The sequence below is a fragment of the Macrotis lagotis genome, chromosome 7 (assembly GCF_037893015.1).
Source record: "Macrotis lagotis isolate mMagLag1 chromosome 7, bilby.v1.9.chrom.fasta, whole genome shotgun sequence".
Taxonomy (NCBI): domain Eukaryota; kingdom Metazoa; phylum Chordata; class Mammalia; order Peramelemorphia; family Peramelidae; genus Macrotis; species Macrotis lagotis.
The window spans coordinates 134,092,728-134,164,816 of record NC_133664.1 but is presented as its reverse complement, the minus strand read 5'-3'; the positions used below and the strand labels follow the sequence as shown (position 1 = coordinate 134,164,816).

Here is a 72,089-nt window from a genome sequence, read left to right as displayed (position 1 = left end):
AAAGTAAAGCTTTCATTCTTTGTACATAATAAGATGGTATACTTAGAGCATGCACGAATAATCCAAAAAACTGCTTAAAACACATTAAAAAATCAGAAAAGTAGCAGGATATAAAAGAAACTTGCATCAAACATCAACATTTCTTTAAATGAATAATACAACCTCATGATATTGAAAGAGAAATTTTATTTAAAAAAAATTGTAGACAATTCCCAGAAACTGTATGAACACAATCATAAAATCACTTCTCACCCCAATAAAGTCAGATCTAAAGAACTGGAAACATGTCAATTGCTCATGGTTAAGTCCAGCTAATATAATAAAAATGATAATGTCAAACAAATTAAATTTCTTCTCTGTTACCATACCAATCAAACTGTCAAATAAATAATTTACTGAGAAAATATATTAACAAAACTTATCTGGAGAAACAAAAGATTAAAAATATCAAGTGAATTGTTGAAAAAAAAAATGTAAAGGATGGTAGTCTACCTCTACCAGATCTAAAACTATACTGCTAAATGTGAGTCATAGATACTGCCTGGTACTAGTTAAGAAATAGAGAAACCAAAGAAACAGTAGTAAATGATTATAGTAATCTATTGTTTCACAAGCCCAAAGAATTAGGTTGTGGGATAAGAAGTTCCTATTTAAGAAAAATTTTTGGGAAAACTGGAAAATAATAATGCAAAATTGAGGCATAGACCCACATTTCATACCCTATACCAAAATAAAGTCAAAATGGGTACAGAATTATAAATTCATAATCAAATATACTCTATTTGCCAGATCTATGGAAAGGGGAATATATTATAAATTGAAAATTTATGATTTTTGACTATATTAAATTAAAAAGGTTTTGCAATCTTCAAATCAGGCACTCAAAATAAGAAGGAAAACAGAAAATGGGGAAACAAATTTCTCATGTAAGGCTTCTAATAAAAGTCTTAATTCAAAAATATATAGAGAATTTCATCAAATTTATAAGGTTATAAGTTATTCCCAATTGATAAATAGTCAAGAGATATGAAGACAGTTTTCTTAAAAAGAAATTAATGCTATATATAATTATCTGAAAATATTCTTCAAAAAGAAATGCAAATTAAAGCAACTATTATTTTTCACTTCCTACCAATCAGATTAGCTAAGAAGACAAAAAGAGAAAATGATTAATGTTGGAGAGGTGATAGAAGAATTGGTAGATTAATGCATTTCTGTTGGAGTTGCGAACTGATCCAACCATTCTGGAGAGCAATAAGGAATTATCCCCTTAGACCAATAAATCTGATCATATCCTTTGACTCAAAGATTCAAATATTGGTCCAATATAATAAGAAGAAATCATAAAAAATATGGGAAAGGTCCCACGTTTACCAAAAATATTTATAGCAGTCCTTTTTACAGTGGAAAAGAATTGAAAATTGAGGGAATTCCCATCAATTGGGGAAAGGTTGAACAAGTTATGATATATAAGTGTTATGGAATATTAGTATTCCATGAGAAATCATAAATGATCAAATTCTAGAGAAGAATGTAATGAATTATAGGATTGAAGGGAGCAGAACCAAGAGAACATTCTACACACAAGTTAGCAGCAGCATTTTGAACAGATAGACCTTGATGGACACAATTCCTCTCAGCAGTTCAGAAAACTGGGACATCACTTTTAGAAGGGCTATGGACAATGCTATCCCCACCCAAAGAAAGGAACACAAAATAAAACAAGGACAACAAAATAATCCCCTCAGAATCTGATAAAAAAAAAAGTCTTTTAAAAAATTTCTCTTTTATATTTCTTTCCCTTAATCCTATCTCCTCATAATCAACAAGTTTAACAAAATTGTGAATGGACTTCCAGGGGGAAGCCAAGATGATAGCCTGAAGCTAACCTACTCCCAGTGTTTTTCCCTACCAAAAGACAAATGAAGCCTCTACACAGACATTAAAGTTACAGATCCCATCAAGAAAAAGAGAAGACCAAAAAAAGTTTTCAATGGTAGAGATTGTGGAAGATCAACAGTGAAGATCTGTCTCTTTGGGTGAAAAGGGGAAGCCCAGTTAGGTGAGAGCAGAAAAGCCACAATGCGGTCTAGGTCCCCACAGCTCACAGCTTGACAACAACATAGGTCCCAACAAGTAGATAGCAAGACAGCAGGAAGGTTCCCAACTCCAAATCTGAACCCTAGGAACAAGGGACAAAAGACAGGACTGGTTTAGTAACAAACCATTGCATAGGTAGAACTTAGGACTTAAAGAACCAAATAAACCTTTTAAAATGCAAAAACAACCAAGTGGAAAAGGAAACCAAAAGCTAGTTGAAGAAAATAAAATCCTAAAAATAAGAATTGAACAAAAAAAAAAATGAACTTATGAGAGGACAAGATTCCATCAAACAAAAAAAAAAAGACTGAAAAAAATAGAAGAACGTGTAAAGTACCTTTTAGGAAGAACAAATGACAAGGACAATAGATTGAGGAGAAATAATTTACAAATAATCAGACTTCTAGAAAGCTTAGATCAAAAAAGAACCTGGAAAACATCATGCAGGAAATTCAGGGAAAACTGTCCAAATCTGCTAGAACAAGAAGACAATATGGACATTGAAAGAATAAACAGAACCCTTTCAGAAAGAGACCACAGGGATAAAAACTCCAAGGGTTGTAATAGAATTTCAGAACTCTCAAAAAAAGGAGAAAATTCTGCAGGAAACAAAAAGAAAACAATTTAAATCAGAGGAAGGAGAATCAGCCTCATACAAGACTTATCAGCCTCAACACTGAAGGATCAGAGGACCTGGAATATCATATATAAGAAGGCAAAGGACCAGGGATTACAACCAAGACTTTTCTACTCTGAAAAATTCAGCATATCCTGTCAGAGGAAATTCAATGAAATAAAGGACTTCCAAAATTTCCTGATAAAAAGATCAGAACTGACAAGAGAATTGAATCACCCAATATACAACTCAAGAAATGCATAGATAAATGAAAAGGGAAATTACAAAACAAAACAAAACCAAAGTTAGTCATCAAGACCAACAAATTGTATACAACCCTAAAGGGGAAGACATTCACATTTAACTCTTGGGAATTGCATTTCTCTTAGGATAATTAAAGGGTCGAATATAACTGAAGAGATTGGACTTAGAGGATGTGGGTATGATTGGATGGTTTCTCTTCATTAAAGAGGTCCAAAATGACATCAGGATGATTGAGAGAAGAATTCCTGATGTAAAACAGGGGTGTTTGCTTGAAGCTGAAGTGTCTCAGTTTCCTTTGACCTAATCTAATTCTGCTGTGCTCACAAAAAATGAGCATTTTCTCTGATGAGTGCACCATAAACTGGGTTATCCAAAGTCAGTGTCTTCTCTAATATGCAATGAATTGTAAAGTTTTTAAGTGATACATTAAGAGACTCCTGGTACTTAGAACCTTTTGAGATTCTTGGAGTTAATTAAATCAGTGTTGGTATTAATCCATACTTAATTTTTCAAGGATTTAAGTTGCATGGGTGGGGAAATACTTGGGGTAAAGGGTGCAAATAGTCCATGAAGTGATTTGGCTTTGGATAGTTTGGTTTAGTGTGTTTGTGTGTCCTTGGAGGCTATTTGAAAAAAGATGTAAGGTAAAAAAAAGATTATAATCTGATTTAATTTGAGCATCTTAAAACTGTACTTCTTTTGTGATATAAGAGGGGATGGTACTTAGTCACTGAAAGAATGCTGCTTATAAAACAATCAAGAAATCAATCAATCAGTAATAGTATTTTATCAGATTGAGTTTATCAAGCAATCAATTAATCTATCAGTGACAAATGATACCTGATTAATAGTATTTAAGAAAAATAAAACACCAGGTAAAAAGATACAAAGATTTATAATTTTAGAGGGAAAGAAGGGAGGGCATGAACTCCAAGCAAATTGTATTTTATAGGTTTTACTCAAAGAGCGAATATGATACATTCCAACTTGGCTTTAAAACTCTATCCTACTGTCCCAGGAAGGAGGGGGGAAGGAAAGGGAAAGATCAGGGAAGAAGGTGGGGTAGAGGAAGGGAAAGATAAGGGAAGAAGGGACTGATAAAAGAAGAGTAGATATAGGTAAAAATAAACTGAAAGCTAAACTTTAAAATAAAAGTTAAATGGTAAAGGGAGTAAAACTTTGGTTAGGAGGAATAAGAACAAAGCAAAGAGAAATATATAAATTGGAAAAATATAGCAGGGAGGGAAATATAGGATTAATAATCTTAACTGTTCTTGTGAATGGGATAAACTATTCCATAAAATGGAAACATAGCAGAATAGATTTAAAACCAGAATTCTACAATATACTGTTAACAAGAAATCCATTTGAAGCAGAGAGATATTAAAAGGATAAGGAAGAAAACTACAATGCTTACATAGGAAATAATTAAACATGTATGCACCTAGTGATTTAGCATCCAACTTCATAAAGGAAAAGTTGAGTGAAATACAAAGAGACAACAAAACTTTAATAATTGGAGACCTCGACCACAAGAAAAACAAGAAGGAAGTTAACAAGGTGAATAAAATCTTGGAAAACTTAGATATGATAGACCTCTGGAGAAAACTAAATGAGGATAGAAAAGAATATACCTTCTTGGAGGCAGTACAAAGCACCTATCACAAAATTGACCATGTACTAGGGCATTAAAAACATAATCAAAGGCAGAAGTAATGAATGCATATCTCTCAGAACAATATGTAATAGAAATTACATGTAATAATGGGTCATGGAAAAAGATACCAAAAACTAATAGAAAATCATATAACAATTTTAAATAATGAATGGATCAAACAGCAAATAATAGAAATAATCAATAATTATATCCATGAAAATGATAATAATGAGACAATATACTAAAATTTATGGGATGCAAGCAAGGCATGTTTGATGGTAAACTTTATATATCTAAATGCTTATATGAATAAAATAGAGAAAGAGAAGATCAATGAATTGGACACACAACTAAAAAAGCTAGAAAAAGAACAAATTATAGGGCCCCAATTAAATACCAATAAGAAATTCTGAAAATCAGTGGAGAGATTAATAAAATTGAAAGCAAGAAAATCGTGGTCCTAATATATAAAATAAGAGTTGGTTTTATGAAAAAAGCCAATAAAACAGATAAACCTTTGTTTAATCTGATATTAACAAAAAAGAATGGAGATAACCAAATGAAAAGAATCAAAAAAAGGAGTGATCAAACAACCAGTGAGCAGGAAATTAAAGAAATAATTCAGGACTTCTTTGCCAAACTCTATGTGAATAAATTTGATAATCTGAATGAAATGGATGGATATTTACAAAAACACAAACTGCCCAGATAAACAGAAGAGGAAATAAGATATTTAATTAACTTCATTTAAAAATAAAATTTAAGTTACCATCAATGAACCCCATAAGAAAAAATCTCCAGGTCCAGATGAATTTACAAATGAATTCTGCCAAACATAAAAGGAACAATTAATTCCTATTCTTTATAAACTATATTAAAAGAGTAGAAGCAGGAGTTCTGCCAAATTCCTGTTATGACATCAACATGGCACTAATAACTATACCAGGAAGAACCAAAACAGGTTAAGAAAATGATAGATCAATCTACCTAAGGAATATTGATGCAAAAATCATAAACAAAATTTTATCAATGAGACTACAGCAAGTTGTTACTGAGATTATACACCACAATCAGGTAGGATTGATACCAGGTAGGCAGGGATGGTACAATATTAGGAAAACACTCAATCAAAGACAACAAAAATCCACAGAAATCATATGATTATCTCTATAGATGCTGGGAAAGTATTTGATAAAACACAATATCCATTCCTATTAAAAACACTAGAAAGTTTTAGAAGAAATGGAATTTTCCTTAAAATAATAAGCAGCATGAGTCTAAAAATATCAACAAACAAACTCAGAGCATTTCAAACAAGGTCATGTATGAAACAAGAATGCCCATTATCACCATTACTCTTCAATATACTTTTAGAAATGTTGGCTCTAGCAATAAGAAAAGCAAAAGAAATTGAAAGAATCAGAATTGGAAATGAGGAAGCAATGCTTTCACTCTTTGCATATGGTATGATGGTAGGCTTAGAGAACCCAAGAAAATAAACCAAAAAACTTCTTGAAACAACTAATAAATTCAGCAGATTAGGAGGTTATAAAATAAATCCACAGAAATCATCAGAATTTCTATATGTGAACAACAATACCCAAGATCAAGAGATAGAAGGAGAAATTCCATTTAAAGTAGCTATAGAAGCAGTAAATACTTGGTAATCTACCTCCTAAGACAAACCCAGAAACTGTATGAACATAGGTATAAAAGCACTTCTCATCCTAACAAAGTCAGACATACATATTTAGAAAAATGTTAATTGTTCATGGATAGGTCAAGTTAATATAATAAAAAATATAATTTTACACAAATTAAATTACTTTTTTCACTGTCATGTCAATCAAATTACTAAATAATTATTTTACTAAGCTAGAAGAAAATAGGAACAAAATCATCTGGAGCAACAAATGTTCAAGAATAGCTAGGGAACTGATGATAACAATGTAATGGAAGGTATTCTAGTTCAACTAGATCTAAAACTGTACTATAAAGCATCAGTCATCAAAACTTCCTGGCACTAGTTAAGAAATAGAGTAAAGGATCAGTGCATTAGGATAGGTTCAAAAGAAACAGCAGCAAATGATTTCAGTAGTCTACTATTTGACAAACCCAGACATCAACTTCTTGGATAACAACTCACTATTTGTCAAAAATTGTTGGGAAAACAAGAAAATAGTTTTGCAAAAAAAGAGGCATAGACCCACATTTCACACCTTATACCAAATTAAGGTCAAAATGAGTATAGAATTTAGTCATAAAGGGCTACACCATAGATATATTAATAGACCAAATAAGTATCTATCAGATCTATGGAAATGGGAGAAGTTTATGACCACACAAGAAATAGAGTACTTTACAAAGTGCAAAATGAATGACTTTTATATATGAAATTAAAAATTTTTGAACTCATAAAATTCATGTTGACAAAATTGGAAGTAAAGTAGAAAGTTGGAAAACAATCTCCTCAACCAAGAGTTATGATGAAGACCAGGTTTGACCTTTTATTTTAAATATATAGAAAACTGCATCAAGTTTATGAGATTGCTAGTCATTCCCTAATTGTTAAATGGTAAAAGGATATGAATAGACAATTTTCAAATGAAGAAATGAAAATTATATTTAATTATATGAAAAAATACTCCAAATCATTTTAAATTAGAGAAATGCAAATTAAAATATTTCTGAGGTATTAGCTCCCACCTATCCAATTGGCTAAAATGAGGGGAAAAAAAGGAAAAATGATCAGTGGTGGAGGGGTTGTGAAAGCAATTTGGAACTAGGCCCAAAGAGCAATAAAACTGTTCATATCCTTTGACCCAAAAAATTAAAATTCTAGGTCCATATCTAGAAGAAATTGTTAAAAATGTGAAAAATGCTACAAGTTCCAAAATATTCATAGCGGCTCCTTTTGTAGTGGCAAATTGGAAATTGAGAGGATGCTCATCAATTGGTGAATGGTTAAACAAATAATGGTACATGAATTATTGTTCTATTAGAAACCTTAAATGGCAGGACTCTGGAGAAGAATGGAATGAATTACAGCTTCTGATGCTGAGTGAAAGGAGTATAACCAAGAGAATAATGTACACATTAACAGCATTGTGAGATGATTAACACTGATAGATGCAGCTGCTCTTAGCAGTTCAGAGATATAGGACAAAATATTAGACTAGCTATGGAAAATGCTATACAGATTCAGAGGAAGAAAACCAAATCAAATCTAAATAATACCAAACAAAACAAAATAGTCCTTCAGAATCTGATGAATACTACATTCATTTTTTTTTAAAAAAAGAATGTCTCTTATGTATTTCTTTCCCTTTATTCTATCTCATCATACCAAAAATGACCAACCTAAACATAAATGTAAATGTACAATATTTAACTGATTGTTCACTTTTGAGGGGAGGGGGATGGGAAGGGAGGATAGAACAAAATTTTGTAGCTTAAAATATACATATGCAAATGATTGAATGTTGAAATACCTACAAAACAGGTGTTTGGAAAAATAATATATTAATTAAAATAATTATGTATGTACAAGTCACCTTACTATTTGCTGTTGAGAGGAGCAATTGAGAAGGGAGGGTGGAAGGAAAATGTGTCACTTAAAATATGTATATACATTTGGATGAATGTTGAAAAACTTTTATAACATGTATCTTGAAAAATAAAACAAATGAAAAATTTTTTAACAAAAAAAAGAAACAATGGAAAATATATTTTGATTTGCCATTTCAGTGAAGCCTCTGTAGGAGCGGGGCTTCATTTAATATAGCTTTCAGTAAACTCGCCACAGAGCTGGTCTTATTTTGAACAGCCCCAATTTAGCATGTACATATCCTTATCAGTATTCTTATATATTACTTCCAGCCACATTGCTCTTTGATGAAGTGAAAGTGTTCATTTGGCTTTTCCGTGAACAAAAGCCACTCCAAATTTAGAGTCCAGACATTTTCTGTAGCCATCCTCTATGAGTAGAATGCTCTCCCTCCATATCCCCATTTAATGGTTTCTCAGACTTTCTTTAGATTCCTGCTGAAAATCTATTTTCTATGAGAAGCATTTATCACCTCCTAATGATTCTAGAATCTTCTTTCTATTAAGAGTTTTCTATTTATCATTTATATAACTCATTTATACAATCTGACTTTAATGTTGCTTTTCCATTATATATGTGGTCCTTGAGAGCAGAGACTGCCATTTTGCTGATTCTTTGTATCTTGAGCAGTTAAAACAGTCTCTGAAATATAGTAAGTTCATTTTTAAAGTAGTAGAATTTTATTTTGTTTTTTCACATTTATTTATTTATTTTCATCCATATGCAAATGTGTATTTCCAAGTTACAAAATTTCCCTCCACACTCCTTTCCCACCGCCCACCCCTCAGCACAGAACAGTCAGGTTAGCATTTTTCATACATATTTTGTTAAACATGTTTACAAATAAACAATTTTTGGCATCAAGAATTAGGATTAAGAAAAAGAGATACATAAAAGATAATTTTTCTAAAGTGTCATCAGCTTCACAAGTGTTTTTTTTTTCTGTGTGTTTTGTTTTGTTTTGTTTTTATCCATCTGGCTGGGGATAATATAGTCCATAACCAGTCAAGCACAGTTATCCTAGCTCTCTGGACTGCTGAGAGAAACTGCGTCCATAGAAGCTGGTCATCTCATTATGTTGTTGATGATGTATGCATTGTTCCCTTGATTCTACTCTCTTTGCTCATCATCAGATCTTGTAAGTCATTCCATGCTTCACTAGAACCCGACCCTTTTTGGTTTCTTATAGAACATTAGTATTCCATAGTATTTATGTACCATAACCTATTTAGCTATTCCCTAATTGTTGGACCTTCCATTAATTTCCAATTTTTTTGCCATTACAAAAGGAACTGCTATGAATATTTTGGAACATTTTGGACTTTTCTCATTTTTTATAATTTCTTCTGAATATGGACCTAGAATTGGAATTGCTGGGTCAAAGTGAATGAACAGTTTTATTGCTCTTCAGCCATAGTTCCATATTGCTCTCCAGAATGATTGGATCACTTCGCAACTCCACCAGCAATGGATCAATGTCCCAAACCTCCCACATCCTGTCAAACATTGATCATTTTCCCTTTTACTCATCTTGGCTAATCTAATAGGTGTGAGATAATACCTTATTATTGTTTTAATATACATTTATCTAATCAATAGTGCTTTGGAACATATTTTCTTATGCTTATATTTAACTTTAATTTCTTCATTTGAAAATTGTTTATTGATATCCTTTGACTATTTATGTATTGACTATCCTTTGACTTTATCTATTGGGGAATGACTTATGATCTTATAAATTTAATGCATTTTTCTATTTAATTTTGAAATGAGAACTTTGGGACACCTAGGTGGTTCAGTGATTAGAGCACTGACCGAGGAATCAGGAGGATCTGAGTTCAAAACTGGTCTCAGACAGACATAATAATTTCCTATGTGTGTGACCCTGGGCAAGTCACTTAACCCCACTGCCTTGTAAAAAACTAAAGAAAAAGAAAGAAATGAGACTTTTACCAGAAATCCTGTTTTTTAGAAAATATTTAGTATTACCTAATTAGATTTTAATATATTGTCAAAGAAAACTGTGGGGAAAGTGGCATTAAAGAGCATCATGAAAATATTTGACTAGGTAATGAGATGAATTGATCTTGTACAGAGTGATAGATGATAGACTGTGTGCTCCATTTATTCTCTTATCAAGAAAGTCTAGCATTTTGAATGAACAACTTGTGCAGTGCTTATAGAAGAATACAAAAACAAGCAGTACTGTTTCCTAAATTATGGATGGATTAAAATTTATGACAAAAAAGACAGTCCCCCAAAAATGACATTTCAGATTTATAAGTGCCTAAATTTCCTATTTTCCCACATTCCCTTTAGTATTTATAATTTTCCATTTCTGTCATGTTAGGTGAATGATCTGTTTGATATGAGGAATTATCTAAGAATTTAGAACTTTTTTATATTACTATCTATACCTTTTCCTTTTATAAATCTCTGGTGCAAAGAGATAGTAGTAGTAGTATTGCTAGATTAAAATGTATGAACTAGATGTTTAATTCCAAATTATTTCAAAATGTCAGAATCATTTTAATATGTATTTCCCTAATCAAAAGTAATTTAGAATATTTTCACTAAAGTAATAGATAACATTGATTTCTTCATCTGAAAAAGCTTGTTTCTCTCCCTTGACCATTTGTCATTTGTGTAATGACAAATTCTAATTAATTTGACACATTTCTCTTAATTTTTACTAAATGAAATCTTTATCAGATATACTTACTAAAAAATCATCCCCTAATTTTGTATTTTGTCTTTCTAATTTTCATTGTATTAGTTTTGTTTGTGTAAATTATTTTAAGAATTATATATTCAAAATTATTTATTTTATATTTTGTAATGATATCTCCTGTTTTGTCAGAAATTCCTCCCTTATCCATATTTCTGAGAGGCAATCTAGTCCATGCTTTGCTAAATTGTTTATGTGATCCTTTCTGTCTATTTTGACCTTAATTTATTAGTTGATGTGAAATATTAGTCAACATCTAGTTTCTGTAAAATTGTTTTTCAGTTTTTTCCAGTAGATTTTTTACAAATAATGAATTTGACCCTAAAACTAGATCTTTATGTTCATAAAACATTATATTACTATGGTAATTTGCTATAATGCATTTAGTAGTGTGCTCTATTAATCCAACATTCTATTTTCAAGACAGTATCAGACTGTTTCAATGATTCCTATTTTATAAATCAATCTGAGAATTTTCATATACTTTTCTTTTTATTGAAAGATTTTATTTATTTTGTTTTAAATTCCCCCCCATCCTTGCTTCCCTCCCTCCACTGCCTGCAGAAAGTATTCTGTTAGTCTTTACATTGCTTCCATGTTATACATTGATCTCAGTTGAATGAGATGACAGAGAAATAATATCCTGAAGGAAGAAAAAAAGTATGAGATAGTAAAATTACATAATAAGATAAAAATATTTTCTCTAATTTGAAAGTACTAGTCTTTGATCTTTGTTCAAAGTCCATAATTCTTTCTCTGGATATAGATGGTATTCTCCATTGAAGACAGCCCAAAATTGTCCCTGGCTGTTGCACTAATGGAATGAGCAAGTCCATCAAGGTTGATCAACACCTCCCTGTTGCTAATAGGGTGTTCAATGTTTTTGTGGTTCTGCTCATCTCACTCAGAATCAGTTCATGCAAAACCTTCCAGGCTTCCCTGAATTCCCATCCTTCCTGGTTTCTAATAAAGCGATAGTGTTCCAAGACATACATATACCAAAGTTTGTTATGTCATTCCCCAATTGAAGGAGATTCACATAATTTCAAATATTTTTCCAACACAAACAGGGCTGCTATAAATATTGTTGTACAAGTGGTGATTTTACCCCTTTTCATAATCTCTTCAGGGTATAGATCCATTAGTGGAATTGCTGGATCAAAGGGTATATATATTTTTGTGTTCCTTTGGGCATAAACCCAAATTGCTCTCCAGAAATGTTGGATGAATTCATAGCTCCACCAACAATTTATTAGTGTCCCAGATTTCCCTCATCTCTTCTAACATTGATCATTGTCTTTTCTGGTCATATTGGCCAGTCTGAGAGGTTTAAGATGGTATCTCAGAGATGCTTTAATTTGCATTTAGCTAATAAGTAATTATTTGGAGCAATTTTCCATATGATTATGGATTGCCTTGATTTCCTCAGTTGTAAATTGCCTTGGCATATCCTTTAACCATTTGTCAATTGGGGAATGGCAATCTTATCTTTTTTTTGAAAACTTGATTCACCTCTCTGTGTATTTTAGAAATGAATCCTTTGTCAGAAATACTAGTTGCAAAAATTTTTTCCCACTTTTCTACATTTCTTTCAATCTTGGTTTCCGTGGTTTTGTCTGTGCAAAGGCTTTTTAATTTAATGTAATCAAAATTATATAGTTTGTTTTTAATTATGTTCTCTATCTCTTCCTTGATCATAAACCGTTTCCCTTTTCCATAGATTTGACAGGTAAACTACTGCTTGATCTTCTAGCTATTTTATAATAATTTTATTTGTGTCTAAATCCTGTATCCATTTGGATTTTATCTTGGTATACAGTGTGAGGTGTTGGTGTAATCAAAGTTTTTTCCATACTAACTTCCAATTTTCCCAACAGTTTTTATCGAAGATTTTTTTTCCCAATAGCTGAACTCTGGGTTTATGAAAGAACAGATTACTATAATCATTTTCTGCTATTGCACCTTGTCTATTCCACTGATCCACAACGCTATTTCTTAGCCAATACCACACAGTTTTGTTGACTGATGCTTTTTAATATAATCTTAGCTCTGGTAAGACTAAGTCACCTTCTTTTGCACTTTTTCCCACTGAATCCCTGGAAATTCTTGACTTTTTATTTCACCATATAAATTTACTTACAACTTTTTCTAACTCATTAAAGTAATTTTTTGGAATTTTGATTCTTAGGGCACTAAACAAGTAGTTTTAGTTTTGGTAGAATTTTCATTTTTATTTTATTAGCTCAACCTATCCATGAACAGCTGCTGTTTGCCCAGGTATTTAAATCTGATTTTATTTGACTGAGAAGAGTTGTGTAAGTGTTTTCAAGAAATTTTTAGTCTGCCTTGGCAGGTAGACTCCCAGGTATTTTATTTTGACTGAGGTTACTTGGAAAGGAATTTCTCTTTCTAGCTCTTTCTGGTGTATCTTGCTAGTCATATATAGAATTGTTGAGGATTTATGAGGATTTATTTTATATCCTGCTATTTGCTACAGTTTCTAATTATTTCTAGTCATTTTTTAGATGACTTTTTGGGATTCTCATGATGTCATCTGCAAAGAGTGAGAGTTTTGTCTCCACTGTCCCTATTCTATTCCTTTCAATTTCTTTTTCTTCACTTATTGCTGAGGCTAATACAATATTGCATAGTAGAGATGATAATAAGCATCCTTTTTTCACTCCTGATCTTGCTGGAAATGTCTCAAGCCTATCCCCATTGCATATAATGGATTTCTTATGGTTTCAGAGAGATAATGCTTATTATTCCAAGGAACAAACCATTTATTCCTACACTCTCTAGTGTTTTGATTAAGAATGGGGGCTGTAATTTTTCAAAAGCTTCTTCAGCATCTATTGATATGACCATATGATTTCTCATAGATGAGTTATAGATATAATTAATTATACTAACAGTTTTCCTTATATTGTACCAACACTGAATTTCTGGGATAAATGCTACTTGATCACAATGTAATATCCTAGTGACAACTTGTAATCAATTTGCCAAATTTTATTTAAGATTTTTGCATCTATATTCATCAGGGAAATAGGTCTATAATTTTCTTTCTCTGTTTTAACTCTTCCTAGTTTAGGTATCAGCACTATATCAGTGTCATAGAAAGAGTCAGGCAGAGTCCCATCTTCATGTATTTTTCCAAAGAGTTCATATAGAATTGGAATGATTGTTCTTTAAATGTTTGAAAGAATTCACTTATGAAAATTTTCTTAGGGAGTTCAATGGTGACTTGTTGAATTTCTTTTTCTGAGATAGGGTTATTTAGGTATTCAATTTCATCTTCATTTAACCTGGGAAACTTATATTTTCATAAATATCCATCCATTTCATTTAGATTATCAAATTTATTGGCATAGAGGTGGGAAAAATAATTCTGAATTATTACTTTAATTTCCTCATCATTGGTGGTGATTTCACCTTTTTCCATTTATGATATTGGCAATTTGGTTTTCTTCTTTCTTTTATTTTTAAATCAAATTGACCAGAGGTTTATCAATTTTATTGTTTTTTCTCCACACCGGGTCTTGCTTGTAGTTATTATTTCAACAGGTTTCTTGCTTTTCATTTTAATAATTTCTCCTGTAATTCATTGAATTTGGGATTTAATTGGTGTTGTTTAACTTTTTCTTAATTTAACTTTTTAGTTGCATATTTAGTCCATTGATTTCTTCTTTCTCTAATTTATTCATGTTAACATTTAAAGATATAATATATTCCCTAACTGCTGCCTTGAGTGTATCCCATAGGTTTTGTTATGTTGTTTCATTATTGTCATTATTGAGGATGAAATAATTTATTCTTTCTATAATTTGTTGTTTGATCCACTCATTCTTTAAAATGAGGTTGTTTAGTTTCAATTAGTTCTAGGTCTATATCTTCCTGACCCAGTATTGCATATGATTTTTATTGCATTATGATCTTAGAAAAATGTATTCACTATTTCTGCCTTTCTGCAACTAATCATTAGGTTTTTATGTCATAGTACATGGACAAATTTGTATAAGTGCCATATACTGCAGAAAAGAAGCATATTTCTTTCTATCCTCATTCAATTTTCTCCATAGTCCTATCATATCTAGGTTTTCTAACAATCTCTTTACCTCTTTAACTTCCTTCTTGTTTATTTTATGATTCAATTTATCTAAATCTGAGAGTGGGAGTTTAAGGTCTCCCACTAGTAGAGTTTTGCTGTCTATGTCTTCCTGTAGCTCTTTCAACTTCTCCTCTAAGAATTAGGATGCTGTCCCATTGGGTGCATCCATATTTAGTCTTGAAAGTACTTTATTATCCCTGGTACCTTTTAGGAGATTATAGTTTCCTTCCTTATCTCTTTTAATGCTATCTATTTTTGCATCAACTTTGTCTGAAATAAGGATTGCTACCCCTGCTTTTTTCACTTCAGCTGAAGCAAAATATATTTTACTCCAATGTTTTACCATTACTCTATATGTATCTCTCTGCTTCAAATGAATATCTTGTAAGCAGCATATTGTAGGACTCTATTTTTTAATCTACTCTGCTATCTGCTTACATTTTAAGGGAAATTTCATTCCATTCACAAAGTTATAATTACTAACTCTTTACTGCCCTCCATGCAATCTTTCTTCTGTTTGTATTTTCTCTGCTTTTTCCCTTTATCCATATTCCCCAGTGTTTTTTTTCTGAATACCACCTCCTTCAGTATCTTTACTCTCTTATTTCACTCCCTCAGCCTTCTTTGCCCTTTTCCTTTTCCTTTCTTCCCTTTATTTTATTAGTTTCCTTTTTTCTCTAGATCCCTGTGCCCCCCCTTCCCTTTTCTACTTTCAATGCTTGAAAGGTAAGATAAGCTTCTTAACTTAACTGTGTTTATTTAAATTTAACCCAAGTACGATGAGATAAAGATTCAGGGTGGTTCTTACCTCCTCCCTTCTTCCCCTCAATTACAATAGGTCTTTTGTCCCTCTTGATATAATGAAATTTGCCCTATTTCTTCTCCCTCCAGCCTCTCTTCTACTTACTATCCCCCTTTTAACAGAGGTGTTGTTTTTAAATCATTCCAAATCACAGAATATACTTTGTATATTCTCTCTAATAGAGTTACAGTTACATTTCTCATGATATGTGAGACTCTTTCTCCCACATGAGTATATAGCCAGTTTCATGTTATTGGATAGTAATATTTTTTTTTTTTTACTTTTCATGTTTGTCTTGAGCTTCCTGTTTGATGTCCAAATTTTCTATTTAGCTCTGGTCTTTTTTTCATGAAATATTGGAATTCTCCAATTTCATTAAATGTACATCTTTTTTCCTGGAAGAGGAGTCTCATCTTTGCTGGATAGTGGATTCTTGGCTGCATTCCAAGCTCCCTTTCTTTTCATCTATATCTCATTCTGGGCCCTTTGATCCCTTTATGTTGCTGTGGCCAGGTCCTGCATAATCCTTACTGTGGCTCCTTGGTATTTAAATCTTTTTCTTTCTGGCTGCTTGTAGGATTTTTTTTCTTTTATCTGATAGTTCTGGAAGTTGGTCAGAAAATTCCTTGGTGTTTTCTTTTTTAGGATCTCTTTCTAGAGACGAATTGATGTATTCTTTGAGTAACTATTTTACCCTCTGGTTTCATGATACCTGGTCAATTTTCCATCACTAACTCCTATAATATTAAGTCCAGGCTTTTTGTTTCTTCAGTGATTTCAGGAAGACCAATAATTCTCAGGTTCTCCCATCTTGATCTGTTCTCAAGGACAGTGGTTTTACTGAGGAGGTATTTTATATATTTTTTCAATTTTTTGACCTTTTGGTTTTGTTTAACACAATCTTGTTGTCTCACTAAGTCTTTAGTTTATGCCAATTCCATTCTTTTTTTTAGAGGAGAAGATTTTTCTTCATTTATCTTTTGCAACCCCTTTTCCAGTTGGTCAATTATATTTTTGAAGTACTTTTCAATTGTCCCAAGTGTAGTTTTGAGAGAATCATTTTCTTTATGTATTTGCCAATTTATGGATTTTAGAGAATCATTGTCTTTTTGCATTTGCCCAACTGAAGATCTGAGAGAGAGTTATTATCATTTGCATTTGTTCAATTCTTTTTTTCAATGATTTGTGTTCTTGAGAGATGCTAATTTTCTCTTGCAACATGTTAATTTTCTCTTGAGTTTCTTTTCCTAATTTTTACAATTGATTTTTAAACACCTTCCTGATTTCTTCAAGGATGTCTTTCTGGGCTGGTATCAAATTCATATTCACCTCAGTGGTGCTAGATCTCTCTGGGTTAGAATATGTCTCTTATACATATTTCTCCATGGGCTCCCCTTTCATCTGGCCTTTTTTCATCTTTCTAGGATCTTGTGCTGGTGGAGGTGAGCTGACTCAGTGGTTTGCTTTTGAAGATCCTAGAGGATTTGTTCAATTGCTTTAATAATTTCAAGGGCCAGCCAGTAGGGGGTGCTTATTGTTTTCTCTGGAGTGTTTGAGATCCTCAGCAGCAGTGTCTGATTTGCCCTTGAACACTGGGCTGGGCTCTGGGGGGAGGGTGTTAACCTCTTTCCATTGAGTGAACTCTATTGCCCTGAGTGGATGGTGGGTGGGGTTGTTTATTATTTGTTCTGGGCAAAGGGCTCTGCTGAAAGTATGGAGCTCATTTTCCTGGCCTAGCTGGTTGTTCTCTAGTTGTACTCTGAGACTCTGTGCTGGAACTTACCCTCCTGTACATCCTCTTCCCCTGCCCAAAGACTCCGAAGTTAAAGTTGGATCTCATACCTGTTGCTTACCAAACTCTATGACTGAGGCTTGCCTTCTGACTCCCCCCAACTTCAGGCTGGAGCTGATCTTATGCTCTTTTCTCCCTGTTCACCCACTATGCCCTGAGACAGACTTTCTTGGTATTTATTCTTCTCCTTGCTTTTCTTTCTGGGTTTTATTGATTGAATTTCTGTTGAGAGGTTTCTCTCATTTCTTTTTTTTAGGGACAAGAGGAGTTCATCACAGTGCCTGCCTTCTCCCCAACACTTTGACCAGGACATATATTTTTCTTAACAGATTTTTCATTTATTCTTTTGAGATTCTTTTGCAGTTGCAGATAAATTTTGCAAAAACCTTAAATGAAACTTAATCAATGAGATTACAACAAGGTATTCTGAGGATAATACACCAGGATCACATAGGATTTAGACCAGGTAGTCAGGGATGGTTCAATATAAAAAACACTCAAACTAATTAAACAAATCAAAAGCAATAACAGCAAAAATCATAAGAATATATCAATTGATGCTGGCAAAGTCTTTGATTAATATACAGCATCCAGTCCTATTAAAACATCAGAATAAATAGAGTTTTACTTAAAATAACAATTAGTATCTATCTAAAACCATCAAGAAATATGTTATGGGGATAAACCTGGAGTATTTCTGACAACATCAGGAGTGAACAAGGACACCTATTAACACTATTACTATTCAATATATTTATATCTATCTCTATCTTTGTCTCTATCTCTATCTATCTATCTATCTATATAAATATATATATATATATATATAGAGAGAGAGAGAGAGAGTGAAAGAGAGAGAGTTTTAGAAATATTTGTTTTAGCAATAAGAGAAGAAAAAGAAATTGAAGGAATCAGAATTGATAGTTAGGAAGCAAGACTTTCACTTTTTTGCATATGATATGATAATATACTTAGAGAACTCAAGAATATTTTCTGAAAAATCTCCTTGAAATAATTTACAAATTCAACAAAGTAGCAGGATAAAAAAAATAACCCCCCACAAGCATTTCTATATATGAACAACAAAGTCCAAGAGGAAGAGATACAAAGAAATTCCATTCAAAAGAAATGTAGACAACATTAAAAACTGGAGAAACTACCTCCCAAGACAAATAAATTCATACCCAAATAATGGCAAAAAGGTCAACTGAGAATGGTTAGGTCGAACTAATACAAAAATGACAATTTTACTCAAATTCAATAAGTTAATTAGTCCAATACCAATCACACTACCAAATAATTATATTATCAAAGTAATAAAAAATCCTAAAAAATATATCTGGAGCAAAAAATGATCCAGAATAGCAAGGGAATTGATGAAAAAAAAATGTAAAGAAAGGTGGACTAATTCTACTATATATAAAACTACACTATAAATCAATAGTTATCAAATGTGATAAAAGTTAAGAAACAGAGTAATGAATGGATCAGTAGTTTAGGATAAGTTCAAAAGTAACCCTAGCAAATGACTATAGTAATCTACTGCTTGACAAACCCAAAGGCATCAGCTTCTGGGATAAGAACTCACTATTTGACAAATATTGATGGGGAAACTGTAAATATTCTGACAGAAATCAAGGGATAGATACAGATCTCATACCTTTTACCAAAATAAGATCAAAATGGGAAAAGAATTTAGACATAAAGGCAACACCATAGATTAATTAATAGAACAAAAAATACTCTATCAGATCCATAGAAAGGGGATAAATTTATGACCAAATAAGAAATAGTTCATTTTAAACATCAAAATGAATGATTTTTACTATATTAAATTCAAAAAGGTTTGCACTAACAAAATCAATGCTACCAAAATCATAAGGAAAGCAGAAATCTGGGAAACAATTTTCACAATGAGGAGTTATCATAAAGGTCTCATATCTAATATATATATATATATATATATATATATATATTTGCATCAAATTTAAAATTTTACAACTCCAATTGAGAAATGGTCAAAGAATATGAAAGGACAGTTTTCAAATGAAGAAACTAAAGCTATATACAAACTTATGAAAAAATGCTCCAATTCATTATTGATTAGAGAAATGAAAATAAAAAGAACTCTGATGTATTACTTACCACCTATCAGATTGGCTAAGATTAGTAAAAGGCAAAGTGATCAATTTGGGGGGCATTGTGGAAGGATTTGGCCATTAATGCATCACTGATGGAGTTCTGAAATGGAAAGCAATACAGAACTATGCACCAAGAACAATACAACTGCTCAATACCATTGACTCACCAGTTCTGATTCTAGGTTTATATACAGAAGAAATCATAAAAAATGTGAAAAGTCACACATGTTCCAAAATATTCATAGCAGCTCTTTTTGTTGCAACAAAGAATTGGAAATTGAGGGGAGGGATGGCCCAACATTTGAGGAATGGTTAAACAAGTTATGGCACATGAATACTATGGAATATTTTTCTCCTGTAAGAAACCATAAATCGTCCAATTTTGGAGAAGCATAAAATGAGTTACAGCATCTGATGCTAAGTGAAGGGAACCAAACTAAGAAAACAGTGTACGCATTAACAGCAGAATTTTGAGATGATCAACCTCAGTGGAAATAAGTCATCTCAGAGTTCAGAGAGATAGGACAGGCATGTTAGACCAGCTGAGGACAATACTATCCTCATCCATTGGAAGAAAAACAAAATAAAAAAAAGCCTTATGGGGTAGGGGAAACCAAGTTGTCAACAGGTGAAGAGCCTCTCTTAGTTGCTCTCTAGCTATAATATTTCAAAATTTATAAAATAAAGACTCTAAGTAAATTATCAAGAAACAGAACCCACAGAGGGATCCAGTGAGGCAATTCTCCAGCCCAAGGTAACCTGGAAAAATGGTGGAAAGGCTCTGCTCCACGGGGTTAAAGGGGAAGCCCCCCAGAGTGAAGGAATTTCAGCCTGTGGTGGCAGGCCCAGGATGTCTAGGAGCCACAGCTCATGGCAGTGGGGGCAATTTCCTGACCTACACCCCAGGGGAGCAAAAGGTATAACTTGGAAGATAAGTGGGGCAGGGGTACCCACTGACAGAGGGAGTACCACACCTCAGGGCACTTAGTGAGCAGCTGTGGCAACAGCAGCCTAGATCCAGGAAACAGAACCAGGTGGAGCCCATAAGCAGAAGCCCCTCAAGGAACTGAGTCTTGAGTGCTTAGCATACCAAAGGTAGGAGAGTGGAGAGAGACTTCTGAGATTAGTCCTCTGTACCTGGAACAGGACTCTGGGGCTCTGACCACATTCATATCCTGATCACAGTCTAGGTGCCCCATAGAACAGCAGGGCCACTCCCCATCCCCACCTCAGCCCCATGGCAGAGGCGTGAGCTTGTGGTCATTCACAGACCAGGAGGGAAGAAAGAGCCTCACACACACAGATCATTATGGGTGGGGGTGTCATAATAATACTCAAAAACTCAGGAAGCACCCCAAAACAGGTGCAGGCTGGGGAAATGAGTAAACAAAGAAAAAAAACTGGAACATCACTGAGAGATACATTGTCTATGATCCCCAAGAGGCTAATAATATTGAATTTTAAGATGAGGAATTACAAGCACCTGCATCTAATGACTGCAAGAAAAACGGAAATTGGGCTCAGGGTATAACAGAGCTCAAAAAAGATTTTGAAAATCAAGTGAGGGAGATAGAAAAAAAATTGGGAAAAGAAATAAGAGAAATGCAGCAAAAACCTGAAAAAGAAGTCAGCAGCTTAGTGAAAGAGATCCAGAAGAACACTGAAGAAAATAACATGTTAATAATCAGCATAGGTCAAATGGATAAAACAGTTCAAAAAAGTTAAGGAGAAGAATGCTTTAAAAAGCAGAATTGGCCAGATGGAAAAAGAGATAAGAAAGCTCTCTGAGGAAAACAAATCTTTCAGAGGTAGAATGGAGCTGAAGGAAGCTGCTGACTTTACGAGAAGTCAAGACACAATACTTCAAAAACCAAAAGAATGAAAAATTAGAAGAAAATGTGAAGCATCTCACTGAAAAAAAAACAACTGATCTGGAAAACAGATTCAAAAAAGATAATTTAAAATTATTGGAATACCTAAAGTCATGATCAGGAAAAGAGACTTGACATCATTTTAAAGAATTCCTACAGGAAAATTACTCAGATATCCTAGAAACAGAGGGCAAAATAGAAATTGAGAGAATCCACGGATCTCCCCCTGGAAGAGATCCAAAATAAAAAAAAAAAACAACCCCCAGGAATGTTATATCCACGTTCCAGAAGTCCCAAGTCAAAGAGAAAATATTACAAGCAGCTAGAAGGGCACAATTCAAATATCATGGACCTGCAGTCAGGATCACACAGGATTTAGCAGAAACTACATTAAAAGCTCATAGGCCTTGGAATATAATATTCAGGAAGTCAAAAGAGCTCAGAATGCAACCAAGAAACAACTACTCAGCCAACCTGATTGTCCTCTTCCAGGGAAAAAGATGGACTTTCAGTGAACCTGGGAAATTTTAAATTTTGCTGTTAAAATAGCCAGAGCTGAACGGAAAGTTTGATTTTCAAACACAGGACTCAGGTGAATCATAAAGAGTGGAGGAGAAGGGCAAACTATGAGGGACTTAATGATAATGAACTTCATGTATTCCTACATAGAAAAAGTGGTACTGATAATAATCACAAGAAACCTCTCATTCAATAGAGCAGGTAGAAGGAGCTTTTATAGATGAAGCACAGGAGAGAGCTGAATTTGAAGATATAATATATTTTTAAAATAGAGTCAATGGCTAAAAGGGAAATGTAATGGGAGTAAAAGAAAAGAGAGGAGGAAGTGGCTAAGATATTTCATACAAGACTTTTTTATTCCAATGAGCTATTGCAATGATATGGAATCAGGGAATGCAAGGGGGGATGAGTGCACCTTCTCTCTCAACAGAGATGGCTTGTAGAAAAAACAGCATGTATACTCAATGGGATATAGACATCGACAATAAGAAGGAGAGGAGGGAAAGGGGAAAGGGGGTGATGCTAGTGATGGAGGAGAGTGTGGATCATGGGGGACAGTGGTCAGATAGAACATATTGCTTGCAAGAGGCTGCGATTGGATGGCCTGTCTGGGACCACAGGGCTGGTTGGTTGCTGTGGTTTAGGGCTGGTATGTGGGCTCAGTGTTCTTGGCCCCAGGGCTGGTGATCATTCTACTTCATCACTCAGCTACCCTAGAACACATTTAAGAACAGGGAAAGATTGAAATGAGAGAGAAGTGTATGGTAGTGGGGAAGTCCGAATGGAGGGAGTTGCAATCAGCAATGGCAACAGTGAAAAAATATGGAAGTATCTTTTGTGATGGACTTATCCTTACTAATGAGTTCCACCCATGACAGAGCTGGTGGTGTTGGAACACAGACTGAAGCACATTTATTATTATTATTATTAGTATTATTATTATTATTATTATTAATTTTATTTTGTTTTTTACAGGGAAATGGGATTTGGGTGGTTTGCCCAGGGTTGCACAGCACAGATGACTGTTTGTTTGGTGTCTGGGGCTGGCTTTGGGCTCAGGTGCTCATGAATCCAGGGCCGGTGCTCCATGCACTGTGTTACCTAGCAACCCCTATTATTAATTTTTTTTAATTTTAATGTTAATGTTTTCCTCTTTCCTTTAATTTATTGCTCATGAGGGTCTATAGTTTTTTTGGGAAGGGGGTATTATATTTACTATTAAACAAGAATATTTTAGTAATGTATAAAAAACCCATCATTTCTACAAAAATAAAATAAATATATAAAAAACCTTTCCAAATCTGATGAATACTTTATAAAAATTATCTAAGTATCTGTTTACCTTAATCTTAATTCATCATACCAAAATTGGCTAGTCTGTAAATGTGTTTATCACAAATATATATGCTCAATATTAACCTGAATGTTTGCCACTGTGGTGATGAATGTGGGTAGAAGAAAATTTTATAACTCAAGAATATAAAATATGCATATGTATGAATATGGAAAAACATTGATAACATATATTTTCAAAAATATAATATCAATCAAAATAAATAGATAAAAAGATAAACAGATAAATATATAATGAGATAAAATGCTCCAAGTCATTATTGATTAGAGAAATGCAAAGTAAAACAGCTATGAGGTATCACCTCACACCTATCAGATTGACTAAGAAGACAAAATGGGAAAACAATGTTGGAGAGGTTGTAGGTGGATTGGGTCATTAATGCATTGGTTTTGGAGTTGTGAACTGATCCAATCATTCTGTAGAGTAATGTGGAGCTATGATTAAAGAACACTAAAAGTTCATAACTTTTGACGCAACATTTCCATTTCTAGGCATATGTCCAGAAGAAAATTTAAAAAATCATAAAAATCCCACCTGTTCCTAAATATACATAGCAGTTCTTTTTGTAATGGCAGAGTATGGAAAATTGAGGGGATGCTCATTAATTTGAGAATCCTAATAAGTTATGGTACCTGAATATTATGGAGTACTATTGTTCTTTAAGTAACCATAAATGAGGGGTGGTTAGGTGGTGCAGTAGGTAGAACACTGGTCCTGGGGTCAGAAGTACCTGAGTTCAAATCTGGAGTCAGACACTTAATAATTACCTAACTATGCAGCCTTGGGCAAGCCACTTAATCCTCCATTGCTTTGCAAAAACCTAAAAAGCAACCCCATAAATGGGAGTAGTGCCAATATAGTGGCATGAGGGCAGGAATTCTCAGAAACTCATTCCCCAAAATACACCAAAAGCTGTCAGATTATAACTCCAGCCAAAATTTAGAGGGACAGAACACAAAGAAAGATCAAGTCAGAATTTACCAGTGCAAGGTAACTTAGAAGATGTGCAAGAAAAGTCTGTTTCATTGGGATTGGAGGTTGGAAAGAACTGCAGTGCAGCTACACTTTGCTGCAGTCAACCTGGAGCAAACCTGCTCCAGTCTTTGAGGAACACTCCATGAGGTGCAGGTGTCCGTGGGGGTGCCTGGGTCCATGGCAGAGGGAGAAGTTTCCGAATCTCTTGGTCCAGGGATCACCAGGGACAGTTTGAAGGGGAAGTGAAACTTCTGCAAAACCAGAGTGAACATGGAGCAAAGGTCTCAGAACAACCCTGTGGGTAGAACCTGCAGTGATAATCCATGAGCCACCCAACAATTCAAGAGCATCCAGACCACAGACAGTAAGGGCATGAGGAGAGACTGTAGAGGTCTCTCTACTCTCCCTGGGACAGGACTCTGCTATTTGTCCCAACTCAGCTGCAAGTTGCAATCTAGGGCCTCCAAACTACCATAGCAGATCTTCCTCACAGTTCCACGGCAGAAAGGAGTATCTGCAGTCTTCCACATGCCAGAGCAACAGCAAGAGAACATTCATAACCTCACATATAACCTTGGAAGAATTAAGGTCCCCATGGGTTAACCCCCAAACTCCCCAAAGCCTTGGAAGTGCAGTAAATCAATCAAAGGATGAGAAAATGGGCAAACAACAGAACAAAGAAGAATCTCATCATAGAAAATTACTTAGGAATAAAGAGCTCTAAAAAAGAATTGACAATCAAGTAAAGGTGATAGAAGAAAAATTGGGAAGAGAAATGAAAGTGATGCTGGTAAATCATGAAAACCAAGTCAGCAGCTTGGTGAAAAAAATACAAAAGAAAAGATACTGAAGAAAATAAATATTAAAAGCCAGTTGAAACCAAATGCAAAAAAATAAACCAAAAGACAACTGAGGAGAAAAATGCTTTAAAAAGCAGAATTGGCAACTGGTAAAGGAGATTAAAAAACATTTCTATGTACAATTCCTTCAAATGTAGAATGGAGCTAAAGGAAGCTGATGACATTGTGCGAAATCAAGAAACAATAAAACAATAATAAAGAATGAAATATTAGAAGAAATTGTGAAATATCTCATTGGAAAAACAACTGACCTAGAAAATAGATCCAGAAGAGATAATTTAGAAATCATTGTACTGCCTGAAAATCATTTCCAGGAAAAGAGCCTAGAGTTCATTTTTCAAAAAGTAAAACAGGAAAATTGTCCTGAGATCCTAGAAGCAGAGGGTAAAATAATTGAGTTAATTCACAGACCACCTCCTGAAAGGGATCCCAAAAGCAAAACTCCCAGGATGATTATAGCCTAATTCCAAATCTCAAGTCAAAGGAAAATGCTACAAGCTGCCCAAAAGAAACACTTCAACTTCCATGGGGATACAGTCAGGATTACACAGGATTTGGCAGCATCTACATTAAGGACTCACAAGGCTTAGAATATGATATTCTGGAAGGCAAAAGAGTTTGTTTTACAAATGAGAATCAACTACCAAACAAAACTGAACATCCTCTTTCAGGGAAAAGATGGCCTTTCAATAAAATGAGGGACTCTCCTGTTGAAATAACCAGAGTTGAACAGAAAGTTTGATCTCCACATACAGGATTCAGGTGAAACATAAAGAGGGTATATGGGAAGGAAGAATTATGAGGAATCCAATGATGTTGAATTGCATGTATTCCTGCATGGGAAGAAAATACTGATAAATCATGTGAACCTTTTCAATTTTAAGAGCAATTAAAAACAGCATTTATAATGCACAGGAGGGAATTGAATATAATGGTATAACATATTATAAACATGTACTCAATGGGCGATAAAGGAAAGTACTGGGAGGAAGGGAGGAAGGGAAAGGAGAGGATGAATGGGCTAAGATTTTTCACTTAAGAGTCAAGAAAAAGTTCTTGCAATAGAGTGGAACAGGGGAAGGTGAGGGGGCATGAATGAGTCTTCATTTTCATCAGAAATAGCTCAGGGAGGAAATTACACACACACTTAAAAGGGTATTGAAATCTATGTTGCCCTACAGAAAAATGAGAGGAATGAATTGGGATAAGGGGGATGGGGGATGGGAGAATTGAGTAGGTGATAGAAGAAAGGAAAGTTTGTGGGAAACAGTAATCAGATACAACACATTTCTGAACAGATACAGTGTAAAAGGAGAAAGAGAATAGAATAAATTAGAATGGGGAGGAATAGAATGGAGGGAAATATAAGTAGCAATAGTGAATGTGGGGAAAGTATTGAAGCAACTTCTCTGGTGGACTTATGATAATGAAGGCAATTCATCCCAGAGACAGAGTGGATGGAATCTGAACACAAACTGAAGTGCAATTTTTTTCTCTCTCAATCTTCTTGAGGTTACTCTATCTTTTTTGGGGGAGATGGTTTAATGCTTACTTTCACAAGATTATTGTAATAATATTAACTACATAGACTATAAAATACAAAAGCTATAATTTGTTGAATGCTAGAAAAGCATGTAATGCATTATAGAATCCAATGGTGAGTGAAGGGAGCAGAACCAAGAGAACACTCTGCACATTTGCAACAATTGTGAGGTGATCAATCCTGATAGATGTAGTTCCTCTCAGCAGTTTAGAGAGCTAAGGCAACCCTATAAGATTTATTTTGAACAATGTTATCCCCATCTAGAGGGTGAAAAACAACAACAAAAAATCAAAAGAACAAATAAAAAAACCCTTCAAAATCTGTTGAACACTACATTCACTTTTTTTGGAAAGATTTTATTTATTGTGAATATTACAATTTTTTCCCCTACTCTTGCTTCTCTCCCCCCATTGCCCACAAAATGTAGTCTGTTAGTCTTTACATTGTTTCCATGATATGCATTGATCAAAGCTGAATGTGATGAAAGAGAAGCAAGAAACATAAAGGATGAGATATAGCACAATTACATAAGATAACATTTTTTTTAATTAAAGGTAATAGTCTTTGGTCTTTGTTCAAACTCCACAATTCTTTTGCATAATGCAGATGGCATTATCTGTCACCCATGCACTAAAATTCTGCCCTATTGGTATGATCATTTAAGGTTGATCATCACTCCCATGTTGCTGTTAAGGTGTACAATGTTCTTCTAATTCTGCTCATCTCTCTCAGCACCAGTTCATGCAAATCCTTCCAGGCTTCCCTGAATTCCCATACTGCCTGTTTTTTTTGGGGGGGGGGTTAGGTTTTCCCAAGGCAAATGGGGTTAAGTGAGTTGCCCAAGGCCACACAACTAGGTAATTATTAAGTGTCTGAGGCTGCATTTGAACTCAGGTATTCCTGACTCCAGGACAGATGCTCTATCCACATCACAACCTAGCCACCCCCTACCTCCTGGATTTTAATTGAACAATAGTTTCCATGTTTATGAACCCATTTTCCCTAAATGATGAACATTCACTCAATTTCTAATTCTCTGCCAGAACAGAGATGCTATGTATATTAATTTACAGGTGATGTTTTTATCCTTTTTTCATAATTTCTTCAAGGTAGTGACCCAGGAGTGGTATTGCTAGGTCAAAGGGTATGCACATTTTTGTTGCACTTTGGGCATTAATCCAAATTGCTCTCCGAAAAGGTTGGATGAGTTAACAGCTCCACCAACAATGTATCAATGTCTCAGATTTCCCAAGTCCCTTCCAGCATTGATCATTGTCCACTCTGAATATATTAGCCTGTCTGAGAGGTGTGAGGTGGTACCTCAGAGATGGTTTTATTTGCATTTCTCTAATAGTTAGTGATTTAGCATAATTTTTCATATGACTATGGATCACTTTGATTTCCTCAACAGCAAATTGCCTTTGCATATCCTTTGACCATTCTCAATTGAGGAAAGGCTTGATTTTTTTTTAAATTGACTAAGTTCTCTGTATATTTTAGAAATGAGTCCTTTGTCAGAAAGGCTAGTCATAATAATTGCTTCCTAATTTATTGCATTTCTTTTGACCTTGGTTACAATGGTTTTATCTGTGCAAAAGCTTTTTAATCATATATAATCAAAATTATCTAATTTATTTTTAGTGGTGATCTCCATCTTTTTCTTAGTCATAAAGTGATTCACTTTCCATATATCTGACAAGTGAACTATACCTTGATCTCCTAACTTGCGTATAATATTTTTTTATGTCTAAATCCTGTATCCATTTTGACCTTATGTTGGTATATTGAGTGAGGTGTTGGTCTAATCCATGTTTCTTCCATGCAAACTTCCAATTTTCCCAACAGTTTTTATTGAAGTGAGAGTTTTTATCTCAGTAGCTGATCTTTTTGGGTTTATCAAACAGCAGTTTACTTTCATCAATTCCTGCTATTGTGCCTAGTTTATTCCATTGATCCACCAATCTATTTCTTAGCCAGTACCAAACAATTTTGATGACTGATGCTTTATAATAAAATTTTAGACCTGCTAGGGATAAACTACCTTATTTTGTACTCCCCCCCCCATTAAAGCCCTGTAGATTCTCAACTTTTTATTTCTCCATATGAATTAGTTACAATTATTCTAACTCATTAAAGTATTTTTTGGAATTTTGTTTGGAAGTATACTAAATAAGTAGTTTGATTGAGGTAAAATTGTCATTTTTATTATATTTGCTTGGCCTATCCACGAGAAGTTGATATTTGTCCAGTTATTTAAATCTGATTTTATTTGTGTGAGAAGTGTTTTGTAATTGTTTTCAAAAACTTTCTAAGCCTGCCTTGGAAAGTAGACTCACAGGTATTTTATATTGTCTGAAGTTATTTTGAAAGGGATTTCTCTTTCTAGCTCTTTCTGCTGCATCATATATATACACATATATATGTACATATATATATATATATATATATATACATACAGATATGTATATATATATATATATTATAAAAATGTTGAGGATTTCTGAGGCTTTATTTTATATCATGCAACTTTGCTAAAGTTGCTAATTATTTCTAGTAGTTTTTTAGATGACTTTTTTGGAATTTGTTAGGTATATCATCAAGTCCTCCACAAAGAGTGAGAGATTTGTCTCTTCCTTCCCTATTCTACTTCCTTCAATTTCTTTTTCTTCTCTTATTGCTGAGGCTAACATTTCTAATAAGATATAGAGTATTAGTGGTGATAATCTTTGTTTCACCCTTGATCTTATTGGAAATTTCTGTAGCCTATTCCCATTGAATACAATAATTCTTGATGGTTTCAGATAGATACTGTTTATCATTCTAAGAAACAATCCATTTATTTCAACACTCTCTAGTGTTTTCAGTAGGAAATTGTGCTGTATTTTTTTAAAAAGATTTTATAGCTTCTTTTGAAAGAATCACATGATTTCTGATAGGTATGTTATTAATATAATTAATTATACTGACAGTTTCCTAATAATGAAACAAGCCCACATTCCTGGGATAAATCCTACTTGGTCAAAATATATTACCCTAGTGATAACTTTTTGTTTTGCTAAGATTTTATTTAAGATTTTTACATCTAGGGGCAGCTAGGTGGTACAGTGGATAGAGCACTGGCCCTGGAGTCAGGAGCACCTGTGGTTCAAATCCGGTCTCAGACACTTAATAATTACCTACCTAAAAAAAAGATTTTTGCATCTGTATTCATCAGGGAGATAGGTCTATAGTTTTCTTTCTCTGTTTTAACTCTCCCTGGTTTAAGTATCAGTACCATATTGGTGTGATAGAAAGGGTTAGGCAGAGTTCCATCTTCACCTTTTTTTTTTTCTACAGACTTTATCTAGAATTGGAATCAGTTGTTCTTTAAATGTTTGGTAGAATTCACTTGTGAATCCATCTGGCCCTGGGAATTTTATCTGAAGGAGATCAATAAAGGCTTGTTGAATTCCTTTTTTCTCATATACGGTTATTTAGGTATTTAATTTCCTTTTCATTTTACCTGGGCAGCTTAATTCCCACATTTTTACTTTAATTTCCTCCTCATTGTTGATGAGCTCACAGTTTTCTTTGGTGGTACTAGCAATTTAGTTTTCTTTTTTGCTTTATGCAAGTCAAATTTACCATAGGATTATTAATTTTAGTTTTTTTCATAAAATCAGCTTTTGGTTTTATTCCAATAGTTTCAATAGTTCAATAGTTATCTTGCTTTTGATTTCATTAATTTCTCCTTTAATTTTAAGAATTTCTATTTTGCAATTTAACTGGGGGTTTTTAATTTGTTCTTTCTCTAAATTTTTTAGTTGCATATATTGTTCATTGATTTCTTCTTTCTCTGATTTATTCATGTAAGAATTTTATGATATAATATAGCCCCTGACAAACAGCTTGAGTGTATCCCATAAATTTTGGCATGTTGTTTCATTATTGTCATTTTCTAGGATGAAAAATTAATTCTTCCTATAATGTGTTGTTTGATCCACTCATTCTTTAAACTGAGGTTATTTAGTTTCCAATTTTTTTTGTGTCTATATCTCCCTGGCACAATAATGCATATGATTTTTGTTGCATTATGATCTGAAAATGATTCACTATTGCCACCTTTCTGCAATTGATTATTAAGTTTTTATGCACAGTGCATCGTCAGTTTTTGTGTACGTGCCATGTGCCACAGAAAAGAAAGTTTATTCCTTTCTGTGCCCATTCAGTTTCATTCATAGGTCTATCATATCTAGGTTTTCAAACAATCTATTTCCCTACTTAACTTCCTTAAGGTTTTTTTTTTATTATTAGATTTATTTAAATCTGATAGTGGGAGGTTGAGGTCTCCCACTAGTAGAATTTTGCTAAGTCTTGCTGTATTTCCTTCCACTTCTCTAAGAATGTGGATGCTATTCCATTGGATGCATACATATTTAGTATTAAAATTACTTTATTTTCTATGGTACCTTTTAGGAGGTTATACTTTCCTTCCTTATCTTTTTAAATGTTATATATTTTTGCTGCTCCTTATCTGAGATAAGGATTGCTACCCCTGCTTTTTCACTTTAAATGAAGAAAAATATATTTTCCCCCAATATTTTACCTTTACTTTCATGTGTCTCTATGCTTCAAATGAGTTTCTTGTAAGCAGTATATTGTAGGATTCTGGTTTTTAATCTACTCTGCTATACTCTTCCATTCTAAGGAAGAGTTCATCCAATTCACATTTAAAGTTATAATTACTAATGCTTTATTGCCCTCCATTTTATGTTCCCTCTGTTCATATGTTTTCCCTTTCTCCCCTTTATCCATATTCACCAGTATTTGATTTCCCAATGACATCACCTTAATATTTTTTCCTTCATATATCTAACCCCCATCCCCCTTTTTTCCCCCTTTCCCTCTGCCCCTTCTCCCTTCCTTCTGTTGGTTTTCCCTTTCCTTCCCCTCCCCTTTTCCCCTTTTAACACTTTAAAGGTAAGATAAGTTTCTTAACTTAATTGAGTTTATGTATGTTAATTTTAAGCCAATCTGATAAGAGTAAGATTCAGGTGGTTCTCACCTCCTCCCCACTTCCCCTCTTTTGCAATAGGGCCTTTGCACCTCTTTTTATTTAAGTTTCTGCAAGGCAATTGGGCTTAAGTGGCTTGCCCAAGGCCACACAGGTAGGTAATTATTAAGTGTCTGAGACCAGATTTGAACCCAGGTACTCCTGACTCCTGGGCCAGTGCTTTATCTACTGTGCCACCTAGCTGACCCTTGTACCTCTTAATGTAGTGGGATATACCCCATTCAGTCTCCCCCATCCTTGCATCTCTTTACTGTCCCCCTTTTTTAAGGAGGTATTTTTTTAAATCATTCTATCTGAGTCACATAATGGTCATGAATGTCCATCACTTCTGGTTAAGTATCTTTTCTCTACTAGAATTACAATTATTGAGAGTTATCAGAGACTTTCTCCCAGATAAGATTATATCCAGTTTCATCTCATTGAATAGCAGCTTCTCAAATAATCCATGAGTGTTCATCTTTCTGGCTAATTAAATTCTCCGTAATAGAGCTACAATTCTCTAGAGTTATTAAAATCTTTCTCCCAGGTAGGGTTATAGACAGTTTCATCTTATTTCTTCCCCCACCCTTTTTAATATTACATTTTCATGTGTCTCTTGAATCTCCTTTTTGTAAGTCCAAATTTTCTCTTAAACGCTGGTCTTTTCATTAGTAAAAGTTGGAAGTCTCCTATATCACTAAATCTCAGTCTTTTGCCCTGGAAAAAAAAGGCTTACTTTTGCCAGATAATGAATTCTTGGCTGCATTCCAAGCTCCTTTGCTTTTCAAATATCGTATTCCAGGCCCTTTGACTCCTTATATTGAGGCTGCCAGGTCCTATGCAATCTTTACTGTAGCTACTTGTTATCTAAATGATTTCTTTCTGACTGCTTGCAGGATTTTCACTTTTATCTGATAATTCTGGAATTTGGCTACCATATTACTTGGCATTTTCATTTTGGAATCCCTTACCAGAGGGGATCAATGTATTTTATCAATAGCTCTTTTGCCCTCTGATTCCATGGTATCATGGCAGTTTTCTATCACAAAATACTGTAATATTCAGTCCAGGCTTTTTTCCTCTTCAATGTTTTCAGGAAGGCCAATAAGTTTTAGGTTATCTCTCCTATTCTTGAGGTCAATGGTTTTGCTAATGGGGTATATTACATTTTCTTCTATTTTTTCAATTTTTTGGTTTTGTTTTACAAATTCTTATTGTCTCATGAAATCATTGGTTTCCACAGTCTCCATTTTGCAACTCCTTTTCTAATTGAGCAATTCTAACTTTTGTAAGAGTTTTCCATTTACCCAGCTGAGGTTTTGAGAGAACTATTTTCTTTTTGTTTTTGTCCAATTTAATTTTCCAGGTTTGTCCAATTATATTTTCTTGATGCAAGGTATTAATTTTCTCTCCTAGATTTTCAAATTGATTTTTAAACTCCTTCCTGATTTCTTCAAGGAAGCATTTCTGTGCTAGAGACAAAATCATATTCTCCTCAGAGGTTCTATGTCAGTCTGAATTAGGTTCTTTTCCTTCTTGGAATTTTTTAATGCACACCCCATCCACTGGGCTTTCTTCATTTTCCTAAGATTTTGTGTTAGGGGATGTGCTGATTCACAGAAGTTTGGTGCTGGGAGCCCTAGAGGCTTTACTCACTGGGTTTAGTAACTCTTTGTGGGATGGCCAGTAGGCTGTGCTAGAGGTTTTGTTCACTGAATGTAATATCTGCTCCTGGCCAGTAGGGGTGCTAGAGGCTGGAATTTTCATCCAGACCTTCTGGTAAGTCCCAGACCATCAGTGCCATGGCCATGCCTTCATTCTCTGCCTGTTTCCTTTTCTTGTTTTGTTTTGCAAGGCAAATGGGGTTAAGTGGCTTATCCAAGGGCACACAGCTAGGTCATTATTAAGTGTCTGAGGCCAGATTTGAAGTCAGGTCCTCCTGACTCCAGGGCCAGTGCTCTATCCACTGCTCCACCTAGCCAACCCTCTGGCTGTTTCTTGGATCAAATGCCTCTGGGGCTGATCTTAGGCTACTCTGGCTCTTGCCCCACTCCCACTGGCTTTCTGTGCTAAGCCCTAGGCACACCCACAATCCTCAGAGACAGACATTGAGGTAGGTGCTCTTCTCTTAGCTTCTCTTTCTATGTTTTGTTGACTGAATTTCCATTAAGAGGTTTGTTTCATATTACATATAAGGGAATATCACAATATCTTACCACAAGACCTGGTTTCTCTCCATTATCTTGGACAGAAGTCTACATTCGCTTTTTTTAAAACGTACATTAAGCATTTCTCTCTCTAAATCCCCATTCCTCATATTGAAAATAATCTATTTGTAAGCATGTTTAACACAAATGTGACTTTAAAATATTAACCTGATGGTATAAGGAATTTTTTTAATTCTAAAATACACATTAGATATCAATGAATGCTGAGAATGATTTTATAACATATATTTGGAAAAATAAAATATCAAAAAATAGATAAAAATGAAACTGTACCATTATTAAACATATATGCAAGTAGCAGTATAACATCCAAATTCATAAAGGAAAAGAGTGAATTAAAAGGAGAACACAGTCAGTAAAACTTTAATATTCAGTGTGCTCAACCTCCCTCTTTCATAGTTAGATAAATCTACCCACAATATAAACAAGAAGTAAGTTATGAAGGTGAATAAAATCTGAGAAATCTTAGCTATTATAGACCTCTGGAGAAAACTTGAAGGGGATAGGAAAATTATATCCCTTTTTTCTCTGCAGCACAAGGCACCTGTACCAAAATTGACCATGTACTGAAGCATAAAATTCTGATAATCAAATCCTGAAAAGCAAAATATTAATAATTTTCAGGTTATTATGCAATAAATATTACATGTATTAAAGTTCATTGAAAGAGAAATTATGGGTGGCTAGGTGGCACAGTGGATAGAGCCCTGGCCCTGGAGTCAGGAGTACCTGACTTCAAATCTGGCCTCAGACACTTAATAATTAACTATCTGTGTGGCCTTGGGAAATCCACTTAACCCCATTACCTTGCAAAAACCTAAAAGAGAGAGATAAAGCAAAAACTAATTGGAAAGTAAATAACATAATTTTAAAGACTAAGGGATCAATAATTACCTCCAATAAAATAACAATAAGATTTTATACTAAAATTTATTTTATACTAAAATTTATGGGATAAAGCTAAGGCAGTTTTTAGGGGGGAATTTTATTTCTCTAAATGCTCAAATGAATAAAATGAAGAGATCATTGAATTGGGTATGCAACTAAAAATGTTAGGAAAAAGAACAAATTAAAGATCCACAATTAAATACCAAATTAGAAATTCTGAAAATCAAAGGAGAGATTAATAAATTGAAAGCAAGAAAACCATCGACCTAATGAATAAAATTAAAATTTGATTTTATGAAAAAACTAACAAGATATATAAACTTTTGGTCAATCTAACTTAAAAAAAAGAAAAAGATAACCAAATTTCCAATATAAAACATTAAAAAGGTGAATTAACCATAAATGAGAAGGAAATTTGTGAGATCATTCAGAACTTTATTATTGAACTGCACACCAATAATTTTTAGAAAGATTTTAAGTTTTACAGTTTTTCCCCTAACCTTGCTTCCCACCCCACCATCAACATAGAAGGCAGTTTGTTATTCTTTACATTGTTTCCATGGTATACATTGATCTAAGTTGAATGTGATGAGAGAGAAATCATATCCTTAAGGAAGAAAAATAAAGCATAAGAGATAGCAAAATTACATAATAATACAACAGTTTTTTTCCTAAGATAAAACTAATAATCTTTGGTCTTTGTTTAAACTCTGCAGTTCTCTCTCTGGATATAGATGTTGTTCTCCATCGCAGATAGTCCCAAATTGTCCCTGATTGTTTCACTGATGGAATGATCAAATCCATCAAGGTTGATCATCATATCCATGTTGTTGTTGTTAGGGTGTACAAAGTTTTTCTGGTTCTGCTCATTTTGCTCAGCATAAATTCATATAAATACTTCCATTCTTCCCTGAATTTCCATCTCTCCTGTATTCTTATAGAACAATAGTGTTCCATGACATACATATACCAGAGTTTGTTAAGTCATCCCCAATTGAAGGACATTTACTCGATTTCTTATACTTTGCCACCACAAACAGGAATGCTATGAATATTTTTGTGGAAGTGATGATTTTACCCTTTTTCATAGTGTAGGGCATATAGGGTATAGACCCAGTAGTGGTATTGCTGGATCAAAGGATATGTATATTTTTGTTATCCTTTGGGAGCAATTGCAAACTGCTCTCCAGAAAGGTTGGGTGAGCTCACAGCTCCACCAACAATGTATTAGTGTCCCAGATTTCCCACATCCCTTCCAACATTGATCATTGTCCTTTCTGGTCATATTGGTCAGTTTGAGAGCTGTGAGATGATACCTCAGAGATATTTAAATTTTCATTTCCCTAACAAGTAATGATTTAGAGCAATTTTGCATATGACTATGGATTGCTTTGATTTTCCCATCTGTAAATTGCCTTTACATCATGCTAATAAATTTAATTACTTGAATAAAATGGATGAATATTTACAACAAATAATTGCTGCCAGGTTTATCAAAATATTGAATAAAATGTTTAAATAACCCTATTTCTGAAAAACTATGTTGAAGAAACAATCAATAAACTCCTTAAGAAAAAGGCTCTAGGTCTAGGTGGATTTACAAGTGAATTCTACTAAACATTTAAGGAATAATTAATTCCTATTTTATATAAACTATTCAAACAATAGGAAATGAAGGAATTCTGCCAATTTCTTTTTATGAAACCAATATGGTGCTGATACCTTAACCAGGAAGAACCAAAACAAACGGCATTATAGACCAAACTCCCTAATGAATATTGATATAAAAATCTTAAATAAAATTTTAGCAAAGAGATAACAGCAAGTTATTGCTAAGATAATACATTATAATTAGGGAGGATTTACAATAAAATCATGACATGGATTTGGAATTTAAAATTTCAATAATATACCAATTCACAGTTATGATTATTGCATATTTTTCTCTATCAAATTTTTTCCTCTGCTTATCTTTTTTCTCTCTTCTTTCCTTCATCTTTCCCTTCTTCCCTTCTCCCTCTCACTTACCTTTTGTCTCACTGCTTCACCAAACTTCCTTCACTTTAATAGACTTAATCCCCCTAATTAATATTCATGTACTTACTATTTTCTTATGGAGTAAAATAAATGTATCTATCCAAATTGAGTGTATAGGTGATTCCCTCTAAGCCAATTAAAATAAGAATAAGTTTTAAACACTTCCTGCTACACTCACACACTCAAACCCTCTATTATCTCCTTCATTGTAATAATTCTCATGCTCCACTATAATTTGGGATAGATAACCCCATTTATCTTCTATCTTCTTCCTTCTCCTAGTATAATCTATTACTCACCACTTAATATTGTTTTTTGATACCATCCCTTCATAATCAGCATATACCTACACCTTCTGTCCTTATGTAGTGTAAATTGTTGCAATAGTCTTAAAATTCCTAAAAGTTATCAGTATCTTCATTGTCTATAGGGATGTAAACATTTTAAGCTACTGAATTCTTTATGATTTCCTCTTATTCTTTACTTTTTTGTTTTTTTTGATTTATTTCTCATGAATTTTGTATTTGAAAGTCAAGTTTTTTATTCAATTTTGATCTTTTTTTTAGGATTCAAACTTCTGCTATTTCACTGATGAGATTCTTGATTATAATCTACTTTACCTACTGAAATTATCATGTTTTAAGACATATGATATTTTAATGTAGAACATTCTAAATATTGTGTAATGCTATTGTGGTTCCATGATATTTGAATTCTTTTTCTTTGACTACTTGCAGTACTTTCTCCTTGACTTGAGTCTTTAGATATTGAATATTTTATTCCTGAGAGTTTTCATTTTGGGATATCTTTCAAGAGGTAATTGGTGGATTCCTTCAATTCCTCTGTTACCCCTTTGTTCTATGATATCAATGAAGTTTTACTTGAAATATGATGACTACTTTCTTTTTAAAAAATCTTGGTTTCCTAGTAATTCAATAATTCCTAAATTGTATCTCCAATATATTCTCTAGTAAGTATTTTTTTCCAATCAGATATTTCATTTAATTTTTTTCTTTTTCTTGATTTTATTATTTTTTAATATCTCATATACTAAATAGGTTCCACTTGCCCAATTCTAGTTGCTAAGGAATTATTTTTAATGAGCTTTTGTGCATCCTTTCCCATTTGTCCAACTCCACTTTTTTTGGAGTTTTTGGAGGGATCATAGGAAATAGTATTATATTTATTTATTTTCCCAATTATAGGCAATGTAATTTTCAACAATCACTTTTTTGTTAGGTTTTAAGTTTGATTTTTCCCTCTCCCTTCCTTCTCTACTACCTCTTCCTGACATAAAACTATTCAATATAGGCAATATATATATATATATATATATATATATATATATATATATATATGTACATATATATTATAACCATGCTAAACTTAGATCCGTATTTATCATGTTCTGGAAGAAATGGAAAAAAATAGGAAAAAACATAAAAAAAGACAACTTTATAAAATGAAGATAGTAAGTCTTGATCTATATTTTAACTCCACAATTCCTTCTCTGGACATGAATGGTATTATTCATCACATGTCCATTAGAAATGTCTTTGATTATTATGCTGCTGAAATGAACATCATAATTTATTCATCATAGTTTATCATCACCTAATGTCACTGTCAAAGTGCATAATGTTGTAATTAAGTTTATCAGTTCTTCCAAGATGCTATGATCTAACGAAATGTAAGGATACTGCTCTCTGGGCCTTGTGAATGACAATAAGAACTCTTTACTGTCCTGAGTCATAATGACTAGGATTCCATTTTCCTTTGGTATCATGCTCTATTATGTTAATATTCATCTTGTATCAATGCCCTGGGTTTGTGAGTTGAACCCCTTTTTGTGCAATGCAACAACCTCCTGCCCCTAGTGCCAGAGAAATATTCTCTGTAACCCATTTCTAATAGTTTCCCTGACCCCTTATTATGTGTAGATTGAGAACTCTGGAAGTCACTGATACATTTGACACTATTACAAATGATTTGTTAGGACAGGGTATAGTCTGCCTTGTGTTGAACAATAGACCATTCTGCTGTTTTGTGCTGAGAAAATTGTTTTATCCCATTCTTTCATTAATTATGCCACTCCAGCATTCATTTTGAGACTTTATTTTATAAGGTTTTTTAAAATTGATCTTAACAACCCTGAGAGTTTTCAACACCCCTGTTTTATATGTATGGTTTTGAGGTTTGCATTTTTCTCCCTCCTTTGCTTCCCTTCTCTATTTCCTGAACAGAAAGTAAACTAATATAGGTTATACATGTATAATTATGTTAAACATATATCCATATTAACCATCTTCTGAAAGAAGAATCAAATGAAAGATGAAAAAAATAGATTATTGTACAATGGGAATTCAAAGAGTTATCTGGCAAAAGTTCGCACTTGAGTTAGATTTCAAAGTAATTGAGTAATTTGGTCTGCATTCAGATTTCATATTTCTTCTCTGGATGTGGATGATATTTTCCATCACAAATTCTTTAGAAATGTCTTTGATTATTATTCTGCTAAATTGAGCGAGTCCCTCATACTTGGACATCATCCTAAATTACTGTTACAATGTTCTTCTGATTCTGCTAACTTTACTCAGCGACAGTTCATCCAAGTCTCTCCAAGCTTTTATGAAATTCCCCCCACTTTATTCAGTCATTCTCCAATTGATGGACATCCTCTCAATTTCTCAATTTCCTATCCTTTGTCACTATGAAAAAGGTTGCTATAAATATTTTTGTACATATGGATTTTTACCCCCTTTTGTGATCTTTTTGAGATGCCAATCTAGTAGCATAATTGTTATATCAAAGTGTACACATATTATACGGTTTGATATATATTTTAACTCCACAGTTCCTTCTCTGGACATGGATGGTATCATTCATTACATGTCTGTTAGAATTATCTTTGATTATCATACTGCTGAAATGAACCTCATAATTTATCCATCATCATTTATCATCACCTAATGTCACTGTCAGTGTGCATGAGAACTTGGTTCATCCATGAGCAATTGGCATTTGTCCAATTATTTAGATCTGAATTTTTTTTTTTTGCTGTAAAAGGTCTTTTATAATTGTTTTCATATAGTTCCTGAGTTTTTCTTGGCAGGTAGATTCCCAAGTATTTTATGATGCTTATAGTTTCTTTAAATGAAATTTGTCTTCCTATCTCTTGATGCTGGATTTTTTTGGTAATATACATAGAAATATTGATAATTTATGTACATTTAGTTGATTTTCTAGGATTCTATAGTGAGAGTTTGTCATTGCCTGGTCTAATTACTTCAATTTCTTTTTCTTCTCTTATTGATAAAGCAAAAATTTCTTTCTTTCTTTTATTTACTTTTCCAACTACATGAATCCATAGTTTTCAAAGATCATTTTCGGCTAGATTATTTTGGCTAGATTTTTGAGTCTATTTTCCTCACTCCCTTCCTTAGACAGAAATCAATCTAATTTAGACTATTCGTGTATAATCATGTTAAATATATATCCACATCAATTAGTTTGTAAAGGAAGAATCAAATTGAAATGGAATAATATTAGAGAGAAAAAAATACTACTTCAAGCAACTTTTGAAAATCGAAGACAGTAAACTTTGGAAAACATTTAAACTCCACAGTTCCTCCTCTGATATGCATGGTATTTTGCATCACAAGTCTGCTAAAATTAACATTTCTAATACAATATTGTATAATAGTGGTGATAATTGACATTCTTTTCCCCCAAATCTTATTGGGAATGCTTCTAAATTATCCCTATTGTATATAATCCTTGTCGCTGATGCATTATTTTAAAAAATGTTTTCAGAGGAATAGGGAAATTTGGACTAGTTCTTTCCTTAATCTATTATCTTTGCTCTACCCACTCTATATTACTTTCAAATTCAATAATTTTTACAAAGAAATTTTTCAAATTTTTCAAACTTTTTCAAATTCAATTAATTGGGTACCTACAATGTTTAGCACTGATATGAATCTTTTCCTCAATGGGTTTAGGTTCTACAGAGGAAAAAGAAAAATTAGTAAAAAGCAAAATAATTGTCAATGTAAAAATGCTATGGGAGGGTGTGAGAGATTATTGTACAAAGGGAATTCAAAAAGTTTTTTGGCAGAAGTTAGCACTTGATTTAGATTTCAAAGTAATTGAATAGGATTTCTTAAAGCAAGAGAAAGGAAAGACCTTTGAAATCAAAGAAAATAGTAAGGCAAAGCCATGGTTGTGAATCTTCAGGATATAGAAAAGTAGCTCAATTTGATCTGGTCATGGATTTTTGTGGTGAGGGGTCCAGGATCGAACAGAAAATCAAAAACAACACAGAAAACCATAAAAACCTTGACAGGTTAAGATGATCTAGTTCTAAGAACACATTTAATGGAAGAAATTTAGTAAAGGCAATAAAGATAAATGTAACATCATGCCAATATTCAAATATGTCTTTCACATCAATGCCAGTATAATTCCTCCAGAAATAAATAATTTGAAAGTGTGTTATTGTTCAAAAAACTTCCAAGGTTCAATGGATTAAGTTTAAAATTAGTAGCCATTCACTCAATAAGGATCTAACCTCAAAATGTTTTCTAACCACATTTTTCTCTTTTCTCTGTCATGTATATTTTACTGTATGCAGTTGAATATAATTACTTAACCACTAACACATTGTTGACATTTCCAATGTGGAGACTGAGAATAATGTTTATCTTCCACATAATATTTTATCTCTCCAACTTCATTAACTGAAATATATACTTCTCAAGGATAAACTCAACTTCTATAAGTATCATTGAAAAATTCCTTGGTATGATTAAATGATCTCTCTATTCTCTGACCTCCAGAAACCATAGACTATGTTTCACTTATTACTTACCATTATGCTGCCTTACAATGTAGTTGTTTTGGGCTAATAGCTAATCCCAGCTATTTTCTCAATGATATCAAAGACTTTTATTTTATAATTTAATTTATAATATATGTTATATATTGTGATCTCTATGAACATGTATAAGTAATAATAATGACAACAATGATAACAATAATAGAATTAATTCTTATATTTGAAGAATTTTATATTTGATCCAGTTATCAATTTAACCTTGTTGATTATTATGTAATGAAAGACCATTGTAATATTTGCCAAAAGGCTGGTGTCTACAACTACATCTATTTTTAACCATAGCTAGAACTTTAAACAGATTGTACAACATCTCTGAGTAATTTCTAAAAAAAATATGGTTAGATGGTCCTTTTATGTGCTTTCCAGATGTAAAGATTATTTTTGTGATGAGATCATTGTGTGTGTGTCAGAGTTGAGATAAATTGCATCTCCCGACATATTTATAGTCCTGACTTTTGTCACAAAAGGTACTTAATTTACACAATATGTTTTGATATTTATAATGATCAATCCACAAGCATTTATTAAATGTTGACTATCTGCTAGGAACTATGCTAAGTACCAGGAACACTAAACAACAATGAAATAGTACCTGCCCTCAATTGACTAAATGTGGTAGAACATATATACTAAGTAAATGAAAATAATTTGGAAGGATGAAAAGAGAAGTTCAGAAGAATGTAAAGTAATATAATGTAAGAGTTATCACTCCAGTGAATATTCTAAGAGGTGACAGAGAAAGCAAGTATATTCCAGGCACAGGTCACTACATTTGACTTGGGTGGGAGAAAGCTAGATACATAAGATGAGTTAGGTAAGAGTCAGGTTGTGAAAGACTTTAAGTGTCACTTTAAGTAGAAAATATTTGATATTAAGGGGAATTGAAGGACACTAGAGATATTTGCATTTGGGCAGGAAATGATCAGACTTTTATTTTAGAACCACCACATTGGCTACAGTATGCGAAAGGAATAGATGGGAGAAATGTTAGTGAGAGATATTGAATATCAGACTATTGCAGTAATTTATAAAAGAAGAGCTGAAGATCTGATTTGAAATTGTAAGTGGAAAAAAAGTGGTAGAAAAGAGAGATTTTGTGGAGGCAAAATGATAAGATTTGGCAGTGGTTTGGATATGGGGGAAGGTGGGAGTGGGAAAGTGTGAAAATTCATAATTTATAAAGACTACTCAATAAAATTAAGTTTGCATAAGTGCCATCTATAACTCAACATACAAAGTCAGGTTGAAATCAGAATTATATACAAAACTCAAAGAAGTTGAAAACCAATAGCCCATTTGAAACATTGGTTGTATTTGTGGTTCTTTTTGTTGCTGTAGATACTTATAGTCATAAATTATCCTGACAGTTCAATAAAATAAAGTCCCTCTCCTTTCTGTACAAATATGACAAATGTTTGAATAGAGAATACTTGCTGTCAATGACTTTCTATTATATACTAGAACCCTCTTGTGCACTATATGTATATATATATATATATATATATATATATATATATATATATATACATGTAAAAAGAAAAAAAGAGAAAAGTAAGCACTGAGCTGAGCATCAAATCCACTATTTTTAGATATCAAGGTTTGAGGAAGCTTTTATGATTTATTTTAATAGGTTCCCATTTTAAACTGACATTGAACTAAAAGATGAAGGATCTGAAAAAAAACGATATTTTGGGATTTTTATTCAAGCCAAAACCATGGATGAATTGAACATGCTGTGAAAAATAAAAGCTATTCCTACATACATTTCCAGCAGGGTATTTTGAGTGTGGAAGTTCTTTTTCACTGAGCCAAATTCTGTTTCATCACAATATAATTTTTAAGAGGGACAAAAAAACAAGAAAAGGCATATTTTCTTAAACATTAAGAATTACACTGAGTGCAATGAAGTAATAACTTGTACTAGAATTCTGGGTAGGAGCTACATGGCATATTGAATAGAGTGCTGAGTCTAGAATCAGAAAGAGTACTTGAGTTCAAATCCATCCTCAGACACTCACCAGTTGTGCAACTTTGGACAAGACACTTATCGCTTTTGCTCTAGTCTCTCATCTGTAAAATAAACTGGAAAAGGAAATGATTTAACCACTCAGTATTTTTAATCAAGAAAACCCCCAAAAGGGATCATGCTGAGTCATATGCATCTAACAAAAACTAAACAAATACAAAAGAGAGAGCTGATTGAACATCTAATAATGACCGATCTCTCAGAGAGTAATTCAGTACTTCCTCAATATGATGCCTAAACCTGTGATCTAAAGCTCAAACATGCTGAGCTTGTTCTTAGCTACTTAGCCACTTAGCTATCACTGGGATGAACATGTGTGTGTAGCACAGGGAAGTAAGTTAAACTAAAATTAGTGAAATTTAACAAGAGATATGCTTACCTGAACTTATTATTTTTTTCACTAGCATCATATTAAGAACATCAAATGGGCTTCTTTCATCTCCTACATCATGCACATATCTCTTTTAGATCCTTTATGATGTGTTTCTAATCTATCTCAGAATCACAGAAGCTAACCTCAGATGTTCTTTAGTCAAACCTATCCTTAAACAGAAAGAACCCTTTCTCCAACATACTTGAAAAGTGATCACTTATTGTCTACATTTTTTTCTTTCTAAAAATATTCCCTTTTTCTCAATTATTTGCAAAGTTATTTCTTTAGAGTTATCCTTTTGCAAGCTAGTGAGTTCTCCTTTTCTCTAGCACCTTCTTTCCCTCCCCCTCCTCATATCAGTGAATAATCTTATATATGTTTTACATGCACAATCATATTTCAAAGATTTCCAGGTCAGTTATATTGTGAAAGAGGAATTAGAATTTAGGAAAAATTATGAGAAATAATGAAAATATTAAACATTTTAATGAATGAACATAGCATGCTTTGCTCTGAAATCAGACTCCAAATTTTTTAGCTTTTTGTTTGCTTGTTTTTTAGTTTTTTCCTGATGTGGATGTCATTTTTTATAACAGGTCTCTCAGGATAGTACTTGATCACTGAACTGCTGATAGGAGCTACATTCATCATATTGATCATCTGTAGTCTCTACTTGAAAAATGTTTTAATTATAAGTATTTTCTTATATTGAAGCTACTGCTTTTCCTATTATTTAATTTCTTACAGTTTTGTTTTTGTCATCTGAAGATAAGTTCAATTTACTTCCTACTATTCTATAATTTGAACTTTTTGTTGTTTGAACTATTTAATGATTAATACACACCATGTTTATCATCACCTCACTCCTGCCACTGATCTTATGTCATTACCTCCGCCTATGATGTCCATGCTATCTACATATAACCCATTTCAACTTCAATGAAGTATTTTTAATTTCTTTTCATGGTTCAACTCCACCATGATAACTACCCTGATTATCTCCATTCCAAACATATCTCCCTTCTGGAAAACTTTCCATTTCTTTTAGACAATAGTGTAAAATACAAAATAAATGTATTTAGTTGTTTTATGTATGTTAGTTCCAGTCTTTTCACTATCACTTTCATGTCCCTGAAGTCAAGGTTTATATTTTTCTGTATCCCTCAAATCTTTTAACACAAATGATGACCCAATATTTGTTCAACAAATGTCTATTGTTTGAATTTTGGTTGGTGAACAGTGTTGCCTTCTAGAGAGCAAAGCTTCATTTGGGGACAGCTCATGCAATATCTCTATCTCTATCTATCTATCTATCTATCTATCTATCTATCTATAAGAGTTTTGAAGTTATCTATTCTAACCCTCAAATTTGTCAGTGAAGCCAATAGAGACCTATAGAGAGGAAATAACCTCTCTATGTTTAAACAGTTAAGAAAATAGCAAAGTTAGATTCCATTCCAGGAACCCTTTTTCTAAATTCAATATTATATCCATGATTGAAGGTTATATATTTTTCACTTTCAAGCAAATAGGTCCATTGGTTTTTGTGCAAATGACTGAGACTATACCCTTATCCTCATTTTATCTTTGTTGACATGTGAGTTTAGTCATCTAATTTCTCTATCATTACCCTAACATTGTGTTTTGTCTGTTATTTTATTTCATTCCCCTGTTGATTATAGGGTTCAATCTGTCTCCTCACAAACCCCAGCCTGGGCCTTGTAGAGTTACTCTTTGCCACCACTATCCCATATTAACCCCTTTTTAACCAAGTATCATCTGATTACAGAACAGTTCTGTACTTTCCATATTCTAGCTTAGCTGCAATCTGAAGTGATAATAAGCTATAGATAACATTTTTTAAAAATACAAGTAGAAATACCTTCAAAAGCAAATTTCTAGTTTTAATATTTGTGTTTTTATATAATAAGAATTCACATACAGAAGTCACTATGTATCAGAATTCTTTCACATTTAACAATTTCCTATTGATAACATTTTCTATTATGGTAATAATTTATAAATAAATTTCCCAAAGAAGCAGACAGATGCCATTGCCTTTCCAGTACAAATTAATCAGTTAATGGAGATGAGAATAAAGTATTTATTAATTATTTAGCATATGTAAAAACATTATGCTGATTGTTGGAAACACAAATAGAAAAATAAAAATACCTTCTCACAAAAGCTCCTCATTCTTGTTTGGGAAAATACAATTTTTGGGTTTTAGTTGCAAATCAAATGGAAAATTCCTATGAATCTTAGAATGTAGTGGTAAAGAAGATGTTAATGCTGCTATTTTTTTATTTTAACTGATAAACTTATAGGATTTCAAATGTTGAAATATTTGTAGGTGCCAATAAATTTGGAAACCAAGATTTTAGTGGGGGGGGGGGTCTTCAATAGCTATTATCCACAGAAATTTTGGGATGACTGTGTCTCTACAGGAAGTGTTTTCCAGAATACTTCATGAAGTCAATGGTCTGAAAATAATGCTATTTCCATGATTCTAACCTTGGGGTCCTGACCTATACATGTTAAAGCCTGAGGGAGTTCAGTGATCAAAAATGTGGTGGTGGTTTTACCTGCATATCCCATACTCCATACTATCTCTCCATCAAAATGTCTTTAATCTTAGCTCAGTTGATTTGTCTGTCAGCATAACAGATTAAAGATGGGCATAAGGCTTAGTCCTTTGTTTTGGATGCTGATAATTTTGACAATTGTAATTGTAGTGGTTATTTTATTTTATTAAGTAGAAACAAACCGACCAAAATATTACACAAATGCAAGATGAAGTGGCAAATTGTGCGATTATCCAGAAAATCTGTTAATTGCAAACAATCCAGAAAATTTAGTTAAGGGGAAACAAAACACAACTCATCATGAAGGATAGGTTTTTGTTTGTTTGCTTGTTTGTTTGTTTGCTGTATTTTTTTTTTTTTGGCTTGAATTACCTGGATAATTAATCTTAGCACTCTACTTTTCAATGTCTATGGGTAGAACCTAAGAAAGAGACAGTAGTTCAAAATCCCCTGCTACTATGACAGTGCCAAAAAATATTCTGCATGTGAGGAAAACAGGATCACTTAGGGAACACAACCATAGACTAGAGTTGACCTCTGTTTGCCCAAGAACAGAACTGTGTGTGACTGTCAAGGCCTTCAGCCCTTGTACCTGCAGAGCAAAGAATCCAAAGGCTTTTGCTGCCTGTGTTATTTATTTATCAAAAAAATAAAAATATTCTTGTACGCAACGTGCTCATCATGTAGCAGAGAAAGGCAAGGTTTTCCCTTTTAACTAGAGATGCACATTAAACCTATTATTTTACTCTGGCATTGTCATTATTTAAAGCCTAATTATAGCAGTTCCTGCTGGCACTGTTCTATTATAAGCCCAGTTTTTTGGGAGTTTATGACTCAATGGTTTTAATTCTAATCGAACAAAACAGTGCACAAAGTTGTCAAGCCTGCATGCAATTTATCTTCTAAAAAAAGGATGCAAATGGGTTAGGGTAATTTTTATCACTAATAATAAAAAAAATTTAAAAAAATTCCTTCACTTTCAGTTGACCCAGAACAATAAAGCAACTCTCTTTTTTAAAAAAAATTATAAATTTCCAGTTATTTCATTCCAATAACCAAATGAAATATTTTTAATACAAAACAAGTTAAATATGTTTCTTGTAGAGGCTGCTCAAGTGAAGTCAGGGTCAAGAGACCAGTTATGGCCAAAATAACCTGAGCTCTGGAGACCCTTGAGCTGAAAGTTTCAATGGAACTCTGATTTGATTAAACAGTATCTCAAAATATTCACTTTAATGGATTCCCATGTCTATTGTTATAGTTAAAGCAATTTTAACTAGACACCTAGAATAAGACTACCTAGATAAACTAACAGAAAACATTACAGATCTAAAATCATAGGACCTATGTTTAAATCATAACTATGTCTCTTGAGTATTTCTTAATATTGATGAGTCTTATTTGCTCTGATCTGTCAAACAAAAGAGATGTACTAGATGACTGTTGTGGTCCTCCCTGACTATTAATATATGAATTCATATAACAGTTCTTTCTCAAAATTTATGTTTAGCACTCATATAGCATTTTGTTTCTAAAATACTACACGCACACAGACACACACACACACACATAAAATCTCAACTGACACATATAGCAACTTGGTGAAGCAAATTTTGCTATCATTTTTATTTTATAGGCAAAGAAGCCAAGTTTAAGATACATTAAGTGACATGTCCGAGGACACACATACCTTGTTATTAAGACAGGATTCAAATAATCTCTTCCTGACTCTCTGTCTGGCACTATAGTCTCTATAATAGCCAGCTGCCTATGAAATGATCCTGAAGTTATGTATGATTTCAACTGAAGTTCACCGAAATAGAATTTAAATATATTACAGAGATTTGGTATTGAAAAGGACCAAAAAAGTCCTTTCTTACAGAAATGATAACCTTATTATTCAACTCTTTGAGAGCCTTTATATTATGAGCATTAAATGTATAGTTTTCAGAGAATTTTACAATTTTAAACATGCAAATAACATTAGGAATCAACTGGATCTAACCACTTATTTCCCAGAGAAGAAAATCAAGAGCTTTGTGTTCAAATATAGCTTGTTCGCGGTCATTCAATATTGTAATTTTAAAATGTAACACTTTAATTCAGAAATATCAAAACAGTGGGGACAAAACCAAAGCATGAAATTTGCTATAAAATGCCTGACAGGTATAACATCCAAATGATATGTTACTGTAAGAAAAAAAAATAAAACCTGACAGTAAGTAAAAAATAAAACCTCATGGCATACCTGACAGGTATACCATCCAAATGATATGTTACTGTAAGAAAAAAAAAATAAAACCTGACCTCACCAATAAAAATCCCCCTAATTTAATTATGGTGAGGTTTTATTTTTAAATAATGCAACATTTTACTTTCCTCTTATTACATTTAATATTTCCAAATTTAGATAAGTTGACACCACATGAAAAAATAACAGTGAAAAATAAATGCAAAAAAATGGAATAATGAAAGGAAAGAATGCATAGAGGGGAAAGTAGAATAATTGAAATGGCATTTTGCATCAGAAACTTTACATTTCAAAATCTTCAATACATTGTTTTTTAGGTATTTTTGCAAGGCAAATGGGGTTAAGTGTCTTGCCAAAGGCCACACAGCTAGGTAAATTATTAAGTGTCTGAGACTGGATTTGAACCCAGGTACTCCTATCTAAAGGGCCTGTGCTTTGTCCACTATGCCACCTAGCCGCCCCAATACATTTTTTTTGATATTGAAATTCTTCTGACTAATAGTCTGGATGAATTCTTCCTTCTTCCCAAATGTCACCTAATATTTTAAAAGCTTTATATAGATAGCTGACAGATTGTCTTAAATCCTGTTAATAGTGAATGAACATCAGCTATGCCTTCATCTTGACTTTAGTCAGTTTAAATTCAAAATATACCACTTTCTGAAGAACCATTCTTAAAATATATTTTAATTGAACTGGTATTATCAATAATGAAATTCACTATCAAGCAAATGAGGAATAAGCATTTTCATCCCAATCAATTCCTTTTATTTTAGCCACTGTTAAACTGTTGTCAATCAACAAGCATTTACAGTGTTAATCTCTTTCTGTTTCAAGGATTGTGCTAAGAACAGTGGATACAAAGAAAAGCAAAAAATAGTTCCTGTTCTCATAGAGCTTGCATTACGAAGGCAACTGATTATATACAAACTATATACTCAAAGTAGACTGGAAATAATCTCAGAGAATATTTGTGAGAACTAAGAGGGATCAGGAAGGATTCCATGAAGATTCTTTATTTCATTATTATTACTATGTCTACATAAATACCAAGATAACAAAAATATTAAAGATTTTGATAATTATCCCAATGAAAATAATTGAATTTGTCTCCTCATTGCTATAAATATTTCAAACAAATTCTCACTGCTTATAGGAAAATATACATTTTTTTCTTGGTTTTACAGGTCCTGAATACTTTAATGTTTATTTAATACTGACCTTCTTCTACTCGGTGCTCTGACCAAAATATACTATTCATTATTTCTGAATCATGTTCAACATTTACCTTTTTTTTTGAATTTATTCATGCTCATCCTTTTACCTGCCTTGTACCCTTCTTTCTTTATCTTCCTATAGTGAAAACCCTTTAAAGTTCATCCTGAATGAGAACTCTCTCTCTGATTTGTCCAGACAAGAATGATTTGCTTATTTTCTGAACAATTAATATGTTGTATCTACTTAATAGACTTGCATTTTATTTTTGAGAGTATTTTGTTACATAAATTTCATTTTTCTAATTGATTTTTAACATTCTTAAAAGCAAGAAACTTATGTTATTTATTTGAGCAAAATCTGAACACTCAGACATGTTTTACAGATAATATCCTTTAAATGCAGATAGATGATTTCTCAAATATTTTTCAACTCTATATTTTACATTTCTGTGAGGTAGAATATGATTAATAAATGTTTTATGGTTGAATGAATGAATGAAATAAGCAGTACTGGAAGGATTTGTTTAAGTTGTAAACTTCTAGAGGACTATTATATGTTTATTGTTCCCATCGAAAACTTAGTTGATTGATTCAAGTTTTCAATTAGTTAATCAATAAACATTTATTGAGTACCAGATACAGTGCAAATTGCTGGGGATTCAAAACAATGTAAAAGACAAAATCTACTTTCAAAAAACTCATAATCAAATGAAGACAACAAAAAACAAACAGTATGTTCAAGCAAGATAAAGCAGAAAGAATTAAAAAAAGAAAGGGAAGGGGAAAAAGAGGGATTAGTAAACGTTCCCTTTAGGCTTTTAGTTAGTATTTGAAGGAAGATAGAGAAAGCAAAAAGTGGAGATAAGGAGTAAGAGTATTCCAAGCAAGATGGATAGTCAGCTCATTGATAGGGTAAATTGTTTGTGGAATTTGAAGATTACTGGGTAGAAGAGTATATGTCAGAGATAAAGATAAAAAATTGCTAGTGGTGAGTGGATTTGCAGTGGTTTTGAATTTCAGAGTATTTTGTGTTTGATCCTGGAGGTGATATAGAGTCACTGGAATTTATTGAGGTAGGCAAGTGAAACCACTAGGTCTGGGCTTTATTAAAAATTTCTTTGGCAGTAGAATGAAGAAAGGATTGGAGTTGAGAGATTTGTGTCAGAGAGACGAGTCAGAATATCATAATAGACTGTGTTAGAGTTCTATTTTTAATTTGGATTTATGGAATGAATTTATGGAATAAAGCACATATCCACAACATATTTAATTAAAAAATATATGATCACACATGAAACTGCAAATCCATCATGTTTAACTTACTATTCCTAAATATACAATAAATTTATCATGTAAATATATATTTTTACCTTTTTCTTCTTTCCTCCCCAACACCCTACCCTACAAATGGTTGCATTAAACATAAATAGAATATATTTGTAAAATTATTTACTACATAACTTCAGGTTATCAGATCTTGCTCTGAATGCATAGTGTCTACCATTATAAAACCTTTATTTTTAATTTGCATATTTATAAGTCAAAGTAACAGGTGTTTCTTAATACAATATTTCTGTCAACATTATAATCTAAAGAAGGGAATTTTAACATTAAATTCAACTTTTTTTCAGTGCTATATAGTGCAGAATTTACTTCTGTGGTTGAGATGTGGTAGAAGCAGTAAGCACTGACTATTAAAACACCTTTTGCATGTGTTTTCAAATATGATCTAAAGTAACAGTATATTTGATAGGGAAAACAAATCAAAATGATTGATCAATATTCTATCTTTTAAAAATTCAACCAATTTAACATTGCATATATATGTGTATATACATATATATATGTATATATGCATATAATAATATACAAATTCATGCACTTTATGGAAAAATTCTGGGAGTAAAGGGAGCTCAACTTTAATCCAAGTTTTGCCAATATGTAGGGATATTCTTAGCACATATCACTGTGCAGCAGTTTAAAATTTATTCATTTATTTTTATCCATATGCACGTGTTTATTTTTAAGTTTACAAAATGTCTTTCCACCCTCCCTTCCCAGCCCCTCACCTCAGCAGTGAACAGTCAAGTTAGCACTCTACATGTATTTTGACAAATATGTTAGCAAATTAGTAATTTTCAATATTATGAACTAGGATTCAGGGAAAGAGATACATAAGAGATAATTTCAATAGAGTGTTCATCAGATTCTGAAGATTTTTGGTTCTTTTGTGTGTGTTTTTTGTTTTCCCCTGGGTGTGGATAATACAGTCCATAGCCAGTCTAACACAGCTGTCTTAGCTCTCTAGACTGCAGAGAGGAGCTGCTTCCATCAAGGTTGTTCATCTCACAATTTTGTTGGTAATGTGTATACTGTTTTCTTCGTTCTTCTTCCTTCACTCAGCATGAGATCCCATAAGTCATTCATGCTTCTCTAGAATCCAACATTTATGGTTTCTTACAGAACAATAGTATTCCATAGTATTCATGTACTATAACTTGTTTAGCCATTCTCGAATTGGTGGGCATCCCTTTAATTTCCAATTCTTTGCCACTCTAAAAAGACCTACTATGAATATTTTGGTACATGTAGGACTTTTACAACTGGGTCAAATGGTATGAACAGTTTTGTTGCTCTTTGGGCCTAGGTCCATATTGCTCTCCCAAATGGGTGAATCCATTCATAACTCCACCAGCAATGCATCAATTTCTTAGTCCTCTCACAATTGCTCCAGGATCATTTTCCCTTTTTCTCATCTAGGCCAATTTGATATGTGTGAGATGAAACTTCATTGTTGTTTTATTTTGCATTTTTCCAATCAATAATGATTTGGAGCATTTTTTCATATTGTTATATATAGCTTTAATTTCATCATTTAAAACTGTCTGTTCATAACCTTTGACAATTTATCAATTGGGAAATGACTTGTGACCTTATAAATTTGAGGCAAATTTCTATATATTTTAGACATGAGACTGTAAACTGGACTCCTAGTTATGAAGATTGTTTCCCAGCTTTCTGATTCCTTTCTAATTTTGGCAGCACTGATTTTTATTAATTCAAAACTTTTTAATTTAATATAGTTGAAATTATTCATTTTGAAGTTTATAATGTGCTCTAATTCTTCTTTGATCATAAATTTAGCTCCTATCCAAAGATGTCATAGAGTATTTCTTGATCTATTAATTTATTTTTCGTAATGCTTTTTATGCCTAAATTCTGTATCCATTTTGACCTTATTTTGGTATATGTTGTTTGCTATGGATCTATGCCCAATTTTTGCCAGTTTTCTGAACAATTTTTGTCATATTGTGAGCTCTTATTCCACAAGTTCTTTGAGTTTGCCAAAGAATAGATTGCTGTAGTCATTTACTGCAGTTCCTTTTGATTCTATCCTAATCCACTGATCCATTACACTCTTCCTTAATCAGTACCAGCCAGTTTTGAAACCTGCTGCTTTCCAGTATAGTTTTAGCGCTGGTAGAGTTAGGCTACCTTCCTTTACATTTTTTTCATCAGTTCCCTTACCTTTTTGTTGCTCCAGATGAATTTTGTTACTATTTCTTTCAAGCTCATTAAAGTAGTTGCTTGGTTGTTTGATGTGTTTTGGCACTGAATAAGTGAATTTGGGTAGAATTGTCATTTTTATTTTTTATTAGCTCAATCTAACCATGATCATTTAATATTTTTTTTAGTTATTTAGATCATACTTTATTTGGGTGAGTAGTGCTTTATAATTGTGTTCAACCAGTTTCTAGGTTTGGCTTGGAAGGTAGAATTCCAAGTATTTAATGTTGTTTCCATTTATTTTAAATGAATTTTTTTTCTTTCTATCTATTGCTCTTGGGCTTTGTTGTTCATATATAGAAATGTTGAAGATTTATATGGGTTTGTTTATATCCTGCTATTTTGCTGAAATTGTTAATGGTTTCAAGAAGTTTTTTAGATGATTTTCTTGGGTTCTCTAGGTAGACCATCATATCATTTGGAAAGAGTGAAAATTTTGCTTCCTTATTCCCAGTTCTGATTTCTTCAATTTCTTTTTCTTATCTTATTGCTATCATTTCTAATATTGTATTGACTAGTAATGAAGATAATGGGCATCCTTGTTTGACCCCTGATTTTATTGTTAATGCTCTGTGTTTATTCCCATTATATATTGGATTTGTTGATGGTTTTAGATAGATACAATTTATTATATGATGGAAAATACCATTTATTTCTAAACTTTCTAATGTTTTTAAAAGAATAGATGTATTTTATCAAACGCTTTTCCAGCATTTATTGAGATAATCATATGATTTCTATTGGTTTTTGATTTGTTCAATTAGGTTGAGTGCTTTCTTTCTGCCTACCTGGTATAAATTCTGCCTGATCAATGTGTACAATCCTAGCCATTACTTGCTGTAGTCTTGCTATGTTTTTTTTTATTGGAAATACAACTTTATTATGACCTAAACAAAAAAGGAATGACAGTTACAAACAAGATTCACCACTGAATATTGTGATGGGACTGCAGCAGTCTTATATTTGAAACTCAAGGGGATGTAATTGCGATCCAAAATAGCTAAATACGCAGGTCCAAAATATGAATTATATTTTTTTAAACTGCCACATTCACTCCGAAGCCCATTCATCTCCTTCAGCATCCCAAAGATTCAACACATGTTCTGCTCAGCTATATAATAAAGTGGCAAACACACTACACCACTGATATCACAGGACAGTTGCCTATAAAACTAGACCTCTGATGCTGCGCTCTAGCTTCATTCCCTTACAGGTCATCATCTTTATCAGGGAGTGCAGTTGTCTGAGCAATCTGCAAGTCCTGCTCATGCTGTGCTGCCAGTGCTAGGTCCATGATAACCTCTGTAGGTGCAAGAGCAGGCATGGCAACAAACTCCAAGTTAGGGTCTCCAATAAGTTTTCTAGCAAGCCAAAGGAAGGGCTTCTCAAAGTTGTAGTTACTTTTGGTTGAAATGTCATAGTACTGGAGATTCTTCTTCCTATGGAAGACGATTGATTTCACCTTGAATTTTCTGTCCTTAATATCCACTTTGTTGCCACACAACACGGGATATTTTCACATACTCGTACCAGATCTCTATGCCAGTTAGGTACATTCTTGTAAGTAACTCTTGATGTTACATCAAACTTTATAATGGCACACTGAGCTTGGATGTAATAACCGTCCCTCAGACCACCAAATTTCTCTTGCCCAGCTGTATCCCATACGGTGAATTCAATGGGACCTCTTTTAGTATGGAAAACGAAGGGGTGTACTTCAATTCACAAGGTGGCTACATACTTCTTCTCAAATTCACCAGTCAAGTGACATTTTACAAATGTGATTTTTCCAGTACCTCCGTCACCAACTAATACAAGTTTGAACTGTACTTGGGGTTCTCCTTGGGCAGTCATCATGATGGTTCTTCCAGAAGCATCTCAGTCTCCACCTGACTGCTAAGTTTTTATTTACGTTATTTTCATGAATATGCATTAGGGAGATTCACCTATAATTTTCTTTGTCTATTCTAGCTCTTCCTGGTTTAGGTATCAGCACTGTGTTGGTGTCTTAAAAGGAGTCTGACAGAGCTCCTTCTCCTATTTTTTTAAAAAATAGTTTCTGTAGAATAGGAAATGATTGTTCTTTAAATGTTTTGCAGAATTCACTTGCAAATCCATCTGCTCCTGGAGACTTTTGCTTACGAAGTTTATTGATGGTTCCTTCAATTTCTTTTTCTGAAATGGGGTTACTTAAGTAATTTATTTACTCTACTGTTAATCTTGGAAGTTTGTATTTTTTTAAAATATTCATCCATTTCACTCAAGTTATCCAATTTATTTTAATTCAGTTCAGTAAAATAACTCTAAATTATCTATTTAATTTCCTCCTCTTTGGCAGTTAGCTCACCCTTTTCTTTTCTTTTTTGATAATGGTAATTTGGTTATCTTCTTTCTTTTTTGGTTAATTAGATTGATCAAAGGTTTGTCTATTTTATTGGCTTTTTCATAAAAGTAACTCATTTTTACTTATGAGATTAATGGTTCTCTTGGTTTCCATTTTTCTAATCAGTGCCTTTATTTTCAGAATTTCTAATTTGGTATTTAAATGGGGATCTTTAATTTATTCTTTTTTCTATTTTTTAGTTGCTTACTATTAATATAGACTTGAATTGGATTGAGCTGAAAAAAAATCACTGTCATTTTGATTTTTTTAATCTTTGTGTTTATAAAGTGAGGATTTGCAACTGATCATGACTGGAATTGCCCCACAGATCAAAAGTACTAGGATTCAATGTATCCAATATTAGTATCAAATATAAATTTTTATCTTTTCAAATACTTAGGTTTACAATAAAATACAAAATTATACAGAAAAAAGCAATTTTTATTATTAGACAAATCTATCTGACCTCAAGGTCATAAAATCAATTATCATATATCAATTTTATGAGTTGGATTCAATTTTAAGTTTTAATTTAATAATTGCTTTAAGTAACTTATAAAAATTTTATCCAGTACCTAAAGAGAAAACTCTGAGGCCATTACCTTCCTATACTATTTGTAAGCTTTAAAAAATGAGTAAACTTTGTGTTTATGTACCCCCAATCACCTATAATCCACAAAGGAGTTTTTAATTAAAAAGTTATAAAAGCCTATTTAAATTTTAAAATGAAACAAATATAGATTATTATTATTATTTCAATTTCATTGGAGATATTCCCTAAAACATGCAGAATGTTATTAAAAAAAGGTCATTTTAAAAGAATAACATCTCAACTCTCTTCCCAATTTTGTGCTTTCACTTAACTTATATTTATTGCATTATTTTTTTCCAATTAAATGCAACAGTAGATTTCTATATTAAATCTTTTGCATGCTTTTGAGGTCCCCAAATTTCAACAACCCTCCATTCTCTCTACCTTCCCCATGGTAGGAAACAATCTGATATAAGTGGTACATATATAATCATATTTAAAATATGTCCATGTTAATCATTTTGTGAAAGATAAATTAGAACTAAATGGTAAAACATGGGAAAGAATGAAAAACTGTGAAATTTTGAAAAATATTATTTCCAGACTCCATTCACACTCCATAATTTTGTTTTATTTTCTTTTGATTTTTCTGGATGTAGATAATATTCTACATAATAGGTCTCAGAATTGTCCTTGATTACTGAAGTGCTGTAAAGAGTCGCCTTCCTCAGAATTGAGCATCTCACAATATGGGAGTTTACATGTATGCTGGTTCCACTCACTTAATTCAGCTTCCATTCATCCAAGTTCTCTGAAGTAGAGTCAGACATTATTTCTTACGGAACAATAGCACTCCATCTCATTCATTTATCGCAATAGATGGACATCCCTCAATTTCCAATTCTTTGCCACTACTAATAGAGCTTCTATGAATATTTTTGTACATGTGGGTCTTTTCCCCCTTTTTATGATCCCTTTAGGATATAGACATAGCAGTGACATTGCTTGGTTTAAGGGCATGTAGTTTAATTTCCCTTCTTATAAAATTCTAAATTGTTCTCCAAAATATTTGTTCATAACTCCAGCAACAATTTAATAGTATCCCAGTTTTCAAACATCCTCTCCAACACTGATCATTTTTAGAGAGATTTTATTTATTTTGAATGTTACAATTTTCACCCAATCTTGCTTCCCTCAACCCCCACCCCAGAAGGTAGTCTGTTAGTCTTTACATAGTTTCCATGGTATACATTGGTCTCAGTTGAATGTGATGACAGAGAAATCATATCCTTAAGGAAGAAAAATAAAGTATAAGAGATAGCAAAATTACAAAATAAGAATACTTTTTTTTCTAAATCAAAGGTTATAGTCTGTGGTCATTGTTCAAATCCACAATTCTTTCCCTGGATACAAAAGTCAATCTCCATTTCAGAAACCACAAACGTGTGCCTGATTGTTGCCCTGCTGGCATGAGCAAGTCCATTAAGTCTGATAATTCCCATGCTGCTGTTAGGGTGTACAGTGTTCTGGTTCTGTTCATCTTGCTTAGCATCAGTTCATGCAAACCTTTCCAGGCTTCTCAGAATTCCCATCCCTCTTGGTTTCTAATAGAAAAATAGTGTTCCATGAGGAACATATGCCACGGTTTGTTAAGCCATTCTGCAGTTGAAGGATATTCACTTAGTTTCCAGTTCTTTACCACCAGAAACCGGGCTGCTGTGAATATTTTTGTACAAGTAATGTTTTTACCCTTTCTCTAATCTGTTCAGGGTATAGGCCCAGTAGTGGTATTGCTGAATCAAAGAGTATACACATTTTTGTTGTCCTTTGGGCACAGTTTCAAATTTCTCTCCATAAAAGTTGGATGAGTTCACAGCTCCACCACATCCCTTCCAATATTGATCATTGTCCTTTATGGTCATATTGGCCAGTCTGAGAGGTGTGAGGTTGTACCTCAGAGATAGTTTAATTTGCATCTCTCTAATAAGTAGTGATTTAGAGTAATTTTTGATATGGCAATGGATTATTTCCTCATCTGTAAATTGCCTCTGCATATTGTTTGACCATTTCTCAATTGGGGACTGGCTTGTTTTTTTTTTTAATTTGACTCAGTTCTCAGTATATTTTAGAGATAATTCCTTTGTCAGAAATATTAGTTGCAAAAATTGTTTCCCAATTTGTTGCATTTCTTTTGATCTTGGTAACAGTGGTTTTGTCATTGCAAAAGCTTTTTAATTTAATGTAAAAAAAACAATCTACTTTGTTTTTGATGATCTACATCACTTTTTTCATCTTAAACTGCTTCCCTTTCCAAAGATCTGATAGGTAAACTATTCATTGATCTAGCAGTTTGCTTGTAATATTGGAGGGTTTTTTTGTCTAAATTCATTATCCATTTTGATCTTATCTTGGTATAGGGTATGAGGTGCTGGTCTAATCTAAATTTCTGCCCTATTAACTTCAATTTTTCAAAACAGTTTTTATTGAAGATATAATTTTTATTCCAATATCTGGACTCTTTGGGTATATCAAATAGCAGTTTACTATGATCATTTCCTGCTATTTTACCTAGTCTATTCCACTGATCCACCAATCTTTTTCTTAGCCAATATTGATGCTTTAAAATATAATTTTAGATCTGTTAGGGCTGTGTCACCTTCTTTTGCACTTTTTTTCATTAAATCCTTGGAAATTCTTGGCTTTTTTATTTCTCCATATAAATTTACTTACAACTTTTCTAATTCTTTAAAGTAGTTTTTTTGGAATTTTGATTGGTAGGTTGCTAAACACATAGTTTTGTTTTTGGTAGTATTATCATTTTTATTATTTTAACTCAGCCAATCCATGAGCAGTTGATATTTGCCCAGTTATTTAAATCTGTTTTTAACTGTGTGAAAAGTGTTTTATAATTGTTTACAAAAAGTTTCTGAGTCTGCCTTGGCAAGTAGACTCCCAGGTATTTTATGTAGTCTGAAGTAACTTTTGGTGGGTTTTCTCTTTGTAGCTCTAATTGCTGCATTTTTCTAGTCATATATAGAAATATTGAAGATTTATGAGGGTTTCTTTTATATCCTGCTAATTTGCTCTAGTTGCTAATTCTTTCAAGTAGTTTTTTAGATGATTTTTTGGGATCATCTAGGTATTACACCATGTCATCTGCAAAGAATGAGAATTTTTGTCTCTTTCTTCCCAATTGTAATTCTTTCAATTTCTTTTTCTTCTGTTATTGCTGAATCTACCATTTCTAATGCAATACTGAATAGAAGTGGTGATAAGGGCATCACTGTTTTACCCTTGATCTTATTGGGAATGCTTCTAGCCTATCCCCATTGCATGTAATGCTTGTTGAGGTTTCAGATAGATATTGATTGTTCTAATGAACAGTCAATTTTTTCCTATGCTATCCAGTGTTCTTAGTAGAAATGGGTGCTGTGTTTTGTCAAAAGCCTTTTAATCATCTATTTATATAATCATATGATTTCCGATTGTTATTGTTATTATCATTGACATAATTGATATAATATTTATATAATTAAATATACTAACAGTTTTTCTAATATTTTACCAAGCCTGCATTCCTGGGTTTAATCATATTTGGTCATAATGTATCATCCCAGTGAAAACTTGTTGTAGTCATTTTGCTTATATTTTATTTAAGGTTTTTTCATCTATATTCATCAGGGAGATTAGTATATAATTTTCTTTCTCTATTTTATCTTTTCCTGGTTTAAGTATCAGCACCATATTGATGTCATAGAAAGAGTTAGACAGAGTTGAACAGAGCTCTGTCTACACCTAATTTTCCAAAGACTTTATATAGAATTGGAAATATTGTTACTTAAATTTTGATAGAATTCACTTGGGAATCTATCTGGCCCTGGAGATTTTTCTTAGGAAGGTTAATAATGGCTTGTTGAATTTCTTTTTCTGAGATTGATTTATTTAACTACTTAATTCCCTCTTCATTTAACCTGGGCAAGTTACATTTTTGTATATATTTAACCACTTCACTCAGATTATCAAATTTATTGGTATAGAGTTGGATAAAAAGATTCCAAATTATTACTTTACTAAACCCCTTTTTTGTGGTGAGTTTAATTTTTTTATTTATGATACCAGGAATTTGGTTTTCTTCTTTCTTTTTTATAAATCTAATTGACCAGAGCTTTGTCAATTTTATTGCTTTTTTCATAAAAGCAAGTCTTGGCTTTATTTATTAGTTCAATAGTTTAATTTCTTTCAAATATATTAATTTCTCTAATATCTAGAATTTCTAATTTGGTCCTTAAAAGGGGGTTTTTAATTTCTTCTTTCTCTAATTTTTTTAGTTGCATATTTAGTTCATTGATTTCCTCTTTCTCTAATTTATTCATGTAAGCATTTACAGATATAATATATCCCCTGGCAGATTACTTGAGTGCATCCCATGTGTTTTGATGCATTGTTTTATTATTGTCTTTATCTAGGATAATATAATTAATACTTTCTATAATTTGTTGTCTGATCCTCTCATTCTTTAAAATGGTTTCCAATCACTTTTGGGTCTATATCTCCCTAAACCCATGTTGAATGTGATTTTTATTTCATTATGATCTGAGAAAGATGTATTCATTATTTCTGCCTTTCTGCAATTGATTATTAGGATTTTATGCTGTAGTACATGGTCAATGTTTGTGTAAGTGCCATGTACTGCAGAAAAAATAAAGTATATTCCTTTCTCTACCCATTCAAATTCCTCCATAAGTCTATCATATCTAGGTTTTCTAACAATCTATTTACCTCCTTATCTTCTTTCTTGTTAATTTTTGGGTTAGATTTATCTAAATCTAAGAACAGGAGATTGAGTTCTCCCACTAGTAGAGCTTTGATATATATGTGTGTTCCTTTAACTCCTTCAACTTATCCTTTAAGAATTTGGATGCTATACCATTTGGTACATAAATATATAGCATTGAAATTAGTTACTGTCTATGGTATCTTTTAGAAGGATGTTGTTTCCTTATCTCTTTTAATAATATCTATTTTTTCAGATACTTTATCTGAGATAAGGATTGCTACCCCTGTTTTTTTCACTTCAGTTGAAGCAAAATATATTGTGCTTGGGCATATTCCCTTTAGTCTATATGTATCTCTAGTTCAAATGAGTTTCTTGTAAGCAGCAAATTATAGGATTTTTGCTTTTAATCTGCCTGCTATTCACTTGTGTTTTAAGGGAGAGTTTATCCTATTCACATTCAAAGTTATAATTACTAACCCTTTATTGCTCTCTATGCTATCTTTCCTCTGTATTTTTCCCCTTTTTCATATTATCCATATTCCCCAGTATTTTGTTTCTGAATACCACCGACTTTTGTTTGTTTGCCCTTCAATATCCAAACACCCCTCCCCTTTTTCTCCCTTTCCTTTTTCCCTTCTTCCTTCATTTACTTATGTTGGTTCTCCCATTCCTCTCCCCTCCCCTTTGCCCCTTTTAACACTTTAAAGGTAAGATAAGTTTATTAACTGCGGATTTGTATGTTAACTTTAAATAAAATCTGATGAGAGTAAGATTCAGGTTGCTCTTATCTCCTCCCTTCTTCCCTTCTATTGATACAGATCCTTTGTACATCTTGATGTAATGAGATTTACCCCATTCAGTCTCCTCAATCCTCCAATCACTGTCTACCTTTTTAAGGAGTTGTTATTTTTAAATCATTCAATCTGAGTCACATAAAAGTCATGAGTGTCTCTCACTTCTGGCCAAGAATATTCTCTCTAATACAATTACAATTCTCAAGAGTTATGAGAATCTTTACCCCAGGTGGGGATATATCCAGGTTTAATCTTATTGGCTAGCAGTTTTTTCCCTTTACTCCCCTTTTTTAACCTTTCTTGCCTCGCTTGATTTTCCTGTTTTAATCCAGATTTCTATTTAGCTTTGGTCTTTTTATCAGTAAATGTTGGAAGTCTCCCATTTTGTTAAATATTCATCTTTTAACCTGGAAATGAAGACTTATTTTTGCTGGTTAGTCTTTATTTTCTGTGTTCCAAGCTCCCTTGCTCTTCGGAATATTGGAAGTCTTAATGTTGATGCAGTAAGTTCCTGCATAATCCTTACTGTGCTTCCTTGGTATGTAAATTATTTCTGGCTGATTGCAAGATTTTCTCTTTTATTTGATCTGCAATTTGACCACAATATTCCATGGTGTTTTCATTTTAGGGTCTCTTTCTGGAGGGATTCTTTCAATAACTATTTTGCCCTCTGGTTCCATGATATTAGAACAGCTTTCTATCACTAAATCCTGAAATATAAAGTCCAGATTTTTTTTTTTCTCTTCACTGTTTTCAGGAAGAGCCATAATTCTTAGTTTATCTCTTCTTGATCTATTCTTGAGGTCGGTGCTTTTCCTGAAGAGGTATTTGACATTTTCTTCTATTTTTTGACCTTTTGCTTTTAACACAAATCTTGTCTTATGGTGTCATTAGTTTCTTCAGATTCCATTCTTTTTTTAAGAGTAGAATTTTCTTCATTTATCTTTTGCAACTCCTTCTCCAATTGGTCAATTCTATTTTTGAAAGAGTTTTCCCTTTGACCAATTGAGGTTTTGAGTGAATTATTTTCTTTTTGCAATTGTCCAATTGTACTTTCCAAGGATTTGTTTTCTTGTAAGGTGTTAATCTTCTTTTAGTTTCCTTTCCCCAAATTTCCCAATTGATTTTTAAACTCCATCCTGATTTCTGCAAGGAATCTTACTTTGTTGGAGACCAAGCCATATTCTCCTCAGAGATTTTAAATCTCTCTCTGAATTAGCATCTTTACCTTCAAGGAATTTTTCTCTCGATCCCCCTTTTGTCTGGCCTTTCTTCATTTTCCTAAGATCTTGTTTGGGGGTGGGGCTTGTTCACAGATGTTTGGTATTGGGTTACACAAAGGTTTTACTCACTGAGTTTAATAACTCCAAGTTATTGGAGGTGGGGCAAGAGTTGGGCTGTTACTGTATTTGTTCTTGGAAGAATTAAGCTTCTTGGAAGTTGAAATGAAAGTATGGATTCTGATGTCCTCCAGACCATAGGAGTCCTACAGATTGATGCCCGAAACTCTCCTGCACTGGAACTAGCCCTCCAGCCCTTCCACTAAGCCCCAGATTGTCAGTTCTACAGCCAACTCCTCAGTGTCCCAGTTGTTTCCTGAACTGGGATTCCCACAGTCAACACCTCATTCTTGACGAGCTGCGCTCTCAGCCCTCTCAGCAGGGTCACTGCTTTCTGGCTCATCAACAATCACCAAATATAAATCTTGAGGTAGATGTTCTTCTCCTACTTCTTTTTTCTGGGTTTGGTTAATCAGATTTCTGTTAAGAGTCTTGTTTCATATTATTTATGAGTGGGGAAAGCAAGAGATCTTAGCACAGTGTCTGTCTTCTCTCTGCCATCTTGGCCTTTTTCTAATTTTGCACTCTAATTAATCTGATTAGTATGAGGTGGTAGCTCAGAATTGTTATGTTTTTGCAATTTTCCAATAAATGAATTATAGTAATTTATATGACTAAAGATAGCTTTCCTTCATTTCAAAACTGCTTATTCATGTCACGTGAAATTGGCTCAATTCTCTGTATATTTTAGAATTGATTCATTTATCACAAACACTAGCAATGAAAATGTTTTTCAGCTTTCTATATTTTTCTTCTAATCTTTTTTGAATTAGTTTTAAATGTCCAAAATAATTTTAATTTAATGTAATTTATAATGATCTTTATCTTTTATTTGATCATAAACTCCTCTCTTCTCCATGGATGTTATGGATAATTATTCTTTGTTTTCCTAGATGATTTATGGTATCATACTTTCTGTCTAAAGCCTGTACCTATTTCTAACTTCTCTTTCTTTAGGGTATGAACTGTTTTCAGTCATCCCAGCAGTTTTTGTGAAAGTGATTTCTTATCTCAGAAGCTAGATTTTGGGGGTTATCAACCAAAAAATTACTATAGTTATTTGTTACTATTTCTTTTGTACCCAATGTATTCCACTGATGCATTTCTCTATTTTTTGACCTATACGTGATAGTTTTGAAGACTATTACATACTGTAGTTTTAGATCTGGTATGATATGACTAGGCCACTTTCCATTGAACATTTTTTTATTAATTCTCTGGATATTCATGATGTTCTATCTCTCCAGATGTATTTATTTCTATTTTTTCTATCTCTGTAAAATAAATTTTTGATAGTTTGATTGGTATGGAACTGAACAAGCAATTTAATTTAGGTAGAATTGTCATTGGTCTACCCATGAGCATTTGACATTTTTCCATTTGTTGAGAACTGACTTTATTTTTGTGAAAAGTGTTTTGTAATTTTGATTATATAGTTTCTCAATTTATCTTGGCAGGTAGATGCCCAAGCATTTTATGTTGTCTAAAGTTAATTTAAATAGAATTTATTTTTCTGTCTCTTGCAGCTGTGCTTAGTTGGTCAATTGTATTAAATGATTTATGTTGGTCCATTTTATATCCTGCTAATTTGCTAAAATTATTGTTTCAAGGATTTAGTTGATTTTCTAGAGTTCTAGAAATACACCATATATCATCTCCATAGAGATTTTTGTTTTCTCATCACCTAGTATAATTTCATTAATTTATTTTTCTTTTCTTATTGCTAAAGTGAAAATCTCTACTACAAAACTGGGAAATAATGGTGATGATTGGCATCTTTGTTTCACTCCTAATATTATTTAAAATGTATTCATTTATAGAAAATGCTTGCTGATGGTTTTAAATAGATAGTGTTTATCATTTTTTAAAAAAGCACTACTTATTCCTATAGTTCTGAAGTTTTTAAAAAAGAGTGGGTGTTGAATTTTGGCAAAGTTTTTTTTTTTAATTTGATCTTTTTCTAGCTTTTTTGATGCATTCCCAGTTTTCTCCATTTTATATATAAGTACTTAGAGATATTAAATTTCTCCTAATAAATACCATATGGAAGGAAATAAGTGTTATCAATGGTAACTGTCAGGGAAATATATTGTAACACATTTGACTGATAAAGAGCACATTTCTCAAACTTAGAGAACCGAGTCAAATTTAAAAAAAATAAGAGTCATTCACAATTGAAAAAAGAACAAAAGAAATGAACACTTTTAAGATAATTTTATCAATGCTATTATCATAATAAAAAGTCCTTTTTTGTTTTTATAAGGCAATGAAGTTATTAAGTGACTTGTCCAAGGTCACACAATAAATAGGCAATTATTAAGTGTCTGAGATCCAATTTGAACTCAGGTCCTCCTGACTCCAGGGCCAGTGCTGTATACACTGCAACACTTAGCTGCCCCTGCACTAACTATTGACTAGAGAAATGTAAATTAAGATGTTCCAGGAGAATTGTAATTTAGAACCTTGTATTAGATTTGGCTACTTGTCTGGATAGGGGAAATGACAAATATTGAAGGAATTTTAGGAAAAATGAGACATTAAGGCACTATTGTTGTGAAATGACTCATCTATTTTTGTAGAGCAATTTGGAAGTGTGATCAGAAGCCTATGAAATCATGTATACTCTTTGTCTTAGTAATGCCACTATTAAATCAATCTGTCTTCCAGAAGAGATGAAAAACAGGAAGGTAAAGGATCTATATCTGAAAGGATATTTATAGAAGTGCTTTTCTAGTGGCAAGGAATTGGAAAATGAGGGAATGTCTATAAGTTAGGAAGTGTTTGAAGTGTTCTATATTAGAGATTTGATGAGCTAAATGCTGCCAGGAAAATCTGGAAAGATATATATTAACAGATGCAGTGTTAAATATGTTGCATACTAAGAAACAATAAAAGAGGAGGATGATCAGATGTGAATGACCTAGCTTTTTTCAGCACTTCTGGTACTGTAGACAACTCTGAAGGACTTATAATAAAGAACACTCTCCATTCCCAGAGAAAGAACTAATGATATCTGCATACAGATTGAAGTTTATTGCATTTTTTACTTAAAAATGCCAATAGCATCATGTGATGAACAACTATGATGGGTTCATCTCTTGCCAGCAGTTCAGTGATGGGTAATTCAAAAATACTTTGTCAAAAGATGCCATCCACATGCAGAGAAAGAATTAAGAATTGTGAATGCAGATCAAAACATGTTATTTTCACTTTTTAAAACTTGCTTTATGTTTTGTCCTGAGTATTCTTTCAAACATCATTAATTTGGACACATGTTAAATATGATTTTACTTGCATAGCCTATATTAGATTATTTGTCATGGGGAGGAGGAAGAAAAATGTGAAACTCAAAAGCTTACAAAAAGATGAATTTTGAAAACTATGCATGTAATTGAAAAAGTAAAATAAGTCAAAAGTATAAAAAATAAAAATGAATAAATTAGATCTAAGATTAATTATTTGATAAGAATTGTTGAAAAAGTGGGCATCTAGATGGTGCAGTGGGTAGAGTGCTGGCCCTGGAGTCAGTAGGACCTGAGTTCAAATTCGGCCTCAGACACTTAATAATTGCCTAATTGTATAACCTTGGGCAAGTCACGTAACCCCATTGCCTTAAATAAATATTTTTTTAGGTTTTTGCAAGGCAATGGGGTTACATGGTTTGGCCAAGGCCACACAGCTAGGTAATTATTCTTTCCCACTCCTGCTTATTCTATTCTCTCTCTCTCTCTCTCTCTCTCTCTCTCTCTCTCTCTCTCTCTCCTTTCACTCTGTCTCTCCTCAAAATTATTGTGCTTCATCCACAATCCTCCCTCTCTTCTATTCTCCTTCATTCTTTCTCTTGACCTCTTTTCCTCCTAATTTTCTATAAGGCATGTAGATGTCTATACTCATTTAACTCTTTGTGTTATTTCCTCTCTAAGCCAAATTCAAGAGTAATATTTATTCACTTCCCCTCTCTTTCCCTCTCTTACACTCCAATGCAAACATTTTATCTTACCTTTTTTATGTGAAATGACTTATCCCATTCTACCGCCCTCTAAATTCTATTATCCTGTCTGTGGGTCCGTGATAATTGAATTTTTCCTTTTGGCTGCTGGCAATATTTTATTCTTTACCTGGAAGTTTTCATTTTGGAATTTTGGAAATGCATTTGGAATTTGGGGTGATTGGTGTATACCTTCAATTTCTATTTTACCTGATGATTCTAGAATATCAGGGCAGTTTTCCTTGATAGATTTTTTTTTGAAAGGTGATGCCTAAGATGTGATCATGGCTCTAGGCAGTCCAATTATTTTTAAATGAACTAATCTGAATGTCTTTTCTGAATCAATTTTTTTCTAATTTTTTAAAAAATTTATTCAAGGCAATGTGATTATGTTTCTTACACAACGTCACACATCTAGGTAATTACTAAATCTCTGATGTCTAATTTGAACTCAGGTCCCCCCTGATTCCAGGACTCTGTCCACTGTACCACCTGGCTGCCCCAATTTTCCAGTGAGATATCTCACATTGCCTTTCAATTTTTAATTCCACTGTGTTTTTAGTTTGTTTGTTTATTGCTTTCTCATAAAGACATTGACTTCCCTTTGCTGATTTTTTTATATTAATCTTCCCTGAACGTTTGTAACTCTTTTTCCATCTGGACAATTAAGATTTTTAAGGCATTCTTCTCCTCCTCCTTGGCTTTTTGTATCTCTTTTTCCATTTGTCCAAGTCTGATTTTTTTCTTTTTCTTTTTCTTTGTTGGAGAGATGGTAGAAACTTGATATTTTTCCTTTTTTTAATTTTTTTTTAAAAAAATGTATTTATTTATTTTCTTCCATAAGTGTAATCATATTTACAACTTACAAACTTTCCCTCCACCCTCCCTTCTTACCCTGCTATCCCCAGCAGAGAACAGTCAGGTTAGCATTTTACATATATATTTTGATAAACATGTTTACAAATTAGTAATTTTTGGCATGAAGAATTAGGATTAGGGAAAGAGATACATAAGAGAAAATTTTTCTGAATTGTTTGTCAGATTTGGAAGGGTTTTTTTTCTGTGTGCCCCATCTGATTTTTATTTATTTATATGTTTGTTTGTTTGTTTTTATTTTGTACAAATGATATTTTATGCATTACTAAAATATTCTTGTTTAAGAAGAAACATAATACTCCCTTCCCCCACCCAAAATATAGACCTGCATGAGTTATAAAGGAAAGGAGAAAGAAAAAAATTGAAATTAAAATTAAAAATCATAAAAATGATATTAGTAGGTGTACTCTAGTGGCACAGTGGATGGAACACCAGCCCTGGATCCAGTAGGACCCAAGCCCAAATTTGGCCCCAGGCACCCAACAATCACCCAACTGTGTTATCCCGGGCAAGCCACCCCAACCCCATTTCCCTGCAAAATCCCCCCCGAAAAACCCAAAATAAAATAGTAATAACTAATAATAATAATGATAATAATGATGATGATGATGATAATGATAATAATAATAATAATAATAATAATAATAATAATAATAATAATAATAATGGCAGCCAGGGGTTGGACAGAGCACTGATTTTGGATCCAGGAACACCCAGGTCCAAATCCAGCTTCAGACACCCAGCAATCACCTAGGTGTGTGGCCTTAGGCAAGCCACCCAGCCCCATTTGCCCTGCTACACCTCCCCCAAAACAAATAATAATAAAAAATGTGCTTCAGTCTGTGTTCCAACATCTCCAGCTCTGTCAGAGGTGGATCACATTCCTTATGGTAAATCCATCACAAAAGCTACTTTCATATTTTTCTAACGTTTCCATTGCTGATCAGAACTCCCTTCATTCATATGTGTCTACTGCAATATATTATATTTCCTCTCTCCTTTCACTCAATCTCTGCTGCAGAGTAGCTGAGTAGCACAGCATACTAATTCCTGGCCCTGGGGCCAAAAGAACCCCAGCCAACATACCACCCCTTAGGCCCAGCATCCACCCAGACCTATGGTCGCAGATAGACCATCCAATCCCAGCCCCTTGCAAGAAGTAAAAAAGAAAATGTGTTATATCTGATCACACTTCCCCACGGTCCACCCTCTCCTCCATCACTCACATCTCCCTCCTTCCCCCGTCTCCCTTCTCTGCTTCTTAGGCTAGATGTCTATACCCCATTAAGTATATATGCTGTTTCCTCTCCTAGCCACCTCTGATGAGAGCAAAGTTTCCCTCATTCTACCTTGCCTTTCCCCTTCCATATCAATGCAATAGAGCATTGTAATAAAAAATCTTATTGTATGAAATATCTCAGCCTATTCCAAATTTCTTTTTTCTTTCACCCATTACAATTCCCTTTTAGGCATTGACTCCATTTTTACGCCACAACAGATCTTCAAATTCAGGTCTCTCCTGTGCTTCATCTATAAAAGCTCTTTCTACCTGCTCTATTAAATAAGAAGGGTCATATGAGTATTTTCAGTATCATTTTTCTATGCAGGAATACTTGTAGTTCATCATCATTAAGTCCTTCATGTATTCCCCTTCTTCTCCACTCTCTATGATTCACCTGAATCCTGTATTTGAAGATCAAACCTGTTCAGCTCTGGCCATTCCAATAGGAACATTTGAAATTCCCCTGGTTCATTGAAAGTCCATCTTTTTCCCTGGAAGAGGACAATTGGTTTTGCTGGGCAGTTGATTCTCGCTTCAATTCCTAGCTCTTTTTTCTACTGGAATTTTATATTCCAAGCCCTACGAGCTTTTAATGTAGTTGCTGATAAGTCCTATGTTATCCTGACTGCAGATCCACGATATTTGAATTGTGACCTTCTGGCTGCTTGGAATATTTTCTCTTTGACTTGGGAGTTCTGGAACTTGGCTATAATATTCCTGTTTTTTTTATCTCTTCAATGGGGAGATTGGTGCATTCTCTCCATATCCATTTTTGCCTTCTGCTTCTAGGGTATCAGCTCAATTTTCCTGTAGTAATACTTGGAAAAAGAGATCAAGGCTCTTTCCCTGATCATGACTTTCAGGTATACCAATAATTTTTAAATTATCTTTCTCGAATCTGTTTTCCATATCGTTTGTTTTTTCACTGAGATGTTTCACATTTTCTTCTAATTTTTCATTCTTTTTGTTTTGAAGTATTGGGTCCTGTTTTCTCATAAAATCAGTGGCCTCCCTCAGTTCCATTCTACATCTAAAGGATTTGTTTTCCTCAGAGAGTTTTATTATCTCTTTTTTCCATTTGGCCAATTCTGCTTTTTAAAGCATTCTTCTCCTCAGTAACTTTTTGAACTGTTTTATCCCTTTGACCTATGCTGGTTTTTAACATGTTATTTTCTTCAGCATATTTTGAATCTCCTTGATTAAGCTGCGGACTTCATTTTCATGTTTTTTCTTGCATCTCTTTAGTTTCTTTTCCCAATTTTTCTTCTATCTCCCACACTTGATTTTCCAAGCCTTTTTTGAGCTCTGTCATAGCCTGAGACCAATTTCTGTTTTTCATGTAGTCTTTAGATGCAGGAGCTTAGACTTCCTCATCTGCATATTGAGTATTTTTTATACTTCTTGGTATAATAGGCAAAATATTTCTAAATGGTGCTCCTCTTTTTTCTCTGCTTACTCATTTCTCCGTCTTGTGCTTGGTCTTGAGCTGCTTTCTGAGCTTTTGAGTATTATTGGGACACCCCCCATGTACCCACAATGATCTCAGTGTGTGAAACTACTTCCTTCATCCTGGTCTATGAGTGAACATAAGTGCACACCTCTGCTATGGGGCTGAGGGTGCGGTGGGTCCCTGTTCTATGGGGGCTGCCTAGACTGTGATCAGGATCTGAATGTGGTCAAAGCCCCAGAGTCCTGTTTCAGGGACAGAAGACAGACCTCTGCAGTCTCTCTCCACTCACCTTCCTAGGCTCAGCACTTATGCTCTCAGGGCTCCTGCTTACAGGCTCCTGCTTCTGATTCCTGGATTTGGGTTGCCATGCCCATGCTGCTTGCTGAGTGCCCTGAGGGCTGGGCTTCAGGTGCTCAGTCTGGCAGAGTGATCTGCTAAGTTTTGCCTGGTGCTCCCTGAGTGTAGGACAGGAAACTGCCCCTGCTGCTGAGAGCCCCAGCTCCCAGCACCCTATGGCTGCCTCCAGGAGCTGTAGTTCCTTTGCTTTAGTGGGCTACCCCTCCAATCCAGTGGAGTAGAGCCTTTTCTGCTCTTTTCCAGGTTAACTTGGTCTGGAGAACTCCCCT

At 33.2% G+C, this 72,089-nt stretch overlaps 1 pseudogene; it reads right to left on the bottom strand.

Annotated features, from left to right (window-relative positions):
* Window positions 1-55,248: 55,248 nt before the first annotated feature.
* On the bottom strand, window positions 55,249-55,898 carry LOC141493837 (GTP-binding nuclear protein Ran pseudogene; annotated as a pseudogene).
* Window positions 55,899-72,089: the final 16,191 nt, after the last annotated feature.